This window comes from Lissotriton vulgaris, chromosome 1_1, assembly GCF_964263255.1.
Source record: "Lissotriton vulgaris chromosome 1_1, aLisVul1.2, whole genome shotgun sequence".
NCBI classification, from domain to species: Eukaryota; Metazoa; Chordata; class Amphibia; order Caudata; family Salamandridae; genus Lissotriton; species Lissotriton vulgaris.
In genome coordinates, this window is record NC_141685.1 from 1,814,272,527 (window position 1) to 1,814,341,107 (window position 68,581).

Sequence of the window (68,581 nt, forward strand, 5' to 3'; positions counted from 1 at the left end):
GTCCCCTAGTAAAGTGTTACCACATGTATCTAGGGACTGCAAATCAAATGCTACTAGTGGACCTACAGCACTAATGGTGCCACCCACTTAAGTAACCTTGTTAAACATGTCTCAGACCTGTCTTTGCAGCCTGTGAGCAGTTTTAAACTGCCTTTTTGACCTGGAAAAAGAAACCTTTTGCCAGGCCTAAACCCTCCCTTTTAATACATATAAGTCACCCCTAGGGTAGGCCCTAAATAGCCCATATGGCAAGGTGCATTGTTTTTAAAAAGTAGGACATGCACTTTTAATGTTTACATGTCCTTGTAGTGAAAAACTCTTAATTTGTTTTTCACTGCTGCAAAGCATTCCTTTCCCCACAGGATAACATTATCACATTTAATAAGTGGTAACTTTTCTTTGAGAACAGGTAGAAATACCATGTTTGGTGTTTATGGTAATGGTAAGGGTGGATTTTAGGCACAATTCTGAAAATGGCAGTTTTAGAATGTTGGGAGGATGTGGTGTGGGGAGAATCGTCTGCCCACCAAAATGTGCACACAATATACATAGAAACACGCCGGTTTCTTCACAAAATTCGATTTATTTTCTTCAAATTTAAACTTTTTCGAATGATTCTTTCAAATCCAATATTTCATCCAAAAGCTGGTGGCATACATAATAACAATCTTATGATGCAATTTTCATTTTGTTTCAATGCTTTAGTATACCCAATGCATTTTGGGTCAATAAACGAGGACCCTTCATCAGGGTCTGTAATAAAGGTTAAACAGGACCAAATCAGGTACTCCACTCTAAATAAGACACATGTATAACAACCATACGAGTGTGAGCATGCATACCTAAGATTCCAAAGACCCAAAAGTGTCAAAAAAATGGAAACGAGTGTCTGACAGAAAAGTGCCTAACGCAATAAGATATAACCGTGAAAACTACGTGGCGAATGTGAATTAAATAAAAATGCGATACGCAGTGACTGAAGAGTTAAAGTTAAATGAACCCAGCGTGTGGAAACTCAACAGTTTTTTAAAAATAATGGGACACGCACTGTAGTGTGCTGAACTTAACCGGGTAAACATAAAGTGAGACATGCATGATATAAAACAGATTAGGCTCCACTATCTTTGATAAACTTACATAGGACCGGAAACTTTGAGAGAAAGTTGTCATATTTAATGCTACCATCTGTCAAATGTTTCCTATGTTGACTGGAACCACCATGACGGAGGCTTTTCTGGTGGCTCCACCAGGAGCTGCGCCTCTATTACAGGAACATGGTTGGGGCCTTGTGATTAGCCCTCTTCATATTCATTTGGTGATGGGTAAATGCCCTCAAGCTTGTGCGGACCTCACATTTTATATTGCTCAGAAGATTGAACAGCTTGATGCTGTCTTCCCTTATGTTGGTCCTGTGGAGAAACACAGGATTCTTGCCATGTGTTTACCAAGTGGGACAGTGTTTGCCTCAGTGTATACACTTTATTTTGGCACTCTTGGCGTTCTTCCAAGCGTTCTGAAACAACAGAAGTACAGAATGAGCACAGGGCAGGTCCTGCCCTGGATTTGGGGATGAAATTGATGGGTATTTTTCCTGTTGTCTCCGAAATGATTCTTTCTAATATTAAGGATGAAGCAGTTTGCTTACAGGTTCACCAACCCTTTTCGGCGGTGGCTGACATTGATCGGGAACGTGAGTTGCCAATCATTATTGTTGATGTTTATACATCCTTGGGCCGCAATAATTTGGGAGTCAGACTTTTTACTCAGCCTCAGGGTAAACCCCCTCCTGAAAAGGAGGAACGTCTAGTCTTTCCTAAAAAGACATAGGACAAAATTAAGCAGCAATAGAAGCCTAGGTCTCGTGCTGATTCACCACCACCAGACTCTTCTGAACGTAGAGATGATTTACGGGTTCGCTCTAACATTAAAACTCCAGAAAGTTTTCAGGTTCCTGATCCTCGTTCTTTCTCGTTCCTTTCAGGAATCATTGCATCAACAATTTGGTGGAGGGGGACGACAGGATCACAGATAAGGTGAGACTACGCAACCTATGCCCCAGACGGTGTGAACCCTACTCCTGGACAGGAGTTGGCGGTGACTCTCCTCGACAGCATGGCAGAAGTTACCGTAGTGTGGCAGACACTCCACCAGTTTCTGGAGGCGAAAGCAACGGACACATTTGTGACTGTCGAAATCACGGACACCCATGTAGCTACCCTGATAGACTTTATCATGTAGACCTTCAGATTGAAGGTGATATTAAGTGCACCATAAATGCTATTTTTTGGGACAACCTGACATCTTCTTATGACATTTTACTGGCGGAGGTAGATTGGCCTCCCACGTTTGTTCTTGCTTGTCCTCATGGCGAGGAGGTGATTATTCCTTCCTTTTCGCCATATGTCTCAGATGAGACTAAGCATGTGTAGGCTTTGGAGTGGGCTCTTGCCTTAGCCCCTGTCTTATACCGCAACCCGGCTGGTTGGGATAAGGATTCTCCTTTACATGTTGTGCCTGTTTGCTCTACTCCTCAGCCGCAACCTCAATATCTGATTAATGTAATGCTAAGGCATCCATTAAAGAAATTCTCACTCAATTGGAATATCAGGGTGTAATTGAACCTTGTTTCTCTGCGATGAATAATCCTCTTTTTCCGATTTTAAAACCAGATGGTTAATATCGAATTGTTTTGGATTACAGACATTTGAATAGCAATGTACAGAACACGCATAGTACAGCACTGATCAATGATATTATGCGTAAAAAGTTTAAAACTACTTAGATATTACAATTTGGCTTCTGAGAGCCGTCACTTGTCCGCATTCAGCGCCCCCGGCTCCCACAGGCGCTATGTGAGATTGCCTATGGGGTATAAGAATAGCCCCGGTGTTTTTGCGGCATACATTGTGTCTCTTTTGAATGAAATTGACCCTGACCCTTTTTCATATGCAGATGACATTTACCTGACCGATGATTAATTAAATCCTTGTCTTGCGCGAGTGGATCACATCATCATGCGTTTCACCACATTAGGTTACAAATTCAATTTTGCTAAATCGCATTTTGCGTTTTTGGCTGTTCTTTTTCTTGGTTATTAATTAACCAATGAGGGTAGGGATTTAGCACCCCACTTTTTGGAGAATTGTGCTCAAATACAGCCTCCTTCTACACTTAAGAAATGGCAATCTATATTGTTTTTTTAAAATTTCAGCAGGACTTACATTCCTGACTATGCTCAGCGTATCGATCCACTTTACGCATTGATACACTTCCTTTTCTGCTTCCTCTTGGCTTCTGGCACACACCGCAGTGTTGCATGCTTTGCAGTCTGGTTTGCTTGTGACACAATACTTAAAAAGAAGATTGATTTACTACCATTACTGATTGAATACTACCAATTTGTTTATCCGGATTTTGCCCGGAGCGATCGGTTTCACTTATGTGACTTTTAATGAGGGTGACACAGTTCCCATAGCCTACAAATTCGCATCTGTATACTCCTGCAGAGTTGTGTTTTACTTCTACTGAAAAAATACTGAGGGCTGTGCAGATGGGGATTTTAAAGGAATGCCCTCTTGCACAAGGTAAACACATTTTTGCTGTTTCTCCAGTGCCTGCCTTAGAGGCTGTCATGAAGGCTACTGTTCCTAACTCTAAAGCCCTGCATCCTCATATGATACAATGGGCTACGTGCTTGGCATCGCCTAATGTCAATTTAGTTTTTTATCTTTCTTTACAAACACAAGAATTCCTTCATTATGAACATGTCCATCCTCTCCCTTCTTCAGTTCTTCCTCTTGATGAGCACAATTACATCATTTACACTGATGGTTCCGCTCAACCGGCCATTGGTTCTGAATGAATGAATGAATGAATGACAGGTATTTATAAAGTGCCCAGCTACTCCGACAGGAGTGTCCTGGCGCTAGTACGTTTGCACATGACTGCCCTCAGGATGACTTAGATCTTAAAAAGCCATGTTTTCAGCAATTTCTTGAAGTTAGTCAGATCCGTGGAAGCTTTCAGAGCCAAATGCAAGTCAGCAGAGGATGATTTAAGTACTCTCGTAGGTGCGTAGCAGCGGACACGCTTCCTGAGGTAACCGGCACCCTTACCGTGGAGGGTTGTAAAATAAGTTACCATGGCCTTGAATTTTTTCCGCTCCCTCACAGGGAGCCAGTGTGAGGCCTTGAGATGAGGGGCCAAGTGGGACCTAGGTTTTAATCGGAGAATAACCCTAGCAGCTGGATTTTGCACCACCTGAAGGAGTTGAAGGAGGTAGCCCGGTAGACCAAGGTAAAGGACATTCGCATAGTCCAATCTGGACGTAACCAGCGCCTCGACTACTGTCTTCCCGGAGTCCGGTGGGAGGAGCGGAAGAAATTTTCTCAGCATACGGAGTAGGCAAAAGCAGGTCCCCACCAGGGCCTGTACTTGGGAGTGCATAGAGAGGGCATTGTTGATGTAGATTGCCAAATTCTTCACTGTGGATTGGGCAACGCAGGGGGAGAAAATTCCTCCGGCCACCATTGGCTCCAGTCGCTCCCAGTAGGCAGGCCGAAGAAAACAATCTCTGATTTATCAGAGTTCCACTTGAGCTGATTCTCTTTCAGCCATTTAAAAACCTCTGTGAGGCAAGATCTAATCTCGTCACCATTGAAGTCTTTGCCTTTGTCACAGGAGAAAATTAGCTATCATCAGCGTATGAAATTACGCATATGCCTCGGCCAGTGGTGCTAGAGGAAAAATGTATGAATTAAAAAGAGTTGGGCTCAGAGAAGAGCCCTGCGGGACTCTCACCTCCATACTGGGCATGGGGCCTGAAAAAAATGGTGAGTACCCTTTACTTGTTCTCTAGCCTCCAGATAGGATGTTATCCAGGCTAGAGCCCTACCTCCTATGCCCATGTTGCTCAGTCTGTCGAGGAGCCTCATGTGTGGCACTGTTTCGATCGCCGCCAACAGATCCAGCAGTATGAGGATCGCTCTGCCCCCCTGATCTAGCTTCTCTTTGAGATGTTCCGTCACTTCCAGCAGAGCTGTCTGTATCAGTGATGTAATTGGCCCTAAAGCCCGATTGAGTGGGGTGCAAGAGATTGTGATTCTCCGCGTATTCCAAAATCACTTTATTAACATGTTTGTCCAACACTTTGGAGAAGGCTGGTAGGAGGGAGATAGGCCTATAATTCACGGGAATATTTGGATCAGCACTCAGTTTTTTCAGGAGTGGCAGGATTTTTGCCTGCTTCAAGAGTGGTGGCACAATGCCCGTTGCCAGAGAAGAGTTCAGCACCTTATTGACTGGTTGGCTTATGGTGGATGCTAGAGCAGGTAGTAATTTAGCTGGGCAGGCATCTGCTGGTGATCCTGACTTAGGGCCCATCAGATAAGTAGGTGAATCCTCGATTTCAATGGCTGGGAAGTGTAATAGTGGTGGGCCTTGTGAGTCCCAAGTACTGATGAAGCCTGATTGTTTCATCTTCGATGCTACGTGAAGGCCTATCCTCTCTAGTCTCCACAGAGAAGGACTGATGGATCGTCACTATTTTTTCGTGGAAGGAGCGGGCCACCTGGTTAGTCCAGTTTGCTGACAGTGGGGTTTCTTTACTAATTGTCTTCGGAGCTGTAAAGGACTTTAAAATACTAAAGATCTCCTTGCCCTTGTTATTAGTGGTCACAATTTTGGTCTGCAGATAGCTTATCTTGGCCACTTTCACCATTTTGTAATGTGATTTTAAATCTGCCCTGTAGATGATCATATCTGCCGAAAGATAATGGTTATGCCACTTTCTTTCAAGGCTTTTGCATTTACTTTTGCTGACTCTCAAGGATTCACTGAGCCAGGGAGCTGAGCGACAGACTCTCCTTGAAGTGCGGGAGGTCAGAGGAGCGTCCGCTTTGATGTTAGTCCTAAGCCAAGAATCTAAAGCGCAAGCGTCCACTACGGGATTGTCCGAAAGTAAAGGGACAGATGAATCGTGTGCCCTCTACAGGGACAGCAGAGATATTTTATTGAAGGCTCTGAAGTTGTATTTGCCGCTTTCTTCCTAGATGGCACATGCTTCCCTGTATCTGATATCCAGAAGATGACAAGGAAGTGATACAACCAAGTTAAGGGGATCGGAGGATCCATGTCCAGTTCCGTATTACAGAAGATTTTATCTAATATATGTCCCAGCTTGTGTGTGGGATCCGAAATGATAAGCATTAATTTAAAGGCTGGCTTATTCTGCAACCTGTGCTATTATATTAGGTACAATAGTAGATGGAGTTTTTCACACTTTTTCGGTTCACATGCGGTCCCTTGGGGACTGCACGGCCCAATTGGCCAAGTTGCGAGCTCTACTTTTAGCTCTCAAATTTGCTAGTCCTGAATTGCCCCCCCCCCCCCTTGTTGTTTGTGACTCTTTTTATTGTGTACTGTCTTTCAATGACAATTTGTTTTTTGGAAACAAACTGATTTTCAGGATTCTAAAGATAGCACAATCAAGCATAAAATGTTTTGGGTCAGTATGGCCACTCTTAAAGACAGTTTGCCACTTACACATGTTATCCACACATTAGGTCATCAATGTGCTGGAGTGCATGCTGTTGGTAATTCTATGGTTGATGAAGCAGCCACATTTTGGTGGCTATAGTGGCAAAAAAGGAGGGTAATCCTTTTTCCCAGGGTTTACCGTCCCTCTGTACCAGATGACTACTGACAAAGTACCATTTGTAACTATTCCTACAGTGGGTTATCGCTTGATTCCCAATGATGACCGGAGACTATGGCTCAGTGTGGCTACCCATGAAGGCTTAGCTTCAGCTCATGCAGGAGTGTCTGCTACAGTTTCTCTTTTACAGCAATGCTATTGGTGGCACGGTTCATACCAGTAGACTCGCAGATATGTGCTTTGTTATGAGATTTGCAACAAATGAAGAGTTCTACTGTGTAGCTTTCACCTCAGACTGATCTTTTCATTTCTAACCATCCATTTGGGTGTATTTATCTTGATCATTGCGGTTCATTAACATCCATAATGCTTTCAAATATATTTTGGTTGCAGGGGATTCATGCACTAGATTCCTCTGGGTTTGGCCGCAGAGCTCTGCCGACGCTTGTTTGCATGTCTTTGTCTGGACTTATGCCTGTGGCTTTTTTCATTCAGACAAAGATATGGCTTTTGCCTCTACAGCTTATAGTGATTTGATGAAGTCCATTGGGGTGCAGGTGCATTCCACATCTCCATATAGACCTGAGGACAATTCTGTTGTGGAACGGATGAACCGTGACGTAAAGCAATCTTTAACAACAAGGGTATTAGGTAAGGGCCTTGGCTGGTTGACTCACCTCTATGGGGTTCAACATGCTCTTACTAACCTCCAACGAAGATCTCTGGGTGGGTGGACCCCGTACGAAATGCCCTTTGGCATTATAATGTTTGTTCTAGACCTTGAGGGTCTAGACATTGTGGCGGCAGCCACTACATTTGTCATAGATAACCACTGTACGGTATTACAGGATTTACAAAAGAGTGGTGATGCTCTGGGGAAAACACATTTGCCCTCACCCTCGCCAGCGGATGCAGCAGTTCTGATTCCTGTTTCTGGCTTGCTCCCCAAAGTTAGTGGTCTTGTTCGTGAAAAAGTGGCGATCAAGAAATAATTTGGTCCCTCATATTGTGCTCCTGTCCCAATTCTTGGTCTTCAGGGCACCAAACTGTGATTCTACCTCTGCTACCAAGATACAAAGAGAATCGCTTTGTTTCGATTGAACATGTCAAGCTACATCATATGGCCAATACTCAGTAGTATGCCTAGGAGTGTCCCACATCGGGATATTTTTTTTACAACCTGTGAGCACCCTTCATTCCGATTCTCCCCAGCTGCCGGAGGGTGATGTCGAGACTTCAGTTGACCAGTTATCAGTTTTACCTTCTTCACATTCTACAATGGAAATTGTTTATTCTGACCCACCTCTTAATTCCCCAGTGAAAGGGCAAGCCTCAAGCCTAAATCCAAATGATTGGGATGTCAATGCTGTGAATTCTTTGTTTCTAAATTACAATATTACATTTTCTTTGATACAGAGGATTTGTATTTGAATTCGGCTAACTATGCCGATTTATTTGTTACCAACATTATGGCCATAATTTTCTGCATAGAACTAGTGGACAGCATCCCCTTTTTAATTATACACAATGGGAATATTGCCCTACTCCATCTCCGGGTAGTTCTAGCACGAAAAAGTGGAAGTACACTTATTTTAACAGATATAATCTTTCAGACCCGGCCTCATATTACTATAAATTGATTCCACCTTCTAAAAAATATATGCATACTAAGATAATTTATTGCTCTTCTTTTATTGAAAATGTGGCACTGAAGGGATATGATTATTGGAGAGATAACATATTTAAAATCAGTATGGGACACTAAGTTCTGGCAAATTCATGGTACTGAGTCCTTGTCCCATGCATGTCTGATACTAACTCAAATGATCTTTCTTAATGACACAGTCCAACACACTACTTGTCTGGGATTGGCTAAAATTAAAGAATTGAATACTCTCACTATTCCGTCCCTGGCCCTTTATGAAAACTGTGGGAGTGCCGGAGCCCACCCGGAGAATTTGCCGATTGATGCTCCGGTGGTGAGGCGGCCTGCCTGATTTCCAATGGCTGTGCCTGTCCCTCAAGTTTGAATTGAAGGCGGCCCTGGAAGAAATCAGATCCTTGGTCGGGCGCCCTGTGAGGAGTTGTGCCCCCCACGTAGTGAAGCAGCTTTAAGGGGAAGACTCTCTGGGCGAGTGACCGTCTGTGCCGCAGCCCAGCCAGAGCATGGAAGGAATAATTTCAAGAGAGGAGGGTGGAGATCTATAGGCCCCGGCGGTAGGAACAGACTGTTGGAGCCGCCGGAGCCTAATAACTTGAGCCCAAGCTGCTGGGGGCCCAACTGGATTAAGCCTCAATAATTACCTACTGAGGCAATAATAAGAGGCCCGGAGGAGCTAGGGGACTGATCCCCTGGACCCTGACCACAGGAATACTAGAGGCCCCGGAGGACACATCTTTACTCTAACCACCCTTCACTGTGTGCCGGAGCTGCGGGTACACCGGAGGTTACATTTGAGGAAGAACTGCGCTGTACTGAGTGACGGCCTCTTGTTCCGGGGGAGGCCTGACTTTAAAATGCCTGACTTTAAAATGGTGGATGCTCTGCGAGGAGTTCGGCCACACCGCCGTTCAACTCTGCTGCCATAGTGTTACAGATGCAGATGATTCAAAGCAAAACGTCCTGCATGCTACTCCTCACACAGCCACAGAAAAAACTCTCCAAGTACGACAGTGGGGGAGGGGAGATCACCTTGAACGTGGGCCGGAGCCTGTTTTCTCTTCGCTCTGAGAATGATCGAGTACCTGGGGAGAGACGAGTGCCTGGAGGTGAGAGAGTAGGGAGGACCGAGGTGAGCGGGGAGGAGACTTGGGTCGGACCATGGCTGGGGTCTAGCTGGTGGCGGAGAGTTACCCTGCCTGGATCTGATGAACTACGATAGCACGCTCGCCCTCCTGTTATGCTATGTTATGTTATCCTCCATTTATATCGCGCACAGCTACTCTGAAGTGTCCCGGCGTGAAAGCCAAATGGAAGAAGGAGAGATAGCCAGATCAGATTAGGAGCTTACTTAAACAGCATCGTTTTCAGGTGTTTTTTGAACAGTAACACAAGAAAGGGTACAGAGTTCCCCGGGAAGAGTGAAAGAAAAGAAGTGCGTGTACTGGACAGAAGGAGGGAATCCCCTTGTTGGAACTAAAACCCTCACACACCCAGGTAACTAGGTGTCATGCTTCATCATATGGGTTCTGCTCCTCGTCAGACTGGCGCTGCAATGCCTGACGGGCTCCCGAAACCGGGGCTCTTTATCGGAGATCTTTTGTTCCGGCCATATGGTGCATACGTGTGAGAGGGCGGGGAGGTGTAGTCGTGACGTGAAAGGGTGAAATTAAAAAAGGTGGGTCAGTCCACAATCTAATTTATTCACGTGGTAGACTCCCTTGATTAAAAGGTGGGAGGGGAGATAAATGCGCTGAATCTATCCGAGCATGTTAACTACTACCCTCTGGTTTTTGAACAGGCTCAGGTCGTCGTTGTTCCGTAGTTCAAAGGGCAAGGCATTCCAGGCCACAGCTTCTCTGACTGAGAGGGAGCTACCTCCCGTTGTAGCCAATGGATACCTGGGGACCAAGGCCAGGCATTGGCCAGAGGAGCGTAGCTGTCGGGGCGGCACGTAGAACGTGAACCGACTTCTAAGATACTGAGGGCCAGACTTGTAAAGCGCTCCATGGACCAACGTGAGAGCCTTAAACAATATACGTTGGTCGACCGGAAGCCAGTGCAAAACTCGAAGAAGCTGGCTCGCACTGGACCTTCCCGGCATACACAGTAAATCTCTAGCCGCTGCATTCTGGACAATCTGTAGCTTTCTTAACTGATATGCCGGAAGGCCAAAATATAAGGCATTAGCATAGTCCAGGCGTGAGAGAATGAGAGCCCGGGTCACCATTTCTTTAGCCATTCTAGGCAAAAGTGGAAGAAACTTTTTAAGGCACTTCAGTGTGCCAAAGCACACACCAGCCAACCTGTTGATCTGGGGCAGAAATCTCAATTCCTCGCTAAACCATACCCCCAAGTTTTCTGCAGGCTCCCCATAGATTTAGGCAAGGGCTAGCCTGCTGGCCAAATATCTTCTCTAAAATGGGAGGGAGGGGGGGGGGGGAGGGGGGGAAGGATCCGTAAAGAAGCACCTCCGATTTTTCTTCATTACATTTTAATTGGGCCTGGGCTAGCAACTGAAAAACTCCTGTGAAAAATTTTTGGCCTTCACTGGGAGAGATCTGTTTTCTTGTTTTCTTCCACGTAAAGAGGAGCTGGGTGTCATCAGCATAAGCTATGGTCTTGGCCCCCAGCTCCTCCGCCAAATAGGCGAAGGCCGGCGTCCAGACTTGCTGCATTCTATTGGTCACAAAAGATTTAATCCATTCCCACGCCTCTCCAGAAATGCCTTGGAAAATAAAGACGTGTCTGGTCACGAGTTTGCTGCTGTTTTTATTTTATTTTAACCAGCAACCTCGAGCTTCCGATTGTTCAGATAGCTCCTGTGATTTTTTCACATTTTTTTTCACACATGCATTCAACTTAGGCTCAAACAGTGAGGTTGAAACATAACCTGACCAAAATTATACACATTTCATGACAATTACAAACGTGAATTTACAAAATTATACTGTTTTAGACAAAAACAACTTAATTTGAATCAATATTCTGGACACATAAATTTCAATGCTTAACGGTACACCAGTAACAATCAAATGTTCAATTTCAGTCCTGTCTTCTTATTATTTGTACATTTCGGACTGAATATCACCAAGGGTATTTTGTATTTAAAAAATAAATCAATTCCTCTTTTTGCGCCCTTGGTGATAACGAATAAATCACTTGTGGAAATGCCGACGCATTTCCAAACCCGGTCCTATAATTCGGGGCGGGTTTTTCTTCAGGGCAACCTGGGTACCTGATGAGTTAAAAAGTGAAAAGAACTGTTTTAGTGCCTTCTCCTATTTCTTTGCAACTAAAATAGCGCTTATAGAACATGTGTGTACCTTAATGTTCCAGCGCTGCATGTGTCATTGTGCTTCTTCACAACTACGGAGTTTTTGAGTGCCTGTGTAAACAGTACACGGCCTTTAGCTGTCTGTACTGGCATTCAATATTGGCATTTCTATATTTTCAATATAAAGCCACTTACTTGTCTGGTTAGCTCTAGTGCGCAGATCGGTTCTTTCTATTCAAACTGTTTATATTGGAACTGTTTCTGTTGGAAGAAAGATTGAGCTTATGTCAGTTTCTTACCCTATTCAGTGTCGGGGAGCCGACTCTCTGTTCCGCTACTACCAAATGCTTACGTTTTGTTTACGTGTTTGGGTGGGGGGTTCTTTCTTCGTTCTGCAGTTTTAAACCTCCATATCGCACATTATGCTGCGTTGCGTAGCCGTTATTTTCTGTGGCCGCGGTCGCTTTATTAGGCTAAAAGGAATTGAGACCTTTATGTTAATGCGCTCAATTCACGTTGTTGAGAAGCTCAACTTACGTTTTGAATTTCGCGGCTTACCTCCTTCGGCCGTTCCTGCGTCTTTGCTTCCAACAGCTTTCACTCCTAGTGTCTAGCGTGTGAGTGAGGACTGACAACTAGTTTATGCGGAAGTCAGCATCAATGTCATCTGACTCCCTAAGAATTCTGGGAATTGTAGTTTTTTAAGATTATCTAATGAACCGACTGCTTTTAATTGAGCTCATTTGCTGAGGGAATGACCTTGGTCCTCTATGACTGCGGCGGCTTGCAGGATGGATATTAAAAGATGCTGGTGGCGTACACGGGGGAATCAGTGTAGGTTCCTTTGTAGTTCGCTTAGTTTATTCACTCCATTCATCACACTGTTGAACTTTAAAATTAAATATGCTTCTCTGCACAACAGTAGTGTGTCAATGTCTCCTCCTCGTGTGGGGGTTTTAATTGCAGACAACACGTCCATCTGAAATCTTTTTCAGTATGTCGGCATTGTTGGAAATGCTGTACCATTGGCGCTGTCTGTATGTTGAGTTTAATTCGTGATCTGTGTTGCGCAATTCTTTGATTTATTTGTTGGGTCGTTTTCCCAATGTATAGTTTGGGACAGGGGCAGATTATTGCATAAACCAGATTGCGGCTTTTGCAATTTGTGAATTCCTTATGATTCCATTTAATGGTGTTGTACTGAAATTCAATGCCTTCAATGGTGTTGACGCACGAGACGCATTCGACCGAGTAAGCAGGAGTCTTCTCTGGAACAAACTCAAGGGCTGGGGCTTGCCAGCAGAAATGCTTAACGCCATAACTGCCCTTTACACGGAAACCTGGGCTAGAGTAAAGCTGGGCGACGGGTGTAGCACAACCCCGAGCATTTTTACCCAGCGAGGATTGAAACAAGGATGCGTGCTAGCTCCCAGCCTCTTTAATTTGTTTCTTTCAGATATCGCACAGTACATTGAAAAAGCCGATTGTCACCCTCCAAACATGGCCAATGAGTCAGTCGCCATCCTACAATATGCAGACGACATTGTCTTGCTGAGCCAGACTCCCATTGGCTTACAGAGAGCAATAAATCATTTAGCATCCTACTTGGATCAGGCGCAACTGGAGCTAAACAAAGAAAAAACAAAAATTGTTCGCTTAGTGGATTCTAAAAAGACAAAGTTTAAATGGTCGGTAAAAGGGGCAACCGTGGAAGAGCAGCGTTCATATAAATATCTTGGCATAATAATTGAGCAGGGCATATCTCACAAGGAACAAAAATTGGCTTTAAAAGCTAAAGCCCAATCACTAATCTATGCTTACAGACTTCTACGTAAAAAACTAGACTGCCCGAACTACACTCATCTGCTGAAAGTCATGGCCGCACAAATCCAGCCCAGCCTATCGTACGGCTTAGTCACCTGGTGTGGAAAAGAAGCAAATCTACTGAACGAGCTCCAGACCAGGATCTACAAGGCCGTTTTTGAGCTGCCAAAATCTGCCTCTCCTTCTCAGGTTCGACTGGAATTCGGCTTACAGCACCAGAAATTCCGGGTAATGAGTAGCTTTGTCAAACTTTGTCATAAATTCCGCTGTTCTAACCCGGACACCCTGAACAAGTTATGCTGGGATGAAATTAAGCACCAGATGAACTTAGAAATACCGAGCTCATGGGGAAGCTTTTTGAGAACAGCTTTGACCGAGCTGGAACTACAAACAGCGTGGGAAAACGGGGAAGACAGAGTAAGCTTCGGCAAAGTCGTAAACGCCGCAGCTAAAAAAAAATTCTTGCTGGCTGACAAAAAATCAATCTCTAAGCGCCGGCATGGGTGGACAGTCATCAACTCATGCAGAACCCTAAAGCCCCCAAATTATCTATCCGCTCACTTCAGCTTGCAATTAAAAAAGAGCTTTACAAACTTCCGCATGGGCTTGCACGACTCAAAAGACCTGTATCCAACTTGGAAAAAGCCCATCAATCCGCAAACTGTCGATTATGTGGTTTTAAATCAGAATCTGTAACTCACTTATTATGTGCTTGTCCAGCAGTCCTGGAACAGAGGAGACAGTATTTAAAATTAATTTTCAATGAGTTGAACATCCGTTCATGCAGACAAGCAGTGATAAGCTGGCTGGAAGGCGCTTCCATTATCTTGGTCTGCAGGGGCGTCAAATTCATGACAACGGTCAGAAACCTCCTACGGCAAGCAGACGAAGAGTAAACAAAATAAGCAGGATCAAAGTCACCTTCAATAGCCGACCAATAACATTAATGAATGGACAGCATGCTTACTAGCGACTAGCTGCAGGTCGCAAATAGTGGTGTATGAACATTAAAATTTGGAACACTGGGGTATACACTATGCAATTATCTTTTCCAAAAGGTCCCCAAATTTTTAAAAATAAATATATTTCCTTTTATATAATTATGGAACCATGTCAAAATCAGGTGTATTTATAAATGTAATGACATTTTTACTACGTTTTTATGGACATGGGGGGGGGGTTTGTAATGATTTTAATTAATCAAACAATAAACTTATACAGAGACACAGGTACCACATTTATGGTGTCCTTCAATAGGTTTGAGTTTCCATATGGCTCGTAGATCTGATTTGACTTGGCTTGTCCCTAGGTCTGCCCTTACTAGCTGTTGTCCTATGCTCCTGTTTTTTTTTAGAGCAAAAAGTGGTTTATCCAAGGACATGTCAAGGCCTGTTACTAAGTGCCAATTTTTCATGATTATGGCTTTGAATTTGTTGGTATAGGGCCCATAAGTCGTTACACACACAAGCTTCTCCAATGGTTCTTTTTGTTTTTCCGTCAATAATTCTTCTCTGGGTGTGAACCTAGCTCGTTTGGTGGACTGTTTAAGTATTTTGCCTGGATATCCTCTCTCTTTTAGCTGATTGCTAAGAATTTCTGTGTGTGCTACAAAGTCCTCAATCCTGGCACAATTTCTCCTAATCCTAAGCATTTGGCTATAGGGGAGGTTAGCTTTTAAGTTTTGGGGATGGTAGCTTTTGTAGTGGAGGATTGTGTTTTTATCTGTTGCCTTGCGGTATAAGGTGGTGATTAGCTTTTGATCTTGTTGAAAAACCTCTACATCTAGAAATGTGAGGCGTGTTTTGCTACTTGAAACCGTGAATTTAATATCAGGGTGTCGCGTATTTAGCCATTCATGGAATTGGGTCAAGGTTTCTATGGTGCTGTTCCACTGGCACCAAATATCGTCGATGTAACGATACCATGTTAAGATCTGATTTCGGTAGGGATTGTTGTGGTACACGAAGCGTTCCTCATACAGGGCCATGAAGAGGACCGCCATCTCAGGGGCATAAGGACACCCCATGGCGGTCCCCTTCACCTGCATGTAGAACGTGTCCATGAACCGGAAGTAGTTCCTTTTTAGTGCGATTCTGGCCAGGTGAGAAATGCCAACATGTGACAACCGTGCCAAAAGTTGGCGGTGTGGAACGGTGTCAAATGCGGCAGAGAGGTCTAGAAGAACCAGAGCTGCTCTGCCGCCAGCATCCAGACACTCTCTAATAGCCTCTGAGACCTCCACTATGGTTGTCTCAGTGCTATGGGAGGCCCTGAAGCCCGACTGGGTGAATGGAAGTGCATTGTTTTTACCTTTCAATTTAATGAGCAAACAAAAATTAATGGCCATGAAAGATGCTACATACAATATGCTGCATATAGAAAACCTTGAACAACTACCCTTCACTGTGGCAGAGACTCATTCTGCGGTCTGGTTTATACACAGGGTTATTTTGTTGCCCATCTCGTTGTTTCAGTTTACTGCCTGCATGAAACATTTCCCCGTAGGTAGATATGGAGGGGAGGATTGTGAATCCACTGTCACACTTTCCCTTGTGTGTCAACAACAAAACTTCACGTCGCATGTAATGTTTCTGCCCCTAATTTGGATTGTTTTTTAAAAGGAACTCTTGTTCCTGTGTTAGACCTGACATCATTGGCCTGAGTCTCTCCTCCATTTTTTTCTGTTTGCCTCCCCTGTTTACGATGTTTTTGCTGGTATATTGCTTTGGGCACTGTGCCACTGCTGATCAGTGCCACAGTGCAAGTGCTCACTATGTAAAATTACTGTATTGATTGAATTCCATGTTTAGCTTATTTGGTTTACTGTCAGTCCCTAGTCTAGTGCACCAGGAGTGCCAGGGCTTGTAAATACAAATGCTGCTTGTGGGCTTGCAGCACATGCTGTGCCACCCACAAGGGCGGCCTAGTAAAAGTATGTCTAAAGGTCTGCCATTGCTAGACCTACGTGCAGTCTGGTACTGTGACGCTGACTGCGCAAGTACACCTACTTGCCAGTCCCCAAACCTTCCCTTAACTTCATGTTAGTCACCCCTATGGTAGGCCCGCGGGCAGGGTGCATTGTAAGCATAAAGTAGGACAAGCCTGACCAAGTTGGCATGTCCTAATAGTGAATTACAGCCATATTCGTTTTTCACTATTGTGAGGTTACCTGCTCTCCATTAGTTAGAATGGGCTGCCAGGATTATTAATGCTATAATCCTAGCTGGCTCGGGGAGCATGGGGCAATGTCGAGTTTGGTATCCCTGAACTCAGGGTTTAATAACGCATCCGTTTGTGTGGATGGTTTTTGGACTCTGGATTTGAAAATAGCACTTTTAGAAAGTGGCTATTTTCCTGTCTAACTATTTCTGGTTTCTGCTGGTTTGGTGTGTGTGTGACAGGGGCTGGGTGGCTCCAGAGTTCTGAATGAGTCAGTGTGGGGTGAGTGGTGCATTTGCATTGAGAGTAGGGGGAGAGTAGTTCCTGATAGCCTGCCCTGCCTGATACAATGCTGGCTCCACCTCCTGCTGGGCGACTGATAGCTCTGCTCCTGCCAGTGACAATACTGGCTCCACCTCCTGCTGGGCGTCTGAGGACCCAGCCCTGCACAGTGAATAGGCCAGGTGCCTCTGCCTGGCTACACCCACAACAAACCCAGGATGAGGGGAATTCCCCTGCATGGACAAAGGGATCAAAGCCAAAAAGGGGTATAAGAGAAGGACCCCTGAACCAAGACTTTAGATCACTTCTGACAAGGAACCCTGAACCAAGGACAAGAAGCCTGCTGATCCAAGGACTTGCCTACCCCTTCTGCCAGAGTGCTGTTTGCTGGGGGGAATCCTGCAGTTGCTTCTTTATTTTTGCCAAGGAACCAGGAGAGAGGAACTGTGTGTGTACTCTCAAACTTTGCTAAAGAAAATCTCCAAGGGCTGAAAGAGTGCCAGCCTCCTGTTGAAGTCACAGGGCTAAAGGACTTCATTTATTTGCTAAAAGTGCTTGTTGCTGGAACCTGAAAATCCAGCACCTCCGAAAGAATCCAGCAATCTCGACGCCGTCGGACGCCGCCGAATCCAGCTCGACATCGTGAGTAACGGCTCCAGTGTCCCGCTTCCTCGACGCCGGCCGCCGGGCCCGATCGACGCCAGTAGCAACGCCAGTGAGTAGCGAGATTGGCTCCAGCTCCAAGTGACCCCGTGTCTGTGCCGCCGCTGATCGCATCGACTCCGAGCACTCTCGACGCCATGAGCGCTGCTCACTCTTGCAACATCATCATCGACATCGACGACGACGCCGTATCCTGCTTCACCTCGGGAGCGCTGCTCCTGCCTGACATCTGTCGACGCCGCTGCAGATCGCCCCGACCCCGAGGCACGATGGACGCCGAAGACGCGATGCCGGACATCTTGACGCCGCTAATCATCGTGTGCTTCGCTTTTCCAAGGTACTGTGTTATGTGGGGTCTGTGTGACTCCGGGCTCGATGTAGCGCTCCTCGCGGTCGACGCCAAACCTTTGGATTAACTTTGCCTCGACGTCGTGTGACTCCCGTGTGGGTTACATTGTTGCCAAGAACTGTGATTTAAAGAAGAAGGATTGCTTTTGTTACTAAAGACTTTGTGCTAAGAAGAAACTACACTTGAACTATTATTTTTCCTTCCAAGAGCATTTATTAAGATTGTGGTATATTTTTGTCGTTATTTGGTCTTGTGCTAAGCCTTTATATAAAAATCCTTATTTTTATAATACTACTGTGTCGTGTCCATTTGTAGTGTATTCACACTATTACTGTATGTGGTCATAAATGCTTAACGCACTGCCTCTGAGATAAGCCTGTCTGCTTTGCCAAGCTACCAAGGGGGTGAGCAGGGGTTATCTAAGTGTGTGATCCCCTTGCCCTGATTAGAGGAGGTGAGTCCCTATTTGTCAGAAGTGTATACCTCTGCCAACTAGAGACAGCCAAGTCTAACATTGGTGGGTCAGCGGTGAGGATTTGACCTTTGCATTTATGACCTATGTGCAGTGATTAGTGTGCGCTACATAGTGAAAGCAGACCATAGCGCAGCCACAATCAATTTTTGGTAGGATTCTATTTTTGTTCTCCGCTTTTCTGAAGCTTGATTTTTGAACACTGCCAGTTTTGACCATGAGTGATGCTGGAGTCACTACCCCTGTTGTTGTTGTGGAGGAGTTTGATAGGAAGAAGATAAAGAAATACAGGAAGAAGCAGCTGCAACACTTTTGCGAGCAGTTTAAAGTTCCTACCACAGGCCTCGAAATTAAAGAGGATTTTCGCAAAGCTTTGTAGGCCTGGTTAGAGTCCAGAAATCCCTCTGATGCGGTGGTGGTACCGCCAGGGGAAGGGGATGAGGAGGTGCCAGTGAATGGGCCTGTGTCCTCTCCCGGTAGCAGTGTTTCCTCTAAAGGTCTTTCTCCTGAAGAAAGAGAAGAAAGGGGGAAGGAGCGAGCATACAACATGGAAATGGCAAAACTTAAGATAAATGGGCAGTTGGAGTTAGAAAATGCAAAAGGCAGGAGAGAAGCTGATATGGAGATCAAAAGGTTGGAGTTTGAAATAGAAAAGTTAGCCTTTCAGCGTGAAAAAATGGTGAGGGAAATGGAGCTCCAAGCTAGAGTTTAGAATTGAATCCCTCTGGTGGCAGCATCCTATCTGTGCCTGCAGAAAGTAGGTTTTATTTTCCCAAAGATCTGATCAAAGATTTTCAGAAGAATGAGGAAATTGGTCAATGGTTTAAAGCATATGAGTTAGCATGGTTGGCCCACCATGTCCCTGAGAAGAATTGGGGAGCGGGGTTGTGGAGTCGCTTTGTGAATGAGGGGAGAGATACCCTGTTGGACATGCCTGTTGAGGATAGGACGTCTTATGCTCATATGAAAGATGCTTTAATGTTAAGGTATAACCTAAACCCAGAAAAGCACAGACAAACCTTTAGAGAATGTAAGAAATTGCCTGGTACTACGTGGGTTGAATATGTGTCATTTTTTTGCAGAGCCATGGATGGTTGGGTAAAGGGCAGCAAAGTGGAAAGTTATGAAGCTCTTTATGATTTGTTTGCTTGGGAGCACTTGTCTAATAACTTTTTTCCAGAGCTGCGCCAGCACCTTATTGATAGCAAGATATCTAACCCTAGAAAACTTGCTGAGGAGGCGGACCGCTGGGTCAGTACCAGGGTCCACAAGGGTCCAGTGGGAGACTCAGCCAAAGGTGGGCAGGGTCCCCAGCAGAAGAGTGGGGGGGACAAGGGCAAACAGAGGGAGTTCCAGAAAGGGCCCCAAAGTAATCCCCAAGGGAACTAAGGGAAGGGTTCCCAGCCTCCCCCTGTGAAGAAGCCAGGGGCCCGACAGGTAAACCTGTTCATAGGGGCCCATTGACCTGCTATGTTTGTAAGCAGGTGGGACATCGTTATTATGATCCCCAGTGTCCCATGAGGGACTCTAATGCACCACCACATGCACCCCGCCGTCAGTTGGCGAGTGTAGCCCTGGGAGGGGAGGAGATGGTTGCCCCTGGTGGGAGGGGTCCCGCAGAGATGTCCCTGGTCTCGCTAGGAGAATGGAAATGGTCCCTCCACCCCCTCTGCCTAGTAACACTAATAAATATAGGCAGTGGGTGACCATTAATTGCCATAGAGTGGAAGCTCTCAGAGACACCGGAGCGAGTGTGACAGCTGTCAAGTGTCACTTGGTGTCCAGAGAGCAGGTGGTTCCCCACGCATTCTACCCTGTGATAGCTGCTGACAACTCCCAGAAATAGTGTGAGGTAGCTCAGGTTCCCTTTGAATGGGGGGGAGTGTCAGGTACTCTTCAGGTTGCTGTGAGGCCCGCCATGCCTGTTGATTGTCTCCTGGGCAATGATTTGGAAGACTCCCCTTGGGCTAAGGTGGAGCGAGAGACACATTTGAAAATGTTAGGTGTGCCAGAATGGGTGTGTGCAACCACTCGTTCGATGACAGCAAGTAAGGGTGTTGATGGGGTCCCGGAGCCTGAAAGTATGGCCCAGGACCCAGCTGTGAAGAGTAGAGGCAGGAGGTGCGGGAAACCGGCCCCCATAGTTCCCTTGGTCCAGGAGGAGGCAGACCCTGAGGGGGATGCCCTGGAGCCCACAGGGGAACAAGTTGCTGAACTGGGAGACCTGCCCGAGCTGACCCACTAGCAGCAGGATGGTGGTCCCTCCAGGGAAGAATTTTGTGCAGAACAGAAAGTGTGCCCTTCTCTTGTGGGTATGAGGCAGTAGGCCTCAGCCCAAACCACAGGTGATCAGTCAGGGACACATTTTGTCTACTGGGAGAACGACCTCCTGTATAGCGAGCCTAAGGCTGCTGAGCCTGGGTCAGCCCATGTGCTGGTGGTACCCCAGCGCTTCAGAGCCTTCCTACTGGGTTTGCTCATGACGTTCCATTAGCTGGACATCTGGGGCAGGACAAGTCCTATGACAGGCTTGTCACCCATTTTTATTGGCCTCTGATGAGAAGGGATACAGATATCCAGATATCCATTGTAAAACCTGTCAAACTTGCCAGGCAAGTGGGAAAAGTGGAAGGAAGCAGAAGGCTCCCCTCCAACCTTTTCCCGTCGGCAGGACCCCCTTTGACCGGGTGGGGATTGACATTGTTGGGCCCCTGGACCCCAAGACAGCCCTGGGCAACAGGTTCATCCTGGTCTTGGTGGACCATGCCACACGGTACCCGGAAGCCATCCCTCTCAGAACAGTGATGGCCCCCATGGTAGGCCGGGCACTGATGGGTGTTTTCTCCCGCATGGGGTTCCCCAGAGAGGTGGTGTCAGACCGGAACACCAACTTCATTTCTATTTATATGAAGTCTCTGTGGAAGGAGTGTGGGGTAACCTACAAGTTCACCACTCCTTACCACCCTCAAGGTAATGGGCTGGTTGAGAGATTCAACCGGACCCTTAAAGGCATGATCATGGGTCTTGAAGAACCAATGAGGCGTAAATGGGACGTCCTCTTGCCATGCCTGCTGTTTGCTTACCGTGAGGTGCCACAGAAGTCTCTAGGGTTCAGCCCCTTTGAGCTTTTGTATGGACACCCGGTAAGAGGACCTTTGAGTCTGGTCAAAGAAGGCTGGGAGCAATCTCCCAGGAAACCTCCCCAGGATGTATACAGTTACATGCTGGCCTTTAGGAACCAGACTAGGCGCTTCAGAGATCTTGCTCAGGCAAATCTGGAGGCCAGCCAGGAAGAAATGAAGCGGTGGTACGACCGGAATGCCACTCTGGTCGAACTTCAGCCTGGTCAGAACGTTTGGGTCATGTCCCCTGTGGAACATTGTGCGCTCAAGGACAGGTGGACTGGACCATTTAAGGTTGTGGAGAAGAAGAGCGATGTCACCTACTTTGTGGACTTGAAATCTCCCAGGAACCCCTTGAGGGTCCTGCATGTCAACCATTTAAAGCCCCACTTAGAAAGGTCCGAAGTGGGCATGCTCCTAGCTACAGATGCTGGAATGGAGGAGGAGAGTGAGCCTCTTCCTGACCTCCTGTATGCAAAAGAGCAAGATGGGTCAGTGGATGGTGTGGTCCTCTCTGACAGTATAGCTGTAGAGGGTTTTTAGAAACTTCAGATGGTGAGGGCGCTCTACCTAGATTCATCGTTAAAAAGTTACTGAACAATTGGTAGGAGAGTGGTGCGTAAAGACGAACGGAGAAGCCCTTAACCGTTCACACAGAAAATCGGAAGACTTTCACAAACATAGAATAGCAATGCTCTTTCACACACAATTAAAGTGTAACTACAAATTTTCAAGTATAGTACGACAAATGTCTTAGTAAAAATCAACAGATGCAGATCTTTGTGTCTTTTCTTTTAGGTAGGTTGTTTAATCAGTTCACAATCGTAGCGATGGTCCACAATCAGCCGACACGTGTTTCGTCGTGTTTAAATTGAGTCAACACGACTCTTCAGGGCTCGTGGTACGACCCACAAATCAGTAGGTCGAAAATAATAGATACTTGTACTTCGGGTAGAAAGTTCCGTGTTTAGAAGTAGACGACATCTAAACAGGACTCTTATTTCCTAGCTCTGAATCTAGAGCAAAGGAGAGGTTCATCTGTGTGTTTTTTCAAAACGCCAGGTATAGCGGATATTCACACGAGTTATACGTAATACGTGTGTGTACTAAGCTGTACCGGGAGGGGATCCAACTCTTAGTAAAGTGCAGTAGTTAGGTTGTGGTCATTCTATGGATTTCGAACAAAGATATGGTATCCCTCCTCTTGTGTGTTCCCGGTCGCCGTTTTTCGAAACACTTTAATTGTGTGTGCGAGAGCATTGCTATTCTATGGTCCTCTCTGACACACTGTCCCTTGAGCAGCAGCAAGATTGTCGCCAACTGTTGGGACAATTCCCTGATCTGTTCTCCTTGATTCCTGGTGTCACTCAGTGGTGTGTCCATGATACCGGGGACAGCACTCCTGTGAAGCACAAGGCTTACAGGGTGACTGACAAGGTCAGAGCATAGATTAAGGAGGAGGTCTCCAAAATGTTTGCATTAGGGGTGGTTGAGTCCTCTAGCAGTCCTTGGGCCAGCCCAGTGGTCTTGGTCCTGAAGGCTGCAGCGCCTGGTGCTTCACCAGAACTTCGGTTCTGTGTGGATTACCGAGGACTCAATTCAGTCACCAAGACTGACGCGCACCCCATCCCCAGAGCTGATGAGCTCATAGATCAGTTAGGGGCTGCCCGGTACCTTAGTACGTTTGATCTAACGTCTGGGTACTGGCAGATCGCCTTAACTGATGGGGCAAAAGAGAGGTCAACATTCTCCACACCAGATGGGCTCTACCAGTTCCGGGTTATGCCCTTTGGGATGAAGAATGCCCCTGCCACCTTCCAGAGGTTGGTCAACCAGGTATTGGCTGGACTGGAGGACTTCAGTGCCGCCTACCTGGACGACATTGCAGTGTTCCGCGCCAGCTGGGAGGAACACTTGCGTCACCTCCAGGAAGTGTTGTTGGCCCTGCGCAGAGCAGGCCTCACAATCAAAGCCAGTAAGTGCCAGATTGGGCAGGGTTCAGTAGTGTACTTGGGGCACCAAGTAGGGAGAGGCAAGGTGGCCCCCTGCAACCCAAGATAGATACCATCCTGGCTTGGGCACCGCCCAAAACCCAAACTCAGGTGAGAGCCTTCTTAGGTCTCACAGGTTACTACAGGAGGTTTGTCAAGGATTATGGTAACATTGTGCACCCCTTGACTTCACTGACTTTCAGGAAGCAGCCACGAAATGTGATCTGGACTGACGCCTGTCAAATGGCCTTTGACACCCTGAAAACTGCAATGTGTATAGCACCTATACTCCAGGCACCCGACTTTTCTAAAGAATTTGTTGTCCAGACGGACGCTTCAGAGCATGGCGTGGGGGCTGTTTTAGCTCAGGTGAATGAAGAGGGCCGAGACTTACCTGTAGCCTTCATTAGCAGGAGGTTACTTCCCAGGGAACAGAGGTAGAGTGCGATAGAGCGAGAAGCATTTGCTGTGGTCTGGGCGCTGAAGAAGCTAAGAGCCTACCTGTTTGGGACCCTCTTCCGGGTTCAGACAGACCACAGGCCGCTCAGATGGTTGATGCAGATGAGGGGTGAGAATCCAAAGCTGTTGAGGGGGTCCATTTCCCTACAGGGGATGGACTTCACGGTGGAACACCGCCCTGGTACAGATCACGCCAATGCTGATGGTCTGTCCAGATTTTTCTGCCTTAGTGATGAGGACTCCCTAGGTCAAGGGTAGTTCTCACCACATTTCAGCTGGAGGGGACACGTGTTAGACCTGACATCATTGGCCTGAGTCTCTCCTCCATTTTTTTCTGTTTGCCTCCCCTGTTTACGATGTTTTTGCTGGTATATTGCTTTGGGCACTGTGCCACTGCTGATCAGTGCCACAGTGCAAGTGATCACTATGTAAAATTACTGTATTGATTGAATTCCATGTTTGGCTTATTTGGTTTACTGTCAGTCCCTAGTCTAGTGCACCAGGAGTGCCAGGGTTTGTAAATACAAATGCTGCTCGTGGGCTTGCAGCACATGTTGTGCCACCCACAAGGGCGGCCTAGTAAAAGTATGTCTAAAGGTCTGCCATTGCTAGACCTACGTGCAGTCTGGTACTGTCACGCTGATTGCGCAAGTACACCTACTTGCCAGTCCCCAAACCTTCCCTTAACTTCATGTTAGTCACCCCTATGGTAGGCCCGCGGGCAGGGTGCATTGTAAGCATAAGGTAGGACAAGCCTGACCAAGTTGGCATGTCCTAATAGTGAATTACACCCATATTCGTTTTTCACTATTGTGAGGTTACCTGCTCTCCATTAGTTAGAATGGGCTGCCAGGATTATTAATGCTATAATCCTAGCTGGCTCGGGGAGCATGGTGCAATGTCGAGTTTGGTATCCCTGAACTCAGGGTTTAATAACGCATCCGTTTGTGTGGATGGTTTTTGGACTCTGGGTTTGAAAATAGCATTTTTAGAAAGTGGCTATTTTCTTGTCTAACTATTTCTGGTTTCTGCTGGTTTGGTGTATGTGTGACAGGGGCTGGGTGGCTCCAGAGTTCTGAATGAGTCAGTGTGGGGTGAGTGGTGCGTTTGCATTGAGAGTAGGGGGAGAGTAGTTCCTGATAGCCTGCCCTGCCTGATGCAATGCTGGCTCCACCTCCTGCCGGGCGACTGATAGCTCTGCTCCTGCCAGTGACAGTACTGGCTCCACCTCCTGCTGGGCGTCTGAGGACCCAGCCCTGCACAGTGAATAGGCCAGGTGCCTCTGCCTGGCTACACCCACAACAAACCCAGGATGAGGGGAATTCCCCTGCATGGACAAAGGGATCAAAGTCAAAAAGGGGTATAAGAGAAGGACCCCTGAACCAAGACTTTAGATCACTTCTGACAAGGAACCCTGAACTAAGGACAAGAAGCCTGCTGATCCAAGGACTTGCCTACCCCTTCTGCCAGAGTCCTGTTTGCTGGGAGGGAATCTTGCAGTTGCTTCTTTATTTTTGCCAAGGAACCAGGAGAGAGGAACTGTGTGTGTACTCTCAAACTTTGCTAAAGAAAATCTCCAAGGGCTGGAAGAGTGCCAGCCTCCTGCTGAAGTCACAGGGCTAAATGACTTCATTTATTTGATAAAAGTGCTTTTTGCTGGAACCTGAAAATCCAGGACCTCCAAAAGAATCCAGCAATCTCGACGCCGTCAGACGCCGCCGAATCCAGCTCGACATCGCGAGTAACGGCTCCAGTGTCCTGTTTCCTCAACGCCGTCCGCCGGGCCCGATCGACACCAGTAGCGACGCCAGTGAGTAGCGAGTTCGGTTCCAGCTCCAAGTGACCCCGTGTCTGCGCCGCCGCTGATTGCATCGACTCCGAGCCCTCTCGACGCCGTGAGCGCTGCTCACTCTTGCAACATCATCATCGACATCGACGACGACGCCGTATCCTGCTTCAGCTCGGGAGCGCTGCTCCTGTCTGACATTTGTCGACGCCACTGCAGATCGCCCCGACCCCGAGGCCTGATCGACGCCGAAAACGCGTGTGTGGGGTCCATGTGACTCCGGGCTCGATGTAGCGCTCCTCGCGGTCGACCCGAACCTTTGGATTAACTTTGCCTTGACGTCGTGTGACTCCTATGCGGGTTACATTGTTGCCAAGAACTGTGATTTAAAGAAGAAGAATTGCTTTTGTTACTAAAGACTTTGTGCTAAGAAGAAACTACACTTGAACTATTATTTTTCCTTCCAAGAGCATTTATTAAGATTGTGGTATATTTTTGTCGTTATTTGGTCTTGTGCTAAGCCTTATATAAAAATCCTTATTTTTATAATGCTACTGTGTCGTGTCCATTTGTAGTGTATTCCCTCTATTACTGTATGTGGTCATAAATGCTTAATGCGCTGCCTCTGAGATAAGCCTGTCTGCTTTGCCAAGCTACCAAGGGGGTGAGCAGGGGTTATCTAAGTGTGTGATCCCCTTGCCCTGACTAGAGGAGGTGAGTCCCTATTTGTCAGAAGTGTATACCTCTGCCAACTAGAGACAGCCAAGTCTAACATCCTGCTATTATTCCCACTCTCACATTGCTTTCCAATGGCAGTTATATTGTCCTTAATAATCAGAACTGCTGTGGTTTGCAGGCAGGAATCCTGTACGTAGTAACGGTTTCCCAGCTACTTACTTGTTGCAACAACGTCCTGTTTTCCCCTCCACATGGTAGTGTAGATAGTTTATTGTGGCGTTCCATTCCCACTTTGAAAACAGATTTCAATAAGGTAATCAGGCTCAAAGCGCTATTGTTTCAACAGGAAATGGCTCTCACATCAGCTCGTGAGACCACCATCGAATAGCAGGTGGTGAGAACGTCTAGTGAAATACAATCATTGTTAAACACGAATCTCCCCTCTCCGATTCGGGGGATTAATACACCAAATATTTAATGTGTCTGATACAGTAGGCCTAGTCCACTTTTTTTAACTAGTGGGCTCCGGCCTCGTGACCTGTTTTCAAACTATTTTTGGAGTAATCCCTGCCTTTATACATTCTATTTTTGCCAGCATGTTCGGTGGGTTCCTGCTGCTGCTCATCTTGATTTGTGGCGTTGTTGTTCTAATCCTTCTCTTCCGCAAAGGCTGCTTAATCTGTGGCTCTACCAGGCCAGGAACAGCTGCAGCTGTACCATGAGCGGATGCAACAGCTTTTTGGATTGATAACATTGGAAGCTCTTGATATCAACTCTGTCTGACCTTCCGTTATACGTACTTCCTCTGTGTGCAACTAGTGTTTTAATGCAACCGGTGCCCCTTCCAGTGGCCCCTGAATATCTGCCTGGCTACACCGTCACATGCTGCCCTGGATTTTAATCTGTTGATGGGTCCTTTGAGGTTCCATAACCAGGACTGTGCCTTGGGTAATCGTCTTGTGTACAATCCATCATTGGGGCCAATAGCCGGAGCGACTCCCTGTGCACATGCAGAGCGTCCCTCGGATCTCAGTTTCATTGAAGTCAGCACAGGCTCTCCTTGGATGGTCATAGGGACAACTGGATGTGAAGAGCAGGTCTGTTCATTTGACTTGCTCAATTGGATGGCTAATCTTTTCACTTTGGAGGGTTCAGATCACTTACTAGAGCTGTTGGTGTTCCACTTGGCATCCTACATATGGGGTTCTGATGATACGCTGTAATTGGATATATTTTTGTGTACAAAACTTTCTTTCCTTTTCTTTCTGCCATATTTTGCCTTGGGCACTCGCCAGCAATGCTTTGGTTCTGCTTACCCCTGACTTCTGTCGCCATTTTGTACTACCATAGTGACCAAGGGGAGGGTGTCATGTGGTCCATGCGGCCTTTTTGTTTTCCCTATATTAGCATGTGCCAGTTGAAGACTGGCTTCTGCTTTGTGCACTTTACTACACAAACTTATTTTGCTTTGTGCCACATTGCACCTTTCACATAGAACATGCTGTTGTTTTTGCGTTCGGTTCTTTCCTGGGATGTAGTCTGAACACTGCAGACATGGTCAAACAACAATGCCCCTTGTTATTCTGTTCTGGTCAGGCCTTAACACTTAAACAAAATATACAGATGCAGCTGTTGTTTGGGAACATGTTCTTTGGTCATATAGATATAGGCAACACACATACTTGAAGGGGGAGCTTTCTAGTGAGGGGAGCGTGACAGCTCCTGTGATGTAGTTCTTCTATTTATATACTGAGGCGTGGGGTCTGCTGCTAACACCCAGATATCTTCTAATATATAATAATTTTGCTTCTGTAGAGGGAAAGGGATGTTAGGCTACACTATCTTATATAATGACAACTCCTTTCATGATTTACGAACTACTTGCTATGCTGACCATATTTGTTAGGCATTTTTCTACTTGTTGTGGCACAAATACTGCATACTTGAGCACGATAGTTAAAATAAACATTTTAAACTTTTCTCGTGTCTTTCAGATTTTATTGTGGATGAGTACAAGGGTGCGAGCAAAAAGGTGTGTCCTGCAACCGCGATTCCTGAGAGGGTCGGAGTTTTGTGTTCTTTGGTGTCTAATCACTTGGTCCTCTGTGAGTGAAGGGGAGGGCAAGTGAGACACCATAGCTAGTTGGTCCCCGGTCTCATGGGTACTCAGGTGGCAGGATGACTCAGTCCCTGCCTACTAAGATTTCATGCCCCCACGCATATCTGTGTCTATGCAGAATCCCTGCAACACTGTCTCAGGCTCTCAGGTGTGAAGATTCTTGGGACTCTCAATATGATACCCTCGTAGGGGATGGATAACTCATCCTGTACATATTTGAATTTTTGAAATTCAACATCCTTAGCGAAGGGTCAAATTCTTTTCTTCCAAGATTGCATTGTAATGAGATCTTTGAGGATGAACATTTCTTTATCTGCATTGGTAGCAGCAATAACCTGTTCAATGGATAGAGCTGCTGCACCTCACAATGAAGGTGAGGTACTCTTCAGCCACTTTGGATATCTTACCACAAGCAGGTGGTAAATGGGAGTGGAATGGGGAATCCGCGTGAGGAAACGGTCTCAGTAATTCCAGGTCTATAACTTGTAATGGCAAAGACTTTTCAGAGAGTACAATTACCAGCCTAAATCAGTGTTTCGGGACCTGTTCATTTTGCACCCTGCGCTGGTAAATGAGCCCATAATCTTCCCCCTGAGCCTGTGAAGTATGGCCTTTTATGATACACTTCGACGCCTCGCTATATAAATGCAATTACAATACTTCCGTGGCTGGCGCGTGCCCTCAGTCAGCGAGCAGAGTCAGCATTGGCCGCAGCAGTCCCCCTCCTGCTGCGTCAGATCACTTCTCTGGCAGCGTCTGAGGCCCATGTGTTCGTGGCTGGGGAGGGGGTGCTGGGCAGGGGCCAGGGTATGGGCTGGGAGGATCTGTGCATTCGATGCACGAGCGGTCTGCAGATGAGGGACTGCACATCTGGAACTTGTTTCCAGTCTCTCTTCTCCAAGGCGATGTGTAACTTTAGCAGGCAGCCCACAGCCGCACGAAAAACAAGCAGCGAAACGTCAAAGACAGAAGAAAGGAGAACGACTACACCACGTCTTAAAAGTACGACAAAGAAAGAAGACTTATCATAGGACCTTGGGGGTCTATGCCTCTTAGGAGCGTCCCGGAGAATGTAATGTAGGAGCTAGAAGCGAAGCTGTGAGGATCTGAAGAGACGGTGGCTCGGGTATGTACACTGAAAGCACTGGCTGAGGCCGGCTGCGCAGACTGGAGGCAGCCAGCTGTTTGCATGAAGGGGGTGGAGAGCAGATGGAATGCATAAGTAATGTATACCTTCCTCTGAACGAAGAGCTGCCCACCAGCCTTGACTTATAGCGCCCTTCCGCTTCTCAGTAATTTTTTTGGCACGTGCTTTTTTTATGTTCTTTACTTTTTGTTGTTGCGAAATCTTTCTGGCACAAGTCATTAGTGTGTTCTGGAGTGGAGGCAGGCGGGGCATAATAGAGACGGTAACTAATGTGGGGGCGATGTCTCTGAAGGTGAGAGATCCCCCACGCCGCTTTCAACTGGACTCAAGAGAGCGCCTTGGGACAGCGGCGTAGATGGGGTTGTATTGTCCCAGTGGTGCAAGTATGGAAATGGGCCCCATTCAATATTTGTAGTCAAAGCATCCATACTTGGGGTGCATAGGGCCCTTCGGGACCCTCGGCCATGGTGCCGCATTGATAGGTGCACCCGAGACTGCAAAGGACATGACACATCAATGGAGCAGATTACTCAAAGGACTAATGGACCGAGTTTAGATCTTTGTGTAAATTGAAGGTCACAAGTTTGACTTCTGTTGCGGTTTACATTCTTTCAAGGTCGATATAATGTACAAAATTGATTGTGGTAACAATAAACATACAGTCATTTCGGGTTCAATGTGCTGCTTTGTCGGTGAACAAGCCTTTTGTAAAATAAACTATTATATTACAACACAACAAGGGATAGTTGTTTACATCTTACACGAAGGCAGGGTCGGACTTGCCTGTAAGGCAACCTGGCAGTGCTGGAAGGGCTGGTCTGACGGGGGAGAGAGTGGGCTGTGTTTTTTGGGTGTTCGTGATCCTGTTTTAGGGTGCGGTGGGCCGAGTTTTACTGTTACTTTCTCTGATATTTATGACAAAAAACAACCTAGGCAACTAATATTTCACAGTGTAATATACATAAGGACAATTGGCTACAAAATATTAGAAAAGTATATGTTTTATTGTCGATTTTTTGAGCATTTAAAAAGACATATGGCATAAAACAAGAAATTAAGGACAATGAACACACATAGAATCATATGTCATACAATATCAATAAAAAGTTCATACATTTATAGCATTAAATGTTAACACATATTAGATAAGTTAAAAAATTGAGAGTGGCAAATTGGGTCTCTACGCGCGTTTCGGCGAACCAGCGCCTTCTTCTGGAGTAGCCACACAAACTCTAAAAAGATACATGTAAAAAAATGCATTAATTATACATGGTTCAATAAAAAAGGAAAACATATAATATCTTATCTCCTAACTTAGTAGCCAAATTGTCCTATTTCTAATTAAGAGTTATTTATACATTTCTTCTTTTCATTTCCTTGCATTTATCTGAAGACTCATCATGAGGGAAAGGTGTCTCGAGGGAATGGTCTAGATGAGTTAATACTCTGTCCTTCAGTTTGAGATGTTTATGAAAAACAGGTGGGTAATTACTGAGAAAGGCCTTTCCAAGGAAGGATCTTACTGGCATATATTGGCCTCTTGATATATATATATATGGGGAATGAATCCCGCTATTTAAACCAAGCGGAAACCTTTACATACAATATCCATCTTAAATAAGAACGTCTTTGTATTTAAAAAAAAAATATATATATATTCTGATTCATGGAATGCAGAAAAAAATAACAATAGTTTTTTCTTCACCTATTTGCAGTTTACATAAGAACGACTACAACAGGAGGATGTTTTCTATGTCCATTTTCTAGTCTCACTCTCCACAAAAAAGTAGTCCTATCTCAGTTTTTGATACTTAGTTAGAAACCACAGGTGAAGACAGTCTAAACCAATTGAATCCCGCTATTTAAACCAAGCGGAAACCAATCATTTTTCACCAAGCAAATCCACAATCGAGCCGCCATCCTTCGTTGCGTTCCCGCCGCCGGACATTTGGAGCCCTGCTGAATATCTTCGGGTAAGAAACGCCCCGGCGCGCAAAAAAATAGAGTAGAGTTCTGCATTTACAGACCGCCCTTAGATCCTGTTTTATATATTATTTTCACTAATACCAGTTACTGTTTTACTTTACAGGCAGGGAGATCTTTTAAACCTTTTTCACACTAAGAGCTCTGCCGAAAATCTCGGGTAAGATGTCTCGCTTTTATTAATGTTCTAAAAATAGTAGAGAGCTGAAATCCGCTCTGTGACTGTTATACTCTCCCCAATTTCTTCCGTTACTGTTTTGCTTTACAGGCAGGGAGATCTTTTAAACCTTTTCACACAAAGAGCTCTGCCGAATATCTCGGGTAAGATGTCTCGCTTTTACTAATGTTCAAAAATAGTAGAGAGCTGAAATCCGCTTTATGACTCTTATACTCTCCCCAATTTCTTCCGTCATGTCCAACAGGCAGGGAGATCTTTTAAATAAACCGCCGTATACTTACCTTTCATGAATCTTGGAACGTCTACATAAAGAGCTCTGCCGAATATCTCGGGTAAGATGTCTCGCATTTATCAATGTCTAAATGTAGTAAAGAGCTGAAATCCGTCTCGTGACTCTAATACTCTCCTCAACAAATTTTTCCCATAATGTCCCATAGGCAGGGGGATTTTTTTAAATATACCGCTGTATATCTACTTTTCACGAATCCTGGAACGTCTTGTTAAAAATTCTAAGGTAAGCCCAATACTTGCCAAGAAGTTTGTAATTCAACAATAAATGAATCTAGACAATTGTAAAAAACAGAATAGCTGGCCTTAAAAATGAAGACATAGAACTGAATTACAGCCGATAAGCCCTAGATAAAATACCTCCCTTTACTAATTTGAACATGAAGCTAGAAAATATCTAGATAGAATAAACAAACTAATAAAAGCCATCATTATTCTTTCCTTTTACTCTTAAAACAGATAAATCAGTTCTACAGAAGTAGACAATACTAAAAATGGCTAATCTATGACAAGTCTCTGGTTGGCGGGAATTAATTTTGAAAAGTCACATCAAATCAGGTAAACCAGATAAGAGCTATCTAACTACATAATTATTGAGGGATGAGAATAATGGATAAACTAATAAACAGAAATGTAATTTCCTACCTCTTTTCCTTTTGAAACACCTAGAATACGTCTGCTACTTAGAAAATACCCGGATATCAATCAGACATTCAATCAACCTTCGGTGTATTTTTTGGTTATTGCTTGTGAGTATCATCCACCGACAAGACATCTATTCTGTGTTAGAAAACTAAGTTAGAATTAATGTGAATAATACAATCAAACAAGCCTTCCCCATATATATATATATCAAGAGGCCAATATATGCCAGTAAGATCCTTCCTTGGAAAGGCCTTTCTCAGTAATTACCCACCTGTTTTTCATAAACATCTCAAACTGAAGGACAGAGTATTAACTCATCTAGACCATTCACTCGAGACACCTTTCCCTCATGATGAGTCTTCAGATAAATGCAAGGAAATGAAAAGAAGAAATGTATAAATAACTCTTAATTAGAAATAGGACAATTTGGCTACTAAGTTAGGATATAAGATATTATATGTTTTCCTTTTTTATTGAACCATGTATAATTAATGCATTTTTTTACATGTATCTTTTTAGAGTTTGTGTGGCTACTCCAGAAGAAGGCGCTGGTTCGCCGAAACGCGCGTAGAGACCCAATTTGCCACTCTCAATTTTTTAACTTATCTAATATGTGTTAACATTTAATGCTATAAATGTATGAACTTTTTATTGATATTGTATGACATATGATTCTATGTGTGTTCATTGTCCTTAATTTCTTGTTTTATGCCATATGTCTTTTTAAATGCTCAAAAAATCGACAATAAAACATATACTTTTCTAATATTTTGTAGCCAATTGTCCTTATGTATATTACACTGTGAAATATTAGTTGCCTAGGTTGTTTTTTGGCGATGCTGCCGTATTCAATTCGCGGGATTACTAGTGCTTGTACTGCAGTTTGGAAGTCTTTGGTTGGCAGGAAGGGTTTAAATTTCCTCAAGGTATTGATTTGGAAGTTCGCTCCCTTAGTAGCCTTGCTGATATGCTGCTGCATGTTGAGATTGGAGTTGAGTGTTATGCCTAGAGATTTTGCTGAATCCACTATGGTGGGTTGGACATTGAGTGCAGTTAGCTGTTTAAGCCAGGTTTGAGTGGTAGAGATCTTCGCGGGAGGTGAGATCAGAAGGAATTCTGTTTTCAGAGCATTGAGTTTGAGATGATTATCGGCAAGCCAGAATTGGGTGCTTCTGATCGTTGAGTTCAGGAGTAAAATGTCATTGGGGGATTGTAATTTGAGATATAGTTGGGTATCATCTGCGTACATGTGAAAAAGTACATTGGATGCTTGTAGCAAGGTGGTGAGAGGTTCCATAACTAGGTTGAACAAAGTTGGTGATAGAAAAGATCCTTGGGGGACGCCTAACGAAACAGGTATTGGCGAGGACATCAGGTTGTTACTCTTGAATTTCTGCGCCCTGTTGTGTAAAAAGGAGGTGAACCACTTGAGAACAGTCCCAGATATACCCATTCTTGTGTTCAAAAGTTCGAGTAAATTCTCATGTTTAACAGTGTCGAATACTGAAGAGAGATCAAGAAGGATGAGGAGGCAGGTATCATTTTGATCTAGGATTTGAAGGGCGTCGTCAATTATGTGAGTCATAGCAGTTTCAGTACTGTGTCCTGCTCGGAAGCCTGATTGATGAGGGTTGAGGAGATCAAACTGATCAATGTGTTTAGTCAGTTGTAGTTGTGCGCATTTTTCCAATAGTTTGGCGAGAGTGGGAATATTGGTAATGGGGCGGTAGTTGTTTAGGTCGGATGGGTCGGCGGTAGGTTTCTTTAGTAAAGGTGTGACTTGTCCAACTTTGAGGGAGTCTGGGATGGTTCCTTGTTGGAGCGAGCTGTTGATAATTTTAGTCCAGAGTGGAAGGAGCAATGGAGAGAAATCTTTGACAGCGTTAGCAGGGAGGGGATCTGTGAGGTGTTTGGAAGGTTTCAAGGTGCTAAGCAGTTTGCCTATTTCTTCTTCAGAGTAGGTTTCAAAGGAAGACCATGTAGCATTGTTTTTTGGTTCAGTGGGTGTTATGCAGTTGGGTGTGGCGAAGAGGCTTGCGTCAGTGCGGAGATCACTCTTTAGGCTGTCAGTTTTTTGGGTAAAAAAAGCGGCGAAGTCTTCACAGGAGGGTGCTTCGCATAAAGTACTTAGAGGTTGGGGTTGTTCCTTGACTTGTGTTATGATTAGCTCAAACAGTTTTCTTGGACGGTGTTTTGCTTGGTCGAGCTGGAGGCTGAAGAAGTTTGCTTTTGAGCGCTTTATTTTCCTGAAGTAGGCGTTTCTCTTTTTCTTCAGGATTTTCAGGTGCAGTGCAGAGGGAGCTGTTCTCCAGGTGCGCTCTGCCATTCGCATGGCTCGTCTATCTTCATTGAGACTCCCGTCGTACCATGGATTGGAGATTTTAGCGGAGACTCTTTTTAGCTGCATGGGAGCCACCTCATTAATTATTGAGGTCATGGCGTTGAGATAGTGGTCAGTCAAGGATTGGACATCTGTAGCGCCCGTAGGAGGGAGCAGGAGGTCGCGGCTGTTTGGGGGTAGGGAGTATGGGTTGAGCTTTTTCAAATCTCTTTTCCAGACTTTAGGTCTGGAGGATTGACCCGTGTTGAGTTTGACTTTTTCATTGATGAAGAATGTGACAATATGATGGTCTGACCAGTCACATGGTTGGATAGACTCAAGTTGGATAGCGTCCTCTTTGGCGATGATAAGGTCGAGGATAGAGCCTTTCTCGTGGGTCAGGCTGTTGCATATTTGGGTGAGGTCCAGGGCGTCGAGGAAGTTTTTAAGACTATTTACCACCGCATCATTGTAATCGTTCCAGTGGAGGTTGAAGTCACCAAGGTATATTTGGGTAGGCTGTCGTCCGGCGTTGGTTGAAATCATGTCCATGATTTGTTGGACGAAGGAGAGGTTGTCTCTGGGTGGGTGGTAAATGCCATGAAGAGAGCATATCGGTTTGCCCTCACTGATAATATCGAAGCAGATGCATTCGTAGGAAGTTGGGGAGGGTAGGGACGATGCAGAGATTTTCAGAACAGAAAGATTGTTCCTGTATATGCATGCGATTCCACCACCTATCTTGCCAGACCTGTCAAGCCTAATGATGTGGTAGTTGGGGGGAACCAGAATGTCCATTATAGGTGTAGACGATTCGGTTAGCCAGGTTTCAGTCAAGATGATTAGGTCAAGGTCCAATGTTAGGATTAGGTCAGCGATGGCGGAGGAGGGTCTAGAAGCCGATCTGCAGTTTAGGAGAGTGCATTTGAGACGGGGTGTGTCAGGGGAGGTAGAGGCTACTAGAGAGAGCGGGACTTTTCTAAGGTTATTCGCGACGGAGAGTCTGTTGTTTAGTGTGGAGGGTCTACGGGGATTTGAGTGTATCGTGGGAATGGGGAGGTGCGAGGCGGTTGGGTGGTTTAGGGCAACTGGGTCGTAGGAGCGGAGGAGGGTGAGAGTGTTGAGATCCGAAAGAGGGTTGCATGTGCGACGGGGGCGGTTGTTGCGATTGTGGGCAGGGATCGCTGTCCAGTGTGGGCGACGGATGCGGTTGTTGCGATTGTGGGCGTGGGTCGCGGTCCTGTGTGGAGGATGTGGCTTGGAAGCGTCAACAGGACGGGTGGAGAGCAAGTTGAGAGGGGGGGTGGTGGTGAGTGAGGTGTGTCTGGGGGGTGTGATGAGTAGCTCCTTGATGGTGTGAATGTCTTCTTTGATGGTGTGAATGTCTTCTTTGAGCTGTAGGAGGGAGGACATAATCTTGTCCAGCGTGGGATAAGTGTGAGTGCTGGGGGTGGGAGTCATGGGTGAGTGGCTGACCTGGGGATTATCGTGCGAGTGGGGGGGTGGGTTGGTGTTCACGCAGGGCTCCGTGGTGTTGGCGTACGGGATGGTGTTAGAGAGGAGAGAGGGTATGGGGCGATGGGAGTGGATGAGGTATGGAGGAGGTTGGTGGTGTAGAGGAGGGCATTGGTAGCGGGCGGAGAGAGCGGGGTGGAAGTGGAGTGTATGTTGGTGGTGATGGGGGAGCCTGAAGGGTAGTGAGGGCTGAGAATGGGGGGGAGATGGGGTTGGGAATTTTTATTGGGAGGCCCCTGCCATGGATCAGAATTCTCTTTGTGCATCAAGCTTGTTTGCAGTAGGACTCTGCCATTACCTGGAATTCATATTTTTCACTTGTAGAATAAACATTTGCCGTCTTGTCTTGCCAGAGACAGTAGACTATTACTCATTATCCTTCATTTTATACATTTTAGTTGTTCTTGTTCTCTTATGGTCATCACAATCATACCAGCAAGGCTCAAATAAAGGATCACCCGAAATACTGGAGTTAGATAAATCCCAGAAATCACTGATATCAGGTCTCTGTAGGTCACACATTAACAACATTAGCTGCTGTCTCCAACACTCATTGATGGTCTTCAACATCACTGTTAGATTTGGGGGTCTCTAGTTGGCACAGGTAAGTACTTGTGACAAATAGGGACCCTCTCCTCTAGACAGGACAAGGGGATTACACTCCTAAAATAACCCCTGCTCACCCTCTAGGCTATGTGGCGCGAGCATTCAAGGCTTATTTCAGAGGTGTTGTAAGTTAAGCAGTTGTGACCACATACAGTAACCCTGTGACAACACTACAAATGGACACCACACAGGTTTTATATAAAAAATAAGTAGACTTTATATAGAGTTACCACAAGACCAAAAACGACAAAAATACACACTATAATTACTTTAAGATGGTAGATTTAAGCTTAGTTCAGTTCAGTTATTAAATGCGACACTCTGCGTCAATGTACCTTAAGTTGTGTTGCGCTTCCACGACAAGCAAGGTCGCAGTGATGGGAAATGCAGCAAAGTTCAGATATAAAGAAATAAAGACATGAAGATCTTCCAGATGCGGCACACTTCTTGGGGATGCGAGAAGTCCTCGGTTCGATGCGTGGACTGCTGCGGAGACACCCTTACGATGCGACGGGAACAGCTCCAGCGGCGACGCTCTTCTCCACGATGCGTGAAGCTTCCGCTCAATGCGACAACTACAGCGGCGACATCCAAGATACGATAGCAGCAGCTCCGACGGCGGCGCGCTTCTCGGGGATGCATGGTGCTCTTGGTCGATGCGGTGCAATGCGACAGTTCCAGCGGCGACACCCTCCTTCGGATTTGTGACGACAGGCACTGCGATGGCGACACGCTTCTTCTCGTTGAGTCGCGCTTCCAGCTCCTTGCGACACGCAATTCCTCAGAAGGCCCAAAACAGCAGCAGGCACTTCCACAAGAACTCTGGATAGCTGGGGGGGGGAGTCTGTTGTCCCTGAGACTTCAGCAGGAGGCAAGCTCTTTTCCAAGCCCTTGGAGACCCTTCACAAGTTGAAAGCAAAGTACACAAAGTTCCTTTCTCCTTCCTTTGGCAGTAAGGCAACCACTGCAGGCCAATCCCCCAAGCAGCACTTCAGCTTGGGAATAGTCTCTCCTCAGTTTCTTCAGGTTCCTCTCCTCAGTAAAGGTTTATTCTTGTAGTCCAAAGTGATCTAATTTCATGGGATCAGGGTCCCAATATTTATACCCTAAAATCCTTTGTTCTCTGAGGGGAGAAGGGCCTTTGCCCAGTCCAAACCAGGTCTGAAGCACTCTGTTTACCAGACTTCTCCTTTCCTTTCTCAGTGCAGGGCAGAAACATCCGACGCCCACAGGAGGTGGAGCCAGCATTGTGGAAGGCAAGCACAGTACTGGAGCACTTTGTTTACCGGACTCCTTCTCTTCTTTCAGTGTGCAGGGCAGAGACATCAGCCGCTCCCCAGGGGGTGAAGCCAGCATTATGGAAGGCAGGCACAGCCCTATTCAAGGTTCAGGTGCAACTCCTCTCTCCCATCTAGATGCAGATCTCTCTATTCACCACTGGGTGACTCAGCCTGTCTCATCGAATTCCCTAGCCCTGTCACTCTCAAAACCAGACATAGGAATACACAACCTAGCAGAGGCAGGTTTGAAGGGTTAGACAAGCAAATACCTACTTTCTAAAAGTGGTATTTTCAAACACAGAATATTAAAATAAACTTCACTAAAAGATGTATTTTATTATTCAGAGGTCAGCCCATTCTGGCCTATGGAGAACAGGTAGTCTTGCAATAGTGAAAAACGAAAATGGCTTTAATTCACTATTAGGACATGCCACACACACCAGGGCTTGACCTACCTTATACTTACTATGCACCCTGCCCTTGGGCCTACCATAGGGGTGACTGATATGAAGAAAAGGGAAGGTTTAGGGACTGGCAAGTGGGTGCACTTGTCCAGTCAGCATGACAGTACCAGACTGCACGCAGGCTCTGCAATGGCAGACCTTAGACACATTTTACAAGGCTGCTTCTGTGGGTGGCAAAACCAGTGCTTCAGGCCCACCAGCAGCATTTAGATTTACACGCCCTTGGCACACTCAATGCACTAGACTAGGGTCTGACAAGTAAGCCAAATAGCCAAACATGGAACCACTGATTAATACATCAATTTACAATAGGGATCACTTGCACTGTGGCACTGGATAGCAGTGGCACAGTGCCCAAAGAATACAACACCAGCAAAAATACATGAGGTAACAGCAAAAAATGGAAGGGAGACCCACGCCAATGGTGCCAGGTCTAACACATGTCCCCTCCAGCTGAAAAGTGGGGAGAACTACCTAACTCCTGGGAGTTCTCTTCACTAAGGCGGAAAAATCTGGACAGACCATCAGCGTTGGCGTGTTCTGTACCAGGGCGGTGTTCCACCATAAAGTCCATACCCTGTAGGGAAATAGACCACCTCAACAGCTTTGGATTCTCACCCCTCATCTGCATCAACCATCTGAGGGGCCTGTGGTCTGTCTGAACCCAGAAGTGAGTCCCAAACAAGTATGGTCTCAGCTTCTTCCAGGCCCAGACCACAGCAAATGCCTCACGCTCAATAGCACTCCACCTCTGTTCCTGTGGAAGTAACCTTCTACTGATAAAGGCTACAGGTTGATCTAGGCACTCTTCATTCATCTGTGACAGAACTGCCCCCACACCATGCTCTGAAGCGTCTGTTTGGACTTGAGAAGTTGGGTGCCAGGAGCACGGGCGCCGTGCACATGGTAGCTTTCAGGGCCTCAAAAGCTTTCTGACAGGTGTCAGTCCAGATCACCATCTTGGGCTGCTTCCTGGAAGTCAGCTCTGTCAAGGGTGCAACAATGTTGCCATACCCCTTGACAAACCACCTGTAACACCCTGTGAAACCTAAGAAGGCTCTCACCTCTTTCTGGGTTTTGGGCGGTTCCCAAGCCAGGATGGTTTCAATCTTGGGTTGTATGGGCGCCACCTGGCTGCTCCCAACTTGGTGTCCCAAGTACACCACGGAACCCTGTCTGATCTGGCACTTACTCGCCTTGATCGTGAGGCCTGCTTTCTGCAGCGCCATCAACACTTCCCAGAGGTGGCGCAGATGTTCCTCCCAACTGGCACTGAACACTGCAATGTCATCCTGGTAGGCGGCACTGAACTCATCCAGCCCAACCAACACCTGGTTGACCAACCTCTGAAAGGTGGCAGGGGCATTCTTCATCCCAAAGGGCATAACACGGAACTGGAAATGCCCATCTGGTGTTCAGAATGCTGACCTCTCCTTTGCCCCATCAGTCAAGGCAATCTGCCAATACCCAGACGTTAAGTCAAACATGCTGAGGTACCATGCAGCCCCTAGCCGATCAATGAGCTCATAAGCTCTGGGGATGGGGTGTGCGTCAGTCTTCGTGACTGAATTGAGCCCTCTGTAGTCCACACAGAACCAGAGTTCGGGTGTGGCACTCGGCGCTGCAGCCTTCGGGACCAAGACCACTGGGCTGTCCCAAGGACTGCTAGATGACTCAGTCACCCCAAGTGCAAGCATCTTTGAGACCTCCTCTTTAATGCAAGCCCTTACCCTGTCAGTTACCCTATAAGACGTGTGCTTCACAGGTAAGCTGTCTCCTGTGTCCACACCATGGACGCACCAATCTGTGACACCAGGAACCAGGGAGAACAGATCAGAAAACTGTCCCAGCAACTGGCAGCAGTCATTCTGTTGCTCATGGGTCAGGGTGGAAGAGAGGTTAACACCATCCACTGACCCATCTTGCTCTGAGGCTGACAGGAGGTCAGGAAGAGGCTTGGTCTCCTCCTCCATCCCAGCATCTGTTGCCAAGAGCATTCCCACTTCAGACCTCTTTAAGTGGGGCTTAAGGCGGTTGACATGTAGGACCCTCAAGGGGTTCCTAGGAGACCGCAAGTCCACCAAATAGGTAACGGGACTCTTGCGCTCCACAACCTCAAAAGGTCCGGTCCACTTATCTTGGAGCACACAGGGCTCCACTGGGGCCATGTTCCACACTTTCTGTCCAGGTTGAAGCTGTACCAGAGTGGCATTCTGGTCATACGAGCGCTTCATCTCCTCCTGGCTGGCTTCCAGATTCACCTCAGCGAGTTGCCTGAAACGCCTAGTTTGGTTTCTGAAGGCCAGCATGTAGCTATATACATCCTGGGGAGGTTTCCTGGGAGATTGCTCACAAGATATACAAAAAACGGGAATCAAAGCATAATTGCCTGCACCAGTCTTAAAATCCCTTATCAGTGTTGAAGAAACTAAAGGTGCAAAAAACGGGCTTGAGGCACAATTCGCTATACCTCCTCAATTCAAAAGCTGATTCAAAGAACCTTGCATTCCTCAAATATACATAAGCATAATAGCCCGGCACACTTTATGCACAAATGTTACAAATACACAATCAGTTCAAAGGAAATTGTTCCAAAGACGAGTCGATGTTTGATTTCAGTTCATTCTTTATTTTTCAGTCTTTAAAAACTTTTGAAACCGCCAACGCGTTTCGTCCCATCCAGGGACTTCTTCAGGGCTACAAAAGTACATATAAGAAAAGCTATTTACAATTCATAAACAACTATATTAAAAAAACATCGACTTTAAAATATCAGATTATTTCTAATAAAACAGATTGTTTCTTTGTAAAATAAGATTTTTCTAGTGTCATCATATTACATTTGCTATTGTATAGGTATGGAACCCATAACCAACATGGATACTAGGCAAAAAGAGGAGATGGGAGGAACAACTCCATCTGTTACAACATGATACATGTACTAAGACATTCAAAGGAAAAACATACCTTGTAATGTAAATACAAACTATTCTGATTGATAATCTCTCATATATTCATAATTGATGATTCTGTAAGGTGATCAAATAATTTATATCCAATTATTTTGGGGAATAGGTGTATTGGCTTTATTTACATCAATTCCAACTGATTTAAAATCTAGTTACTTTTAACTTTTAGTTAGTGCACTTCCTCATACGTTAGATGTAAATTTAGCAGCTAAAGAATCTCTGATAAGAAACAGTATCCTGAAAATAGATAAAGTGTATAATTCAGTATCATGCTCTATGTCTTATCAAAGCCACACCTCCTATTCACTAATAGGTTGACATTCAGTATGTTAACTTTAAATCTAATCTATGGAAGTATTTACTAAAATCAGTATTTACTGACATGTTAGATTAAGGTGAAACAAATTTGTGAATGTTCTAACGGTCCTGCCCCATTTGTGGCTACGGTATCATCACTAAAACCGATGTCTCAGTACAGGCAAAAAAGGGGTCTCCCAAAACCAGTAAGCTCACACGAGCCATGGGGTATCAAAAAACATGGTGAGAGAAAAAACCAAATGATGCTCGTAGTCTAGTCACCACGAAAATACAGAAACGCGGCACACGAATAGGTTTCACTAGCGATGTCAAAAAAAGACCAGCAGCTATATTTAATGTAGTTTGAGATATTGAGTTTTAGTAAAGCATCAACTTGTTAGACATAAATTCAGATAATGTTCGTATGTAAGGGAAGCGCAAAGTAGTGCCTTAAAGGCCACAATTTTTTGCATTTAGTTACATTTTAACATGTCGATTCCAATCCATATATCGAGCCGTCTTCCTATATACGGAAATGCCACAAGTTTGCTAAGAATATCGCTAGTGAAACCTATTCGTGTGCCGCGTTTCTGTATTTTCGTGGTGACTAGACTACGAGCATCATTTGTTTTCTCTCACCATGTTTTTTGATACCCTATGTTCTGACTGCTACCTGTGTACTATTGGGTGGTAATACTAATAACATAGGCGGCGGAGATACGCGACAGCCAGCGTGCTTTGGTGCATCTCAAAAGTGGCGCTGTGTTGACAATTCGAATGTAACATCTTTCTGATGTAGCCTGGGATATATAATTGCCCTTGCTTTTACTAGTGATATTATTAATGGCTCGTGGGAGATTGCTCCCAGCCTTCCTTAACCAAACTTAGAGGTCCTCTGACTGGGTGTCCATAGAGAAGCTCCAAGGGACTGGACCCTAGAGATTTCTGTGGCACCTCACGGTATGCAAAGTGTAGGCACGGTAAGAGGACGTCCCACTTACGCCTCATGGGTTCCTCAAGATCATAATCATGCCTTCAGGGTCCGGTTGAACCTTTCAACCAGCCCATTTCCTTGGGGGTGGTAAGGAGTGGTGAACTTGTAGGTTACACCACACTCCTGCCACAGGGACTTCATATACTTGGAAATGAAGTTGGGTCCCCTGTCAGACACTACCTCGCGAGGGAATCCCACTCGGGAGAAAATTCCCATCAGTGCTTGTCCCACCACGAGGGATGTCACTGTCCTCAGAGGTATGGCTTCCGGGTGCCGGGTGGCATGGTCCACCAAGACCAGGATGAACCTGTTGCCCATGGCTGTCTTGGGGTCCAGTGGCCCCACTATGTCAATCCCCACCCGCTCAAAGGGGGTACTGACCACAGGGAATGGCTGGAGAGGAGCCTTGTGCTTCCTCCCACTCTTTCCACTTGCCTGGCAAGTCTGACAAATCCTGCAATGAGTATCAGAACTCTTGAGCATTTGGGGCCAATGAAAGTGGGTGACAAGCCTTTCAAAGGTCTTGTCCTGCCCCATATGTCCTGCTAACGACACATCATGAGCCAGCCCCAGTAGGAAGGCTCTGAACTTCAGGGGTACCACCAGCACACGGGCTAACCCAGGTTCAGCAACCTTAGGCTCACTATACAAGAGACCATTCTCCCAGTAAATCAAGTGTGACCCTGACTGATCACCCGCTGCCTGGCTTGCAGCCTGTTGCCTCAAGCCCACAAGAGAAGGGCGCTCTCTCTGTTCCTTGCAAATTTCCTCCCTGGAGGGGCCTCCTTCTTGCTGCCAATGGGTCAGTTCAGGCAGGTCCCCCAGTTCAACTACCTGCTTCCCGATAGGCTCCAGGGCATCCCCCTCAGGGTCTACCTCCTCCTGGGCCGTGGAAACTTCAGGAGTCGGTTTCCTGTGTCCCTCGCCACTTCTCTCTTCGGCAGGGTCCTGGGCCTCCCTCTCAGTCTCCAGGTCCTCTTGAGAACCCCTACTGGCTGACATTGACCGGGTGGTCACGCACGCCCAGTCAGGCAGTCCAACCATCTTCAAGTGAGTTGTTTTCTCCACCTTTTCCCAAGGGGAGCCCTAAAATCATTTCCCAACAAACAGTTTTAGCTCAGTCTTATCTCCATTAAGCTTGAGACAAGAGAACTCCATCCATTTAGCCACTTTCACTAGACAGGATTCCAGGTCAAATAGGCAGTTCTGCGAATGGTTAAGGGGAACCACCAATTGCATGTCATCTGCATACATGACGATGTTGATCCTGTTTGGCACGACTATCTCAGTGAGGGGTCTCATATACATATTAAACAGTGTGGGGCTCAGTGATGATCCTTTAGGTACTTCACAGCTGAGCAACAGGTTATTGGATGTGTTACCTCCTTCAAAAACCTGGAACGATCTGCCATTTAAGCATAACACGGAACTGGAAATGCCCATCTGGTGTTCAGAATGCTGACCTCTCCTTTGCCCCATCAGTCAAGGCAATCTGCCAATACCCAGACGTTAAGTCAAACGTGCTGAGGTACCATGCAGCCCCTAGCCGATCAATGAGCTCATAAGCTCTGGGGATGGGGTGTGCGTCAGTCTTCGTGACTGAATTGAGCCCTCTGTAGTCCACACAGAACCAGAGTTCGGGTGTGGCACTCGGCACTGCAGCCTTCGGGACCAAGACCACTGGGCTGTCCCAAGGACTGCTAGATGACTCAGTCACCCCAAGTGCAAGCATCTTTGAGACCTCCTCTTTAATGCAAGCCCTTACCCTGTCAGTTACCCTATAAGACGTGTGCTTCACAGGTAAGCTGTCTCCTGTGTCCACACCATGGACGCACCAATCTGTGACACCAGGAACCAGGGAGAACAGATCAGAAAACTGTCCCAGCAACTGGCAGCAGTCATTCTGTTGCTCATGGGTCAGGGTGGAAGAGAGGTTAACACCATCCACTGACCCATCTTGCTCTGAGGCTGACAGGAGGTCAGGAAGAGGCTTGGTCTCCTCCTCCATCCCAGCATCTGTTGCCAAGAGCATTCCCACTTCAGACCTCTTTAAGTGGGGCTTAAGGCGGTTGACATGTAGGACCCTCAAGGGGTTCCTAGGAGACCGCAAGTCCACCAAATAGGTAACGGGACTCTTGCGCTCCACAACCTCAAAAGGTCCGGTCCACTTATCTTGGAGCACACAGGGCTCCACTGGGGCCATGTTCCACACTTTCTGTCCAGGTTGAAGCTGTACCAGAGTGGCATTCTGGTCATACGAGCGCTTCATCTCCTCCTGGCTGGCTTCCAGATTCACCTCAGCGAGTTGCCTGAAACGCCTAGTTTGGTTTCTGAAGGCCAGCATGTAGCTATATACATCCTGGGGAGGTTTCCTGGGAGATTGCTCACAAGATATACAAAAAACGGGAATCAAAGCATAATTGCCTGCACCAGTCTTAAAATCCCTTATCAGTGTTGAAGAAACTAAAGGTGCAAAAAACGGGCTTGAGGCACAATTCGCTATACCTCCTCAATTCAAAAGCTGATTCAAAGAACCTTGCATTCCTCAAATATACATAAGCATAATAGCCCGGCACACTTTATGCACAAATGTTACAAATACACAATCAGTTCAAAGGAAATTGTTCCAAAGACGAGTCGATGTTTGATTTCAGTTCATTCTTTATTTTTCAGTCTTTAAAAACTTTTGAAACCGCCAACGCGTTTCGTCCCATCCAGGGACTTCTTCAGGGCTACAAAAGTACATATAAGAAAAGCTATTTACAATTCATAAACAACTATATTAAAAAAACATCGACTTTAAAATACCAGATTATTTCTAATAAAACAGATTGTTTCTTTGTAAAATAAGATTTTTCTAGTGTCATCATATTACATTTGCTATTGTATAGGTATGAAACCCATAACCAACATGGATACTAGGCAAAAAGAGGAGATGGGAGGAACAACTCCATCTGTTACAACATGATACATGTACTAAGACATTCAAAGGAAAAACATACCTTGTAATGTAAATACAAACTATTCTGATTGATAATCTCTCATATATTCATAATTGATGATTCTGTAAGGTGATCAAATAATTTATATCCAATTATTTTGGGGAATAGGTGTATTGGCTTTATTTACATCAATTCCAACTGATTTAAAATCTAGTTACTTTTAACTTTTAGTTAGTGCACTTCCTCATACGTTAGATGTAAATTTAGCAGCTAAAGAATCTCTGATAAGAAACAGTATCCTGAAAATAGATAAAGTGTATAATTCAGTATCATGCTCTATGTCTTATCAAAGCCACACCTCCTATTCACTAATAGGTTGACATTCAGTATGTTAACTTTAAATCTAATCTATGGAAGTATTTACTAAAATCAGTATTTACTGACATGTTAGATTAAGGTGAAACAAATTTGTGAATGTTCTAACGGTCCTGCCCCATTTGTGGCTACGGTATCATCACTAAAACCGATGTCTCAGTACAGGCAAAAAAGGGGTCTCCCAAAACCAGTAAGCTCACACGAGCCATGGGGTATCAAAAAACATGGTGAGAGAAAAAACCAAATGATGCTCGTAGTCTAGTCACCACGAAAATACAGAAACGCGGCACACGAATAGGTTTCACTAGCGATGTCAAAAAAAGACCAGCAGCCATATTTAATGTAGTTTGAGATATTGAGTTTTAATAAAGCATCAACTTGTTAGACATAAATTCAGATAATGTTCGTATGTAAGGGAAGCGCAAAGTAGTGCCTTAAAGGCCACAATTTTTTGCATTTAGTTACATTTTAACATGTCGATTCCAATCCATATATCGAGCCGTCTTCCTATATACGGAAATGCCACAAGTTTGCTAAGAATATCGCTAGTGAAACCTATTCGTGTGCCGCGTTTCTGTATTTTCGTGGTGACTAGACTACGAGCATCATTTGTTTTCTCTCACCATGTTTTTTGATACCCTATGTTCTGACTGCTACCTGTGTACTATTGGGTGGTAATACTAATAACATAGGCGGCGGAGATACGCGACAGCCAGCGTGCTTTGGTGCATCTCAAAAGTGGCGCTGTGTTGACAATTCGAATGTAACATCTTTCTGATGTAGCCTGGGATATATAATTGCCCTTGCTTTTACTAGTGATATTATTAATGGCTCGTGGGAGATTGCTCCCAGCCTTCCTTAACCAAACTCAGAGGTCCTCTGACTGGGTGTCCATAGAGAAGCTCCAAGGGACTGGACCCTAGAGATTTCTGTGGCACCTCACGGTATGCAAAGTGTAGGCACGGTAAGAGGACGTCTCACTTACGCCTCATGGGTTCCTCAAGATCATAATCATGCCTTCAGGGTCCGGTTGAACCTTTCAACCAGCCCATTTCCTTGGGGGTGGTAAGGAGTGGTGAACTTGTAGGTTACACCACACTCCTGCCACAGGGACTTCATATACTTGGAAATGAAGTTGGGTCCCTTGTCAGACACTACCTCGCGAGGGAATCCCACTCGGGAGAAAATTCCCATCAGTGCTTGTCCCACCACGAGGGATGTCACTGTCCTCAGAGGTATGGCTTCCGGGTGCCGGGTGGCATGGTCCACCAAGACCTGTTGCCCATGGCTGTCTTGGGGTCCAGTGGCCCCACTATGTCAATCCCCACCCGCTCAAAGGGGGTACTGACCACAGGGAATGGCTGGAGAGGAGCCTTGTGCTTCCTCCCACTCTTTCCACTTGCCTGGCAAGTCTGACAAATCCTGCAATGAGTATCAGAACTCTTGAGCATTTGGGGCCAATGAAAGTGGGTGACAAGCCTTTCAAAGGTCTTGTCCTGCCCCATATGTCCTGCTAACGACACATCATGAGCCAGCCCCAGTAGGAAGGCTCTGAACTTCAGGGGTACCACCAGCACACGGGCTAACCCAGGTTCAGCAACCTTAGGCTCACTATACAAGAGACCATTCTCCCAGTAAATCAAGTGTGACCCTGACTGATCACCCGCTGCCTGGCTTGCAGCCTGTTGCCTCAAGCCCACAAGAGAAGGGCGCTCTCTCTGTTCCTTGCAAATTTCCTCCCTGGAGGGGCCTCCTTCTTGCTGCCAATGGGTCAGTTCAGGCAGGTCCCCCAGTTCAACTACCTGCTTCCCGATAGGCTCCAGGGCATCCCCCTCAGGGTCTACCTCCTCCTGGGCCGTGGAAACTTCAGGAGTCGGTTTCCTGTGTCCCTCGCCACTTCTCTCTTCGGCAGGGTCCTGGGCCTCCCTCTCAGTCTCCAGGTCCTCTTGAGAACCCCTACTGGCTGACATTGACCGGGTGGTCACGCACGCCCAGTCAGGCAGTCCAACCATCTTCAAGTGAGTTGTTTTCTCCACCTTTTCCCAAGGGGAGCCCTAAAATCATTTCCCAACAAACAGTTTTAGCTCAGTCTTATCTCCATTAAGCTTGAGACAAGAGAACTCCATCCATTTAGCCACTTTCACTAGACAGGATTCCAGGTCAAATAGGCAGTTCTGCGAATGGTTAAGGGGAACCACCAATTGCATGTCATCTGCATACATGACGATGTTGATCCTGTTTGGCACGACTATCTCAGTGAGGGGTCTCATATACATATTAAACAGTGTGGGGCTCAGTGATGATCCTTTAGGTACTTCACAGCTGAGCAACAGGTTATTGGATGTGTTACCTCCTTCAAAAACCTGGAACGATCTGCCATTTAAGCATAACACGGAACTGGAAATGCCCATCTGGTGTTCAGAATGCTGACCTCTCCTTTGCCCCATCAGTCAAGGCAATCTGCCAATACCCAGACGTTAAGTCAAACGTGCTGAGGTACCATGCAGCCCCTAGCCGATCAATGAGCTCATAAGCTCTGGGGATGGGGTGTGCGTCAGTCTTCGTGACTGAATTGAGCCCTCTGTAGTCCACACAGAACCAGAGTTCGGGTGTGGCACTCGGCACTGCAGCCTTCGGGACCAAGACCACTGGGCTGTCCCAAGGACTGCTAGATGACTCAGTCACCCCAAGTGCAAGCATCTTTGAGACCTCCTCTTTAATGCAAGCCCTTACCCTGTCAGTTACCCTATAAGACGTGTGCTTCACAGGTAAGCTGTCTCCTGTGTCCACACCATGGACGCACCAATCTGTGACACCAGGAACCAGGGAGAACAGATCAGAAAACTGTCCCAGCAACTGGCAGCAGTCATTCTGTTGCTCATGGGTCAGGGTGGAAGAGAGGTTAACACCATCCACTGACCCATCTTGCTCTGAGGCTGACAGGAGGTCAGGAAGAGGCTTGGTCTCCTCCTCCATCCCAGCATCTGTTGCCAAGAGCATTCCCACTTCAGACCTCTTTAAGTGGGGCTTAAGGCGGTTGACATGTAGGACCCTCAAGGGGTTCCTAGGAGACCGCAAGTCCACCAAATAGGTAACGGGACTCTTGCGCTCCACAACCTCAAAAGGTCCGGTCCACTTATCTTGGAGCACACAGGGCTCCACTGGGGCCATGTTCCACACTTTCTGTCCAGGTTGAAGCTGTACCAGAGTGGCATTCTGGTCATACGAGCGCTTCATCTCCTCCTGGCTGGCTTCCAGATTCACCTCAGCGAGTTGCCTGAAACGCCTAGTTTGGTTTCTGAAGGCCAGCATGTAGCTATATACATCCTGGGGAGGTTTCCTGGGAGATTGCTCACAAGATATACAAAAAACGGGAATTAAAGCATAATTGCCTGCACCAGTCTTAAAATCCCTTATCAGTGTTGAAGAAACTAAAGGTGCAAAAAACGGGCTTGAGGCACAATTCGCTATACCTCCTCAATTCAAAAGCTGATTCAAAGAACCTTGCATTCCTCAAATATACATAAGCATAATAGCCCGGCACACTTTATGCACAAATGTTACAAATACACAATCAGTTCAAAGGAAATTGTTCCAAAGACGAGTCGATGTTTGATTTCAGTTCATTCTTTATTTTTCAGTCTTTAAAAACTTTTGAAACCGCCAACGCGTTTCGTCCCATCCAGGGACTTTTTCAGGGCTACAAAAGTACATATAAGAAAAGCTATTTACAATTCATAAACAACTATATTAAAAAAACATCGACTTTAAAATATCAGATTATTTCTAATAAAACAGATTGTTTCTTTGTAAAATAAGATTTTTCTAGTGTCATCATATTACATTTGCTATTGTATAGGTATGGAACCCATAACCAACATGGATACTAGGCAAAAAGAGGAGATGGGAGGAACAACTCCATCTGTTACAACATGATACATGTACTAAGACATTCAAAGGAAAAACATACCTTGTAATGTAAATACAAACTATTCTGATTGATAATCTCTCATATATTCATAATTGATGATTCTGTAAGGTGATCAAATAATTTATATCCAATTATTTTGGGGAATAGGTGTATTGGCTTTATTTACATCAATTCCAACTGATTTAAAATCTAGTTACTTTTAACTTTTAGTTAGTGCACTTCCTCATACGTTAGATGTAAATTTAGCAGCTAAAGAATCTCTGATAAGAAACAGTATCCTGAAAATAGATAAAGTGTATAATTCAGTATCATGCTCTATGTCTTATCAAAGCCACACCTCCTATTCACTAATAGGTTGACATTCAGTATGTTAACTTTAAATCTAATCTATGGAAGTATTTACTAAAATCAGTATTTACTGACATGTTAGATTAAGGTGAAACAAATTTGTGAATGTTCTAACGGTCCTGCCCCATTTGTGGCTACGGTATCATCACTAAAACCGATGTCTCAGTACAGGCAAAAAAGGGGTCTCCCAAAACCAGTAAGCTCACACGAGCCATGGGGTATCAAAAAACATGGTGAGAGAAAAAACCAAATGATGCTCGTAGTCTAGTCACCACGAAAATACAGAAACGCGGCACACGAATAGGTTTCACTAGCGATGTCAAAAAAAGACCAGCAGCCATATTTAATGTAGTTTGAGATATTGAGTTTTAGTAAAGCATCAACTTGTTAGACATAAATTCAGATAATGTTCGTATGTAAGGGAAGCGCAAAGTAGTGCCTTAAAGGCCACAATTTTTTGCATTTAGTTACATTTTAACATGTCGATTCCAATCCATATATCGAGCCGTCTTCCTATATACGGAAATGCCACAAGTTTGCTAAGAATATCGCTAGTGAAACCTATTCGTGTGCCGCGTTTCTGTATTTTCGTGGTGACTAGACTACGAGCATCATTTGTTTTCTCTCACCATGTTTTTTGATACCCTATGTTCTGACTGCTACCTGTGTACTATTGGGTGGTAATACTAATAACATAGGCGGCGGAGATACGCGACAGCCAGCGTGCTTTGGTGCATCTCAAAAGTGGCGCTGTGTTGACAATTCGAATGTAACATCTTTCTGATGTAGCCTGGGATATATAATTGCCCTTGCTTTTACTAGTGATATTATTAATGGCTCGTGGGAGATTGCTCCCAGCCTTCCTTAACCAAACTCAGAGGTCCTCTGACTGGGTGTCCATAGAGAAGCTCCAAGGGACTGGACCCTAGAGATTTCTGTGGCACCTCACGGTATGCAAAGTGTAGGCACGGTAAGAGGACGTCCCACTTACGCCTCATGGGTTCCTCAAGATCATAATCATGCCTTCAGGGTCCGGTTGAACCTTTCAACCAGCCCATTTCCTTGGGGGTGGTAAGGAGTGGTGAACTTGTAGGTTACACCACACTCCTGCCACAGGGACTTCATATACTTGGAAATGAAGTTGGTTCCCCTGTCAGACACTACCTCGCGAGGGAATCCCACTCGGGAGAAAATTCCCATCAGTGCTTGTCCCACCACGAGGGATGTCACTGTCCTCAGAGGTATGGCTTCCGGGTGCCGGGTGGCATGGTCCACCAAGACCTGTTGCCCATGGCTGTCTTGGGGTCCAGTGGCCCCACTATGTCAATCCCCACCCGCTCAAAGGGGGTACTGACCACAGGGAATGGCTGGAGAGGAGCCTTGTGCTTCCTCCCACTCTTTCCACTTGCCTGGCAAGTCTGACAAATCCTGCAATGAGTATCAGAACTCTTGAGCATTTGGGGCCAATGAAAGTGGGTGACAAGCCTTTCAAAGGTCTTGTCCTGCCCCATATGTCCTGCTAACGACACATCATGAGCCAGCCCCAGTAGGAAGGCTCTGAACTTCAGGGGTACCACCAGCACACGGGCTAACCCAGGTTCAGCAACCTTAGGCTCACTATACAAGAGACCATTCTCCCAGTAAATCAAGTGTGACCCTGACTGATCACCCGCTGCCTGGCTTGCAGCCTGTTGCCTCAAGCCCACAAGAGAAGGGCGCTCTCTCTGTTCCTTGCAAATTTCCTCCCTGGAGGGGCCTCCTTCTTGCTGCCAATGGGTCAGTTCAGGCAGGTCCCCCAGTTCAACTACCTGCTTCCCGATAGGCTCCAGGGCATCCCCCTCAGGGTCTACCTCCTCCTGGGCCGTGGAAACTTCAGGAGTCGGTTTCCTGTGTCCCTCACCACTTCTCTCTTCGGCAGGGTCCTGGGCCTCCCTCTCAGTCTCCAGGTCCTCTTGAGAACCCCTACTGGCTGACATTGACCGGGTGGTCACGCACGCCCAGTCAGGCAGTCCAACCATCTTCAAGTGAGTTGTTTTCTCCACCTTTTCCCAAGGGGAGCCCTAAAATCATTTCCCAACAAACAGTTTTAGCTCAGTCTTATCTCCATTAAGCTTGAGACAAGAGAACTCCATCCATTTAGCCACTTTCACTAGACAGGATTCCAGGTCAAATAGGCAGTTCTGCGAATGGTTAAGGGGAACCACCAATTGCATGTCATCTGCATACATGACGATGTTGATCCTGTTTGGCACGACTATCTCAGTGAGGGGTCTCATATACATATTAAACAGTGTGGGGCTCAGTGATGATCCTTTAGGTACTTCACAGCTGAGCAACAGGTTATTGGATGTGTTACCTCCTTCAAAAACCTGGAACGATCTGCCATTTAAGAAGGACTGAAGCCAGGCGATGACATCACCTGAGACTCCGACATTTCTAAGTCTATTAAGAAGGATGTCATAATTGACCGCATCGAAGGCTGAGCTCAGGTCGAGGAGGATAATCATGGCTGCTCCTCCTTGGTCGAGAATTTTGTTGGATTCCTCCACTACAGCAAGGAGGGCCGTTTCCGTGCCATGTTGTGGCCAGAATCCGGTTTGAGAGAGGTGCAGTAAGTTGTGCGATTCCAATAACTCAGAAAGAATTATGTTAACATATCTTACTTATCCCAGGTAGAGGTGAGATGGGTCGATAGTTACTCAAAACCTCAGGATTTAGATTTGGCTTTTTGAGCAGTGCCTTCACTATAGCATGTTTCCATGAAGGTGGAACTTGGCCGGTGGAAATAGATACATTCATCACTTCCAGTATGACTTGGAGTATGACTTCCTCGGCCGTACGTAGAAAGTAATGGGGTCCCGGATCAAGCGGAGAGCCGGATTAAAATTTGGAGAACATTTCTGATAAAATATCCAAGTTCATGCTTGGAAGTTCTTCCAGTAGATGTTCAGTGCCTGGAGGGAGATTGTCTTTAGACAGGAGATCACTCAGACAAGGAGAACCGGGGGAACATATTGTATATATCCTGAATATTTTTGTGAAAAAATTCTGAAAGTTCATTGCAGCGGTCTGGGGTGTCCTGGCTTGGTATCTCTGGAGAGGGAAGCTTAAGAAGATATGTTGCGAAGTGAAAAATTTCCTGCGGGGTGTTAGCTGCTCAATTGATGTTTTCTTCATAGTAAAGTGCTTCATAGTAAAGTCTTGTGCCTTTTTTATTATAATTTTGAAAATTTGTAAAGACTATCTGTATTTCTGTTTACTTCATTCATTGTAATCTTTCCTCCATTTCCTTTCCAGTCTTTTACAAGTTTGTTTATGTTCCTGAAGCCTAGGTGAATGAATACCAAGGTGACCCTTTTTCTCTTGCCCTTTTAGAGCTAAGCCTAATCGGGATAACTACATTCAGGGAAAACTCTATCCAGTAAGTACATTTTTAAGTGCCTATGGTAAGATTAGGATCTAGCATAGGCATGGTGTTTGTGAGCGCTCGCATCTAGGAGTCTAGAGATAGTAGGCCCTCGGACGATCCTGGATGCAGATAGGTTTAGCAGCGGTGGATTGAGTCGATGTATTCAAGAGAATAGGGATCAGAAAATGATCAGACCAGGGCACGGGTTAGGGTCACTTACTGAAAGCTTGTCATTATTAGAAAACACAGGATCCAAATCATGGACTTGGTTGTGGGTAGGACCTTTAACTTTTTGTATTAATTGAATGGCTAGTAGCTCTCGGATAAGCTCAGAGGCTTCAGAGGCTTCAGATTTGGTGGGGTAATCTAAGTGCAAATTGACATCTCCTGAGAGAGTGAAGTTGGGAGAAGAGCTTGCATTAGCAGCAACAGTGTCTATGATGTCGAGTGCCTTTTCTGCATCTAGGCGAACTGCCATTGCAGACAAATTGTGTTGGATCATGTGCATTACTGACATGAGGATGTGGAGGTTAAAAGTTGTTGACTCATGTGGAATAAACCCAGCCTGCTCTGGTATTACCAGAAATTGCATCAAAGTATGAGGTCCCTGCACTTGTATCTTGGCAAAAATGTTGTCATTTGCCCTGCCATCAGTAAGGACTGTGGCCTGTAAGAAGAGCATTCCTGGGGATCCCTCCCCTGCTTCAGTAAGACCCCCTATACTGCCTCCCTCATAGAAGGGTAGTAGGGTTCCCTATTAAAGTGCCTTACTATACATCCAGCAGTTTTGGGAATAGCAAGTCCACATATTGGGAGTCTGTTCACTCCAAGAGACATTAACGCTGGGCAGCGCTGTGATAACTAGTTTGATATCCTCCAATGTGAGCAGAAAGTTAAGTAGCTCCCTCAGCACACCAGCCACCCAGCCCAATATATCTCCATGACATGTGTCCATTTCTGAATCCGTTTTATCTAAAGCTTCCCATAATAACTCTTAAATGTATGACGTGTGCCGCTTGGTTCAGTTGTTAGTTCACCATCACTGTTTTTAATACAAAGAATTGGGCATACTTCATTTTGAGTTCTGGTTATCGTTCTACCCAGCGTTCTACCCAGTCTATCTCCTTCACTAAACCCTCGAGCTCTTGCCCATTTCTTCAGATATAATACTTCCCTGTCTGCAGCCTTCCGAAATTCCACCAGTTTGCCATCCCGTGTCAATAGAACAGCCTTCTCTTTAGTGTTGCAGTATTCTGCGTTAAGAAGTTTAAGTTTACCCTCTAATTGAGCTAGTAGTCCCCGAATAACTGAACTTTTCGAAACACAGACCCCTGTAATGTAGGCCTTAAATACTTTCCACAGGATCCTCACCTCTGTAACTGAAATGTAATTTATTTAAAAAAAATGTAAAAATGGCTTCCCGTACCTCATGCCTGAGCACTTGGGGCCTGATGTAGGTCGGTCGGTAACGGGCGAAATCGGTATTTTCGTCCGTTACCGATCGGTAAATAGGCGAATGGTATGTAGGGGGCATTATTTTACTGAATCGGTAAAATTACCGATTCGGTAATTTTACCGATTCAGTAAAATAAGTATTCGGTAAATTTACCGATTCGGAGCCACCCATATGTAGGTGGGACTCTTCAGAGTCCCAGGAGCCTTAACGAATCGGTATTTTACCATCAAATCCAATTTGATGGTAAAATACCGATTCCGGTGTGCATGCACATGTGTGCATGCACACCTATGCAATGTGACAGGCAGACCTGCCCTTAGGGCAGGTATGCCTGCCACAAGGCACCCGTGCCTGTTTTGGGGGTGCCAGAGGGTGTCAAAGTGACACCCCCTGCACCCTTGTGTAAATCGGTATTTACCGATTCGGTAAATACCGAATCGGTAATGCCCATTCATTCCTATGGGCTTCAGCCCATAGGAATGAATGGGCATTACCGATTCGGTATTTACCGAATCGGTAAATACCGAATTAATCCGATTCGGTATTCCAGCACATCTGGAATACCTACATGTCGGACCCATAGATTTACCGATTTTAAATTACCGAATCGGTAAAATTCGGTAATTTAAAATCGGTAAATCTTTCCTACCTACATCTAGCCCTTGATGTCTTATTTCATTACCTCTAAGTTTCCATCTAAGGGGTTGTCTAAAATGCGAAGGACCAATATCAAGGACCATTTTGACGGGGGGATGGTCAGATAGTGTATGGAGGAGTATTTTTATGGCATGCACTAGGGGCACCTGGCTACCGGACAGTAACCACATATCTATACTTTAGTGTGTGCTATGCATGGGTGAGTAAAAGGTGTATTTGGTGTCAGCCGGGGTATTAGCCTTCAAACATCCAATAGTGTAGCCATTTCCATGATACGGTGCAATGGCAAGCTGGCCCTCTAAAGTGGCAAGGATAGCCCTTGGATCCCTATCTACTGTGCCAGAAAGTGCAATATTGTAATCTCTGCCCTTAGTCAAAGGCCATAAATATTTACAACAAGGGGTGGTGAGGGACAGAGTCTCTGAATTAAGCAGAAAGCTCTCACCCAGTCAAGAGATCAGGGCTAGATCCAACACCTTAGTCAAAGGTCAGTAACGAAACGTATTACATTTTAGTAATAGGTCGTCAAACATTTTGGGTCCTCTACATTTGGGACATATAGATTCACAAGAAGCAGTTTTTCCCCTACAGAATGGCAATCAGTACCATAGACCATCCTAGACTGTCATTTAAGCATTCCTCCAGTTGTAAGCGTAATGATCTATGTATTAATGTCACCACCCTTCTTGAGTACGTTGAGTACAATGGGAAGATTCTGTGCTGTCCCTACTTCAGCGCAAATTAAGGTTCGAGAGAGCGGCGAGAAGTGTGTCACACATTTCAAGTAATAACAGTGATATTTCTCATTTGCATTTCACTTTACCTGTCTCCCCCCTCCATGGTTACATCCTATGGCAATGTGCATCATCAAGACTGTGACAGTTTTCCTTTCCATGCTACTCTTGTACTGCAAAAACATAAAAACCAGTACTTCCAAAATTTTCCAATCCCCTTCAACCCCCCCACCCATGTCAACCCCAATTGTTACCGGAAGCACAAAATCCAGAACAAATAACAAAACCCCATAAATCAATAAGTGTGTGAATCGGTTGTGCACTACATTTTCAGGGGGGGTACAGGAGCACAAACGGACCAGGCCTTTTTAATGTCTATTTGCCTATGTGAACCATCTCCCTTCTTCCATTTCAATCAAAGATAGTGGAGAAATATGTGAATAACCTTTTGACTGATGTCCCAGTCAGAGCAGAACCAAACTTGAGATCCTTCACAGAATGGTTTCAGACCTTTCTATATTACTAAATCTGCTCTTTTGACACTAGCTGAGAACTTACGCTGTGCCCCAGTCTTTTGGTACTGTATATATTTTGACCAACTGAAGAAACAGTATACCATTTTGTTGCCGAAAGTGGATTGTATTACATTGTATATACATATTCTTATGATTTAAAACGAAGATGATTGAATAAAAGAAAATGATTTACTATTTGTATTTTCTCTTGATGAATTGAAATTCATGTTCACTTCAGTGACAACCCTTCAACTGTAAAGTTAAAATTTAAATAATTCGCCTAAGGAATATTGTTTTTTGTTAGTGCCCCAGACGCTGGCAGCTCTCCTGCACTGATTGTCTTAAACCTAAGTGCCAACTTTGACACAGTCTCCCATGCGGTTCTGCTATCCTGACTCCATGAATTGGGGGTACATGGCAAAGCCCATACTTGCTTTACCTCCTATTTAAGGGAACAGTCTATTTCCTTATCTCAAAGAGCGTTGCTACACAGCGTACCCCAGGAAATTGCGCTAAGTCCTACTCTCTTTAATATCTATTACAGACCTTTATCTGATGTGGTGAAGTCATTTGGGATCTCATTGGTGTCCTGTGCTGACGACATTCAATTAATTATCTCTCTATCTACAGAGTCGATGGATTGTGGAGCAAATTTTCGAGATCGTCTAAGAGCTGTCACCAGCTTGAAGCATGACATCTGCTTAAAGCTGAATGCTAATAAAACTAATCTCACGCCTGGATTATTGTGACATTCTATAACTGGGGGCTAAAAGATTTGTCTTGAATTGGCTACAAGTTGTCCAGAATGCAGCTGCCAGATTACTCCTTTCCCTCCTCTAATTCTGCTGCGTTTCTCAGCACCTTGCCAAACTTCATTGGCTGCCTGTCGATAAGCGTATGCAGTTCAAAGCTCTATGTATCTCTCATAAGATCATTTAAAAGCAAGCGATCCCCAGTTTGGCTGCCTTGATGCAACCATATTTGCCTGCTTGAGACATACGCTCGGTAGACTTGATTTTGGTCCTTATACCCCGCATCCAAAGAGCCAGAGTGGGAGGATGCTTCTTTCGAGTCCTGGATCCGGCCTTATGGAACTCTCTGCCTTTTTAGTTAAGAAAGATTCAATTTTGTAGTTTTCAGTAAGAGCAGCATATGGAAGGAATTTAGTGCATGTGCCTTGGAAAAGAACTGATTGTTATGCCTTTACTACAAATTTTCCAAAATTGCGAGAGGAGCATGAAAGGTGGGACAAGGAAGTTCATAGGTTAACTGCAATTTCACAGATGTTTTGGACTGATTTGAATTCATTGTTTGAGTTTTCAGTTTCCATTGACTTGTGGTCCGAATATAAGGTTGCTGTTAGTTGGCCAAAGAAAGAAACAGATAGACGTACCCCTAATAATGCTCCTTCTGAGGTAGCTAACAAATATAAACAGAAGAATAAACAACTGAAAAAGAAGGTGGTTTAATTTCTGCTTTCGATATGTGTTTGCATACAGAGCTTAGTAAATGGGGTTAGATTAGATTTTGAAGTTGGCCAAATACAATAGTGATTGGTTTGATGCAAAGTAGAAGAAAATCGTTGACAAGCTGATGGTTGTACAGAGAAGCAATTCAAGAGGTGTGCCCGAAACCAGTTGATGGGCTCAGATTTTGGTTAGGTGCCACCTGGGAATGCTGGAATTAATAAGAGGTCTCAAATGCAAGGTGTGAAAAAGGGAAATGGGTTGATGCAAATGCAAGGTCGTGGAAGAGGAATGGAGAACATTTCTACAAAGGATGTAAATGTTGAAATGTTAAAATAGCACACTGCCTAGCAATTCTGTGGTAAAAATTGGCACTGGAAGCAGGAATGTCTCCAGAATCCCAATTGAGTTCAGAATGAATTTTATCTTTAGATGCAGAATAACACATTATCAATGGCCCCAACACAGCAAAATATTAAAACCAAAATGCCATATAGCACAGGTTGCCAACAGAATCTATTGTCATTCTCTTTCTTTCTTCCTTTGTAGCTATTCAATCCCATTTGTGCAATGCCTCCAACTGTGTAGGTCTAGGCAGCGGTTTTGTGTCATTCATGGTCTGCACCAGGAAATCTAGTTTTTTAAAGTTAAATGTCCCGTCTAAAGGAAATTGCAGGTCTTCGTCAGAAGTGCAATATTCATGTAATTCAGAAATCCAGGAACATGTACAAAACCCAATGTCTGCCTTCCTTATGTATGTATGTGTAATTATTTTACTCTCAGTAGAAGGTACAGCGGAAATTTTTGGCTTTTTCAACACAGCACCCATCATTTTACTCAAAACAAGCTATAAATCCCACAAAATTAACAAGCGAACAACAACCAATCCCAGCATGCCTCTATCAAAGGTCAACCTTTCACAGTGTGGCTCTGTCAGCAACTAACTAATGACAGGTCAACTTTGTGGTGGCGTCTCGCCAACCCCAGCACTGCTCCTTAACTGACTAGCTAATCACAGCACAACTTCTTTGTGAATGAGGAAAGAAAAGTCTCACAAACAGTAGAAACAATTATAGCACCTTTGCAGAACTGTTTGAAAGCACAGTTCACACTAGGCAGACCCGTGTCCAGTAATCTACTCTGTCTAATTTAATTACTCCCCTGCACTTAGAAGCAGAAGACAGCAATCTAGATTAGACATACAGGGCCAGATGTAGGTGGCCCAATACCGGTCGGTAATGGCCGAAAATACCGATTCTCGGCCGTTACCGACCGATATAGAGCCATCGGGATGTAGGAGTCCGAAATCCGTCCGATTCGGTAAATTTACCGAATCGGTAAAGTTACCGAATCGGTAAAATACCGAATCGGAAAAAACACAGAATCAGTAAATTTACCGAATCGGTAATATACCGAATCGATAAATATACCGATTCGGAAAATAAGAAGTGGCAAAAACGTTGTTTGAGATGTAGGGAAGCACAGAAATACCGAATTAGCCTCAAAATCGGTATTTAAGAGTCGGTATTTACCATGGATTGGAATCAGGTGGTAACCAACTGCAACCCATAAAAAAGGACCCAAAATGCAATTCAACTTGTAGTATGGTGGCATTTTATGTTATTGCAAGACGGCTACGGCTACAGCAGGAAGGAGAGAGGGAATGGCAGAGAGAGGAGCAGGTCTACAGACAGAGGATCACAGTGTTCATGCTCACAGAGATCCTCCAGAGGTACAGGTTGGACTCAGACACCATTTTGGACCTCATCAGGGACCTCCAACCACTGTTGGAGCACACCACCCCAAGGGCACACGCTATCCCACCGCATGTGCAGGGGCTATGCAGCCTACACCTACTTGCGTCTGGCAGCTATCAGAGTGTGGTTGCTGCGGTAGGTGGGGTGACCCAGAGCAGCCTGTCAAGGTTTTTCCACAAATTCCTTGACGCCATGTTACAGAGGATGGACCAATACATTTCTTTTCCTGCAACCCATGCGGAACTGGTACAAACCAAAGCAGACTTCTACCAGATGGCACGATTCCCGCATATCATTGGCTGCATTGATGGCACGCACATTGCCATTTGCCCCCCTGCTGACACAGAATACATGTACCGGAATCGGAAGTCAACGCACACCATCAATGTGCAGGTGATTTGCAATACAAATTACGCCATCACTGACCTGGTGGCAAAATTCCCTGGGAGTACCCACGACTCCTACATATTTCAAAACAGCGGCATCTATGCACGGCTGACGGCAGGGGAATTTGGTGAAGGATACCTCCTAGGTGAGACACATTGTCAGACCCCCATAATAACAATAGCAGTGTGAAGTACATGTATGCATGTGAGTAATGTTACCCCTTATCCTTCTAGGAGACAGTGCATATGCCCTCCGCTCATTCATACTGACCCCCTACCTCAACCCCTCAACACCCAGCCAGGGGAGGTATAACCGGGCCCACAAAAGCAAAAGGAATGTAGTAGAACGGACCTTTGGCATATGGAAAAGCAGATTCAGATGCTTGCACAAGAGAGGAGGTGCAAGGCAGTATACCCCCATCACCTGCTGTAAGATCATTGCTGCCTGTGCCGTGTTGCACAACCTTGCGGTGAAGAAGGGCACTGAGGTGGAGTTGTCAGACTATGAGGACCATGACGACGACATTGCTGTGCCAGAAACACAACCTGCTGGAGTGTCAACACCAAGTGATGGCAGATACAGACGTGAGGAGATTACAGACAACTATTTCTGAGTGAGTAAAGATACACAGACAGGTTATGAATGTGAAAAACTAAATTTAATGTTGCCACAACGTTCATGCACTGATGTGCAACAAAATTAAACATTAATTTAAAGGTGAGGACTGGTAATGCCCCGGGTTGCCTCACCCACACTGCCAATGTCATTTTCGGCTGCGCTTCCCAGTGCCACTGGGATGCTGCTCACTCCCTTCAGCATGGCCTGCAGGCTCTGCTGAGCGCCTGGTGCTCCTGCGTGGCTCTACAACAGCCCTAGCCAGGCTGCTGCGGCTACTGCTGTCCTCTGCCTCAGCCACGTCCAGGGCAGGATTGACAGCAGTATTAGAGATGATCATGGCCTCCAGGGCACTGGTGATCCTGGCCATGCCCCTGGTTACCTCCGTGGTGTTTTGCGTTAGGCTCTCCTGCATGTTCACGCCTCTGCGGCATAGCTGGGAAGTTGCCGTGGCCAGCCGGTTCATTGCCCTGTTGTGCACACGCGCATCCCTGAGCCTTGTGTGCTCGATGGTTTCCATTTTTGCACACAGCTGGTTGATGGCGGTGGTCATGTGTAGCATTCCAGATGCAATGTCACTGTTGGTTTTTGCAACCTCCCTGTTGCTTTCCACTAACTCACTAGCTCCCACCTCCCAGCTGCTCCTCCCTTGCCCCTCCCCCTCTACGATCCACTTATGTCAGATGCATGTGCGCAGCATTCACGCGCAGTGGTCGCGCCCAAGTCGCGCCGAAGGTGCGCCAAAGGTAAGCCCGTCTACGCCCGTCCGCGCCTGGACCGCGCCCAGCGCCTGTCCCCCTGGTCCCCGCCGCACCCAACCCACTAGATGCACATATGATGCCGCAACTCTCCTCGCCCTCAACCCCGGACGCACACCACAATGCTGCAAAGCCACCCCAGGACGTACCCACGGCCCATTCGCCTGCCTCACCTGCAAGTTCAACTGCTTCAGGACCCTCATCAAATCTACTTCCTCCATACACAGCTCCGACTCTAACCACCTGAAGTGCATCCTACTTAACACCCGCTCGGTCCACAGACACGTAACTGAACTCTGGGACCTACTCGACACTGCGTCACCGGACATCGCCTTCCTTACAGAAACATGGATGAACACATCATCAGCACCCGACATCGCCATAGCCATACCGGACGCTTACAAGATTATCCGAAAAGACCGCACCAATCAAACAGGAGGAGGCATCGACATCATCCACAGGAACACCATCAATACCTCGACCAGCTCCGACGATAATCTTGCAACCGCCAAACATCTCCACTTTCAGATCCACACCGACCCTAGGACCACGCTTAGAGGCACCCTCATCTACAGGCCTCCAGGTACCCACACTCAATTCAGTGATGACATCACAGACTTCGTCAGCCCACATGCCCTCGCCTCCGAGAACTACATTCTTTTAGGAGTCCTCAACTACCACCTTGAAAACAAACATGACAGCAACACCTCCACCCTTCTGGACAACCTGGCCAATCTCAGACTCAAACAACTTGTTGACACCCCCACCCATGTAGCCGGACACACGCTCGACCCTATCTTCACCTCCAGCAAGCACATCTCCTTCTATCGCACCACAGCTCTCCACTGGACGGACCACAGCTGTGTTCACTTCATCTGCAAAACTACCATGACCCACAACCGCCCACAACCTATTCCTCGGAGAAACTGGAACAAAATCACCTCCGACCAACTCCTCACATCACTCAACCAAAACCCTCCCACCCTCTCATTGGACCCAAATCAAGCGGCCACCAATCTCAAGCAATGGATCACCCACAATGCTGATGAATTAGCACCCCTGAAAAAGCACCAGATCAAATCAGCCAGCAAAAAGGCTCCCTGGTTCAATGATGACCTTAAAAAATCCAAGAAGCTATGCCGCACCCTGGAGAAATCATGGAGAAAAAACCCAACCACCGACAACATGGCCACCCTCAAGGCAGCCACCCGCAAACACCACCAACTGATTCGATCCGCCAAGAAATCAGCATTCAAGGATCGTCTCGACAACAACACTCACAACAGCAAGGAACTTTTCAACATCGTCAAAGAATTCACCAACCCCACCGCAGCATCTAACGACATCACTCCCTCCCAAGACCTCTGCGATGCGTTATCCTCCTTCTTCTACAACAAAATTGCCGACATCCACAACAGCTTCGAGAATACTCCCAGCGATCAACCCTCCCCACCCCCCTCAGATCCTACTCCGCCAACTATCAACCTTAGCGCCTGGAACCCAATCACCACCGAAGACACCATCCGCCTAATGAACTCAATCCACTCTGGCTCGCCAACCGACCCCTGCCCCCACCACATCTTCAACAAAGCTGACTCCATCATCGCACCCCATATCCGTAATGTCATCAACTGCTCGTTCAACTCTGCCACCTTCCCAGAAAGCTGGAAACACGCCGAACTCAGCGCCCTTTTGAAGAAACCCACAGCAGACCCCTCTGAACTTAAAAACTACCGACCCATATCCCTCCTCCCATTCCCGGTCAAAGTCATTGAGAAAGCCGTCAACAGCCAGCTCGCCGCCTTCCTTGAATCCAACAACTCCCTCGATCCCTCTCAGTCCGGATTTCGAGCCAAACACAGCACCGAAACTGCCCTCATTGCAGCAACAGACAACATCCGAACACTACTGGATAACGGAGAAACAGTGGCCCTCATTCTACTCGACCTCTCTGCCGCTTTCGACACAGTCTGCCACAGCACCCTCATACAATGCCTCAGCAACATCGGCATACAAGGAAAAGCCTTGGACTGGATCACCTCGTTCCTAGCTGGGAGAACTCAGAGAGTCCGACTTCCCCCATTCAACTCAGAGGCCACTGAAGTCATCTGTGGAGTACCACAAGGATCATCACTCAGTCCCACCCTCTTCAACGTTTACATGAGCCCACTCGCATCCATCGCGCGCCAACACAACCTCAACATCATCTCTTACGCCGACGACACCCAATTAATCCTTTCCCTCACCAAAAACCCTAACACCTCCAAAAACAATCTTTACGAAGGCATGAAAGAAGTAGCCGAATAGATGAAACATAGCTGCCTAAAACTCAACTCAGACAAAACGGAGGTGCTCATCCTAGGATCTTCCCCCTCTGCCTGGGACGACTCTTGGTGGCCTTCCGCTCTGGGCACAGCACCAACACCCACAGACCATGCACGTAACCTTGGCTTCATCCTAGACTCCTCTCTCTCGATGTCCGGACAAGTCATCGCAGTCTCATCCTCCTGCTTCAACGTACTTCGCATTCTCAAAAAGATCTTCCGCTGGATCCCCCTCGAGACAAGAAAGACTGTCACCCACACACTGGTCATGAGTCGACTGGATTATGGTAACACACTATACGCCGGAATCACAGCAGAATTACAGAAAAAAATCCAACGCATCCAAAGCGCATCAGCGAGACTCATATTGGACATCCCTGGCCAAGATCACATCACCGGACACCTAAAAGACCTCCACTGGCTTCCCGTCAACAAAAGAATTACATTCCGTCTTCTCACCCACGCACACAAGGCCCTCTACAATCTAGGACCCGAATGCCTCAACACTTGACTGTCCTTCTACAAACCCACCCGCCAACTAAGATCGTCCAATCAAGCCCTCGCCGCAGTCCCGCGCATCCGAAAATCCACCATGGGTGGCAGATCCTTCTCCTTCCTGGCTGCCAAGACCTGGAACTCACTCCCCACTCACCTCCGCCCTACTCAAAACCACATCTCCTTCAGAAAAGAACTTAAAACCTGGCTATTCGACAAATAATGAACCCCTTCCCCAAGTGCCTTGAGACCCTCTGGGTGAGTAGTGCGCTATATAAATGCCCGAACTTGAACTTGAACTTGCCCTTGCCCATTTCTCCCATTTGCAGATTGAGGGTCCGGAATTGGCGGTGGCAGGTCTGAATAGATTTACCCTGCATGCGCTGGATGCGCACCATGCTCCCCTCAAGGCCACGGAACACAGTGCCATCTCTAGGTGGACCTGCACTGCTGGGAGTGCGTTGGCGGCGGCGAGTGGTGCTGGGCTGCTGGGTGGACTGCTGTGCAGCAGGAGTGACTGGTGTGGGTGCTGGTGCCTCACCCTCAACTCCCGCCATGACTCTCATTGGGGCCACAATTCTCCTCCTGGCTGGTGAGGTAGCAGGTGCTGGCAGGGACCCTGACGGGGAGTTCTCAGGTGAGAACACCAATGGGGGGATTGAGATAGTTGTGGGGAGTGGGGAAACACGAGGGGATGAACAGGGTCGTCCTCATGGAAGAAGGCAGTGCTGTCTTCCTCCTCCTGCGAGGCATCCCTAGGTATAAAGAAGCGTATGTAAACTGAGTGCAAATGTCTTACAGTCACTTCAATAAAAGCATTGCACATTTCACTTTCATAACTCTCATTTGCTTTCAGTCCCTTGCTGATTTCTGTGCACTGACAAATGGTCCTACATTAGCTGGCTACATTTCCCATAATGCATTGCTCTTGTATGGTGCTAGCAGTACTGGACTGGGGTTGGCCTGTACACAAAGGCTAAAGGGGAGCTGTTTGCTTGGGTGTGTCATGCTGTGCAAGCCTCTTACCTTTTGTAGTAGCTCTGGCTGAGCTGTCCACATCTCCTACTCCCACAACACTGTCCGGCTCGATGGTTGAGGCCACCAGTTCCTCCAGGTCAGTCAGGGGGGGCGCTGGGTTCCTGCCTCCACCGGTGACACCAGCCTGCTTGTGGATCTCTGCCATTTTTTTTTTTGGTGAGGCTCCTGATGTCGTAGAACCTTTTCTTAAGGTCCTCTATGCTCCTGGGGGTCGCACCCACAGCATTCACCTTCTCTCCTATGGCAGTCCACAGTTTTCTTTTGGCTGACTCTGGAACAGTGAGGGACTGCCTGCCAAAGAGCTGTCTGTGGACCCTCACCACTTCCTCCACCAGTACTTGCAGCTCCATGCTGCTAAACTTAATTTTTCGTTTCCTTTCAGCCTTCTGGCTCTCTGTGCTGCTTGCCATTATCACAGTCTTTCAATTCACACAAAACTCTCCCTGCTGCTCTGTCTCTCTGCTCAGCTCTGACTGCCTCTCCAGAACCTTCTAATGAGTTGCAGCTGCCTGGGTAGCCACTCCCTGGTAGGGTGGGGGAGGGTGGTGCCACCTGATTGGCTGTTTTCATTAGTTTCACTTTTACTTGCTTGCCGATTCCATAGTTACCGAATCGGTATTTACCGAATCGGTATTTACCGATTCGGTATTTCCAATGCATTCCTATGGGCCTTTTGGCCCATAGGGTTGTATGGCCATTTCCGAATCGGTAATTACCAAATTTTTCCGAATCGGTATTTTTTACCGATTTTTTTCCTACATCTCATTTACCGATTTTTAAATACCGAATTGGTAAAATTCGGTATTTAAAAATCGGTAAATGACTTTTACCTACATCTGGCCCACAATCTCTTGATACAGAAAACTCGGTAATTCAGAAAACCTTAGGTGTATACATGAAGCGCCTCACAATACACACCACCCTAAGCAAACAGGTAAGTACAATATATCTGGATCTTGGATTTCGATGAGTCAGATAACTATGCCAATCAATAAAAAACAAAATCCTTATAAAACTGAATCATAAATATGAATAATATATCAAAACAACAGTGACCAATTTACCACCTGAACTCAGAATCAGCATTGCATAACCAAACACTTCACATACAACATAACAATCCATCTTCCACTCTTAAAACTTCAGCACAATACCATAAACATATCATAATAATTTTCTGTCATCATTCTGCTGTGTTAATAGTTACTCTCCAAATCATCTAGGAACAGCACTGCAAGTCAGGTTTCTCTGTAAAATCCATGGGATAACCCACACTGGATAAAACAATATTTCTACAGACTAGGCAAAAAGAGGGAAGCTAAAGGGGTCCCTTAGCAAAAGAAGGTACTCTTTAACATACACCTATCCACTATCAAGAGTAAAGTGGTACCCTAAAAGTCAGACATCCCATCATTTACTTCAATCAATTCTCTCACAGTTTACTGGATTGGACCTACAGTTTGGAAAACACTGTTCTAGAAGATTCCTCCTCACCTCAAGGCTCAAGTGGGTATAAATACTGGACTTCAGGTACCAACTCTTCAGTCCACTTCTGAAAATGTAGATACTCTGCCAGGAAGAAGGCCTGCTGTGCTGCTGAAAGGACTGCCACCCTGCTGGAATGCTACTCTAATGCCTTGCTGTGCTGACCTGCTGCCTGCTGCCCTCTTGCCTGGATGAAAAGGTCTGGATCTGCATCCCTTGAACCTGGAACCCAGGGTGACTCCAAGGGCTAGTTGGCTGGCCTCCTGATCTGAAGCCTCGAGGACTCAACAGGCTTCCAACAATGTTGCGCCTGGACTCTGCCATCTGTGAGTATACCCTACAAAGTAGTGACACCCCAGTGCTGAACCCTTGGAAGTGAGTTTAGGGTGCTCTGCCAGCCTCTACGGACATAGTGGAAACAACACATCTCCTCTGTGGCACAGCGCAAAGCTGAGCAGAACTGGCACATCGCCCCTGCTGCCTAGATTGGACCTGTCGCAAAGACCCAGATCACCTTTGCAGCCCCATTGGAACCGCTGCTGCAGAATGCATCCTTGGCACAGGTCCCTGCATCCCTTGTCGATGGTAGCCTAGAATAAGACGACAAACTCAGCATCGCAGCTCCTCGGAACTAATGCATCACCCCATCCTCAATACCGAACTTTGCATCGCAAGCCCCATCGACAGGATCCTCAACGACAACACAG

General features: G+C 46.0%; 1 protein-coding gene across 1 annotated transcript; it reads right to left on the minus strand.

The window, feature by feature from the left end:
• Positions 1–5,407: 5,407 nt before the first annotated feature.
• Positions 5,408–54,665, minus strand: LOC147751262 (uncharacterized). The gene is made up of 4 exons (XM_086933178.1): positions 54,408–54,665; positions 34,793–36,581; positions 34,271–34,516; positions 5,408–5,760 (listed from the first exon to the last, which is right to left on the minus strand). Exons 1-4 carry the CDS (start codon positions 54,663–54,665, stop codon positions 5,408–5,410), a joined length of 2,646 nt encoding a protein of 881 aa, XP_086789304.1.
• Between the last annotated feature and the right edge of the window lie 13,916 nt (positions 54,666–68,581).

Coding starts and splice junctions, on each gene's coding strand:
- LOC147751262 (XM_086933178.1), bottom strand. CDS start 54,665: ATGGCAGTTCGCCTAGATGCAGAAAAGGCACTCGACATCATAGACACT. Junction 36,582..54,407: donor CTAATAATGACAAGCTTTCA/GTAAGTGACCCT, acceptor AACACCACGGAG/CCCTGCGTGAACACCAACCC. Junction 5,761..34,270: donor CCTAGATCAAAATGATACCT/GCCTCCTCATCC, acceptor ATCTTTCGGCAG/ATATGATCATCTACAGGGCA.